Source organism: Typopeltis vanoorti, chromosome 2 (genome assembly GCF_054136105.1).
Source record: "Typopeltis vanoorti isolate ZY-2024b chromosome 2, IOZ_Tvanoo_1.0, whole genome shotgun sequence".
NCBI classification, from domain to species: domain Eukaryota; kingdom Metazoa; phylum Arthropoda; class Arachnida; order Uropygi; family Thelyphonidae; genus Typopeltis; species Typopeltis vanoorti.
The window spans coordinates 171,939,164-172,011,252 of record NC_143550.1 but is presented as its reverse complement, the minus strand read 5'-3'; the positions used below and the strand labels follow the sequence as shown (position 1 = coordinate 172,011,252).

General features: G+C 38.0%; 1 protein-coding gene and 2 non-coding genes across 3 annotated transcripts; 2 read left to right on the top strand and 1 right to left on the bottom strand.

Annotated features, from left to right (window-relative positions):
* Positions 1 to 23,967: 23,967 nt before the first annotated feature.
* Positions 23,968 to 71,783, top strand: LOC150109669 (uncharacterized). The gene is made up of 4 exons (XM_090402914.1): positions 23,968 to 24,185; positions 51,446 to 51,573; positions 70,174 to 71,135; positions 71,247 to 71,783. Exons 2-4 carry the CDS (start codon positions 51,519 to 51,521, stop codon positions 71,781 to 71,783), a joined length of 1,554 nt encoding a protein of 517 aa, XP_090259040.1. The 5' UTR covers positions 23,968 to 24,185; positions 51,446 to 51,518.
* TRNAY-GUA (transfer RNA tyrosine (anticodon GUA)) lies at positions 27,401 to 27,488 on the top strand. Its single transcript is given in 2 exon segments — positions 27,401 to 27,437; positions 27,453 to 27,488. It is a non-coding gene; the product is annotated as a tRNA-Tyr (tRNA).
* Positions 37,784 to 37,904, bottom strand: LOC150109670 (U6atac minor spliceosomal RNA). Its single transcript, XR_016550569.1, has one exon. It is a non-coding gene; the product is annotated as a U6atac minor spliceosomal RNA (small nuclear RNA).
* Positions 71,784 to 72,089: the final 306 nt, after the last annotated feature.

Below are 72,089 nucleotides of genomic sequence, written 5' to 3'. Positions count from 1 at the left end.
TTGAAAGAATCATACAGAATATCAAAAGATGACATTTTCATTTTATGGAGGGTTCTGAAAGGACGAGAATGCATGCTTGGAGTTCGAAAATTAATGTTTTCAATTTCAGTCCGGAATGATTGGGATGAATTGTCTTTCGTGGTGATGAATGCATATAGTGTAAATGAATTCAAGCAGAGGTATGACATCTGGTCTGGATAATATGTGGCTTCACTTGATGATTCTCTTGAAGTCATTCTTAATAATAATATTAATAACTGATTAGATATTTTTTGACCGCATGTTAACTTTTAGTTCTGTCAAGGTGTAGATTCTTCTGGGATGTTATGTGGGTCTAGTATGTATTAGCATTGCGTCAGTTCCCATAAAAATAGATTTGTCAAATCAGAAGAGCGTGCAAACTAAATCATTTCTCATTTGGGATTATCACTCACAACTCTTTTCTATCTTATCGAGACTTCACAGCTGACTCTGGTCCGAAAAAAGTTTTCGTTAATTTCTCTATAGAAATCACCATTTACATTAAAGTTATATCTGTCTCTCTTTCTTTCTTTCTTTATCTTCGAATAAACTTCGGTCTAATAACTTTTCCAGCAGTCACAATAAACCCTAAATTTTTCTGGTGATTTAATAGTCTACAATGGATTCGATATAACTTCTTTTTTTTTTTTTTTTTAAAAAAACATTCTGATGTACTCTGCGAGTAAATAAATCGCGCAAGTAACTCAGTCATGCCATCAAACACACCCCACAGACGTGTGGGGCGTATTTGATGGCTGAAAAGATTTGTATAAGAATGATGGCCTGCACTTGAATTCATTTGGCATTAGAAGCCTGGAGAAATTACTTCTTGGTATGAGACTTATTGCAGAGAGTCAGGGAAACTAGATCATCAAGGGAGGAATGGAAAAAATGTATGTGAACGTTCAGCTATGGTATGCAAACGTGATAAAGATATAAATGCCTTTGAACATGGTTATGTATGTGGCGAAGGAGTATGCTTTGGGTTCGGACCTTTTAAGTATGTCTGGGGAAGGAAAAGAGAAAATTCTAGAACAAGACAAAATACATTGCATATCTAATTATAAGAATACGCTAGGTCGTAATTTATTATGTCTGTACACAAATGCCAGTAGCATTAGAAACAAAGGGGTTGAGTTTGTTGCTTTATTGAATACGATGTTGCCTAAGATTGTTGGCATTAGTGAAACATAGCTATCAGAATCAGATATGGTAAGTGCGATCGATTGTAACGGATACTAATTTTAGGAATGACAGAAGAGATAGAAGAGGAGGAGGAGTGCTACTAATGATATCAGATGACTAGTCCAGTTACGGTAGAAATACAAGAAAACAATGATGGTAACAATGTCCCATGTAGCGAGGAGTTTGAGTCTTTTGATGTGAAGTGGAGGTTAAGAGAATGAAATATATGGTGGGATGTTGCTACAGACCAGGTGGCTCAGTCGCAGAGTATGAAGAAATGCATCACTAATTTAGCCTTATGGGTACCAAACAATGATCATTATGGGTGACTTTAATTTTCCAAACATTGACTGGGTAGAAGAGAAATCTCATGATCAGGAAGAACAGGAGTTTATTGAATTGTTGCGAGATAACGTTCTTAAGCAGCATGTGAAAGAAGGAATGAACTCGAGATCAAAGAGTGTTGGATTTGCTCATAGCATCAGAAGGGATCTCTGTCAAGAATATAGTTATTTTACCACCAATTGGTGACAGTGATCATGCTATTCTTTCTTGGGAAATATCGACTTGTATTGAAGCTCCAATTAAATCAGGATACATGCTGAATTACAAAGCTGGAAATTATGATCAACTTAGAAGAATACTATCTTTAGTCCCATGGCATCAGTTACTGAATGGAAAAAATGTCAGCAATGCATGGGAATCTTTGAAAAAGTACTTGAATGAGGAGGTATCTGAATGTATCCCTAGTGTTCGAAGAATAAATAGGTCGCGAGTGGAATGGATGTGCAGCTTTATTAAGCTGGAGATCCACAAGAAGAAGATGATGTGGAAAGAATATCGTGAGAATAAGAGTGAGAGGAGTTATGAAGTATAAAAAAGCTCAGGCCAGAAAAGTAAGGAGTATTGTGAGAAAAACTGAAACGGAGTATGAAAAGAAGTTGCCCATGCAATCTAAATGCAATCCGAAAGAATTTTATCGTTATGCCGCAAGCAAAAGAAAGAATGAATGTGGATGAATAGCTTTGTTGAATGCAGATGGTACACGAGTGTCAGATGCTAAGGAGATTGTTCAGTTAATAAGTGCTCACTTTGCTGAGATATATAAAGCATGTATGTATGCATAGTATGGTGTATGATGCTACTGCTACTGCTGCATTGGATGAAGAGTTAGAGGTTCGTGAAAATGAGGTTGAAGAGCTCTTGCATAACCTGGATAAGAATTTGTCAATAGGGACAGATGGAATATCTGCCCGTTTGTTAAAGGAATGTTCAGCTGAATTGGCTATGCCTTTCATGCATTTGTATTACTTGAGTCTCAGCTCAGGAAATACCATAGGAATGGAAGAAATGTATACTAGTTCCATTGCACAAGGGTGGTGCAAATGTGATGTGTCTAACTACCTACCTATTAGTATCTCGGGTGTGGTAGTGAAGATTTTAGAGAAGTTGGTAAGAACTCGCATACAGAAATGGATAGAAAAGCATTCTACACTCTGTTGGGAACAGCATGGGTTTACTAAAGGAAGGTTATGTTTTTGGAATTTGCTCATATTTTATAACAATGTTGGGGCCAAGTTGGATAAAGGGAATGGATACATTATGATAATGTTGGATTTTTCTAAGGTATTTGACAGGCTACCACACGATAGGCTGTTGTGTAAACTGGAGAATATGGGATTGGAACATAATCTGTTGACTTAGATCAGGGGATGGTTGAGAGATAGACATCAAAAAGTGGTATACAGTGGGCGTGAATCTGTCAGATTTATGGTAAACAGTGGTATACCTCAGGGACCAGTCCTTGGGCCATTGTTCAATCTATACATTAATGACATCAAGCAGGGTCCATCATCAGATTTGCGATTGTTTGCTGATGATGCGAAGATAAGTAGGGCAATCACGGATGCTGCTGATATTCATCAATTACAAAATGATTTGAATAGACTGGAAATCTGGGCAAACGAAAATGACTAACAGTTTAATGTCAGTAAGTGTAAAGTTATGCACTTTGGCGTGATTAGACTTCCAACAGGATATTATATTAGCGGGGTTATGCTACAGGAAACTGAAGAGGCAAGGAATCTTGGTGTATTGGTGGATAAGAATTTAAATTTCAAAGGTCACATAGCAAAAGTTGCAAATATGACTCAGAGGATAATTGTTTTGTTAAAGCGAACTTTGATATGTAAGGATAAGAAAGTAATTTTGCCTCTTTATAAAGCTTTGATAAGACCACACTTGGATTACTGTGCGCAGATTTGGTCTCCTGGGTTCCAAGGGGATAAAGAAGGCTGTGGAAAGGATGAAAAGAAGAGTTACAAAGATTATATCCAGATTATGGGATTTAGATTATGAGGATAGATTGCCAGTATGTGGATTACAGAATCTGGTTAATAGGAGAAAGAGGGATGATATGATGGAGTTCTATAAACTTTTCAATGGGTGTTATAGCATTTCAAATGATGGAATTTTTCGTTATATGGAAGGCGGGGTGAGAACACGGGGGCATTTATGTAAGTTAAGGTTGTTCTCAGTCAAGAAAGGGTTAAGAGCTGGGTTTTTCTGCCAGAGAGCAGTGAGTAAGTGGAATAATTTGCTCTTACGGGTAGTGAGTGCATCTAGTGTAAACGAATTTAAGGGAAGATATGATAGCTGGGTTGGGTAATATACAGCCTCCCTTGACTCCCTGGTGTTCTCAGATAATTTTTTTATTTTTTTATTGATCTCTCAAATATTTACATACATGCAATATTCATCTTGAGTAACATTCAGTATATTATTTTACAATATTCAGCACTATGTGCTACATATAATGAGATTTCAATAATATTGATGATAACATAGTTTTTTTGCTATTTTTTTAAAATAATCACAGTAACAATTTACAATCATATAGTTCAGTTTTGCACAAGTTAACATGTTCATTGCCAAACACGCGATATCGCTCGATGCGAGTTCTCACCAAACGGCCGATCACGCGTTATCGCGTGGACGTCGTTAACTAAATAATGAAATAAAAAAAAGTTGGCCACCACATAAAATTCCAATTTTCAGCTTGGCAAGAACGATATCGCGCGATTACGCGATGTGAGTTCTCACCAAACGGCAGATCATACGTTATCGCGTGGACGTCGCTAACTAAATAAAAAAATAAAAAAAATTTGGCCACCACACGAAATTCCAATTTTCAGCTTGGCAATGAAGGTGTTAAATAATATTACATGTAATAAGTTTAATTTTTTTTTGCTTTCAAAGTTTGAGAAAGCGATTATACAGAGTATTTACACATATGCAATTAAAGCGTTATATTTCCTAATTCTTACTATGGTGTAATGTAAACTCATTATTTACATAATTTTTTTAGTAATAATAATGTTTTATTACGTTACTTTTTCTTGTTACATAGTAATATTATATTAATTATATAATCACATAATAATAATAATTACTATAATAATTTTCTTTGTTTCTAGATATATGAAGAGCCAAAGGCTTCAATTCGGCGACATATAACTTGTTTAAGTTAAGGGATATATATCCCATATCGTTTCTTAGCCGAATAAGAAACTCAAAGAGTTTCATGCCGAATATAGTAGAAACTATATAAAGTTCGGCGATTCCAAGCGTAAGCAAATACCTGGATACTGCAGCAACTGACCCTTAAGGTAGTGCAAGCTGAGGCAACTCATGTCTAAGGTGGAGCAAGCTCCGATCACTATTCTTGATATTTACCCATAATGTGAACTTAGCTCCTAAGAGCTGTATTACTGTTCAACATTATGACAGAAGGTCGCTACCCAGACCGGTTTCAACCTTTATTGAGGTCTCATCAGTGAGTAGGTAGACCTAGTTAATATCAAGTTTGTAGCGAACAGAACTTACCACCCTTCTTTCTTTGTTTCTTTTCTTTGGGGGAATTTTGAAGCTTTGCTGAGCTTATCTGAAGAAGATAATAGATGGCGGTGGTTTCGTGGTTATGTTTCTATAACGGTGGCAATCCGGGTGTTGATTTTGCTGTTCTTTGCTATGGGTTTGGAAGACTTCAACTGCTATTTCGCAGTTGAAGTCTTCCAAACTCTTTGAACTCATTTTTTTTTTTTTTTTTTGCAAGTAAGGTTGCATTTGGGCATGGTGTGTTTGTTGTGTCCTAGTAGTGGTGTTTTTTGAGTGGGGTTTGTCATAGTGTGTGTGTGTGTGGGGGGGGGAGTAACAGGAATTTCTCTAATTTTCGTTCTCGCTATAATATTTATATAGCGCCTGTTTCAGCTCTCTGTATGTCCCTAGGTTTCTGTCGTCGAACGACAGATTGTTTATCATGTCGGGTGGGTTTGCCGTAGTGATTGTTGTTGTATTTATATTTTATGCAGTTTGTTGACTGTGGTCTTGTTATTTGATATGTTGTTCTGGTTACTGTATAGGTTGGGATGTAGTAATGTTTGTAAGATGAGTGTGTAGTGGTATAAATGTTTCACCTTAAATATTTTGTGTTGTGTCCATGCTGCCTGCTTAGGTGTGGGTTGTTCCTGGGATATCAGTTTTACCATTTTATCTTGCAACCATTATAACCTGTTAAGTCTGTAGTCTGTGCAGAATGCATATGATGTGATTGCGTATCTTAAAATGTTTTCACATAATGCTTTATAGGTTAGTATTTTTATGTGTGTCGGGGCAATATCTTTTAATTGGAATAGTTTGTTTGCTATTATCCTAAGCTTGGTGTGTAGGTAGTTTACTATTCCAACTTTGATCATCATCGAAGTGAAGTCCGAGATAGCGTATTGTTTTCACCTGTGTGATGGTTGTAGTGTTAGTTCAGCGCTAAATCTTGTATTGGAGGATGAATGTCTGATAGTGAGGTAATCAGTTTCTATGGGCAGGGTTTGGGGGTTTTTGAATATCATTAGCTTTGTTTTTCCAGGGTTTATATATATATATATATGCCGTATTTCGGTTAACCAGTTAGTGATTTGATTGATGTTGTGTTGCATATTTGTGTAAGCGATATTTGCATTGTTGTGAATAGATACTATGGCCGTGTCGTCTGCGTACTGGAAGATTTTACTTTTTAGGGGAAGATGGCTTATGTCATGTGTGCATATGTTAAATAGAAGGGGAGATAGGACAGCTCCTTTTGGTACTCCACAGGTTACCGGTTCCTCTTTGCTGTATGCTGATCCTATACATGTGATGCTCTTCCTGTTTTTCATGTATGCTTTAAAGTTTAAACCATTGGAGTAGACGACCTCCGATTCCGATATGCGTTAGTTTCGTTAACAAGGTGTTGTGTGTTAGTGTGTCAAATGCTTTTGTTAGGTCAATGAATATGACTAATGTTATTCTGTTTTTATCCAGTGCAGCGTTTATTAGGTCTGTGAAATCTTCCAGGAGTAATAATAATAATAACAATAATAATAACATTTACTGTATGTTACTGCATTTTAAATGATATCATTTTATGTCATACCCAGGGCTGTACTTGAACTTTTTGCGAGATGGACGTGGCTCGAGGAGCTAAAGTGCTCTGGGGCTCTCCCTCATTGTTTGGTACCCTTAAATTGGCCCTTAAATTTTCAGGATCCCAGCTAGAGCCTTGTACACCTGGGCATAAGTATGGCCCTGATCTTAACTCAAAATGAGGAAAAGCAGCACACCCTCCCCAAAACTATCGTCCACTCAGCCGGCTTTCCTACCTTGGAAAAATATCTGAAAAGGTAATACTGATAAAACTTCAGAAAGTCAGTAAAGAATTAAATATCATCCCAGATGAGCTATTTGGATTTTAGCTATGTTGGGTTGTTTAGTGATTCTGTGAGAATCACTCCACAGCACAAGTCTCAGAGTTGTGGAAAACATCAATGTAGGATTCCACTGAATGCAGCACATAGGGACGATCTTCTAGACATTGCCAATGCATTCGACAAACTATGGCACAACGAGCTTGTTTTTAAACTCCTGCAGGCCATATTTCCACTAGGGTCAAACTTACCGAATCGTACCTCAGTGATAGAGAACCAATGCGAAGAAAGGCAATAGCGTCCAAATTGCCATCTTTGTTTCAAAAATTTAACGTCTGCGGGATGTATGCTTTTCCGCGAGCGGCTGAGTATGGTTTGAGAGCGATAGTGGTGGGAAAGTGTGCCGAAAGTGTCATGAAAGCGAGGATTTGATGTGTGAGTCAGGTCGTGAGATTGACGTAGTAGATGAGAGTTATAATGCGATAGAAAATAATGGTGTTATAGAAAATTGTCATGTAGTGCCCGATAGCATTGAGAGTGGGTTTGAAAGTGAGAGTGAAAGTAAAGAGCAAGAGAAGGGTTCGACTGATAAAAAAATGAAGAGTTAGCGGCAATGAGGGAGATTGTGTGGAGTGACACATAGGGCAAAGCGGTAGCTGGAGCGATTACAAAAATGTCTACCGAGAGGATCAGCTAACAGAAAAAAGCAAATGCGGGATAAGAAAAATGTGAGCATGATTGGGAGTGAAAGAAAAATTAAGGAGGGGGTGTTGTACAGTAATTCAGTAGTAAAAGGTGTAATAGATTAGAGTTTGACAAAATCATGCTTTCCGGGTGCAAAAATTAATGATGTAAGTGAGGCTATTAGAGCACAAAATCATAAGGTGAAAGAAATGATAGTAGTGGAAGGAATGAATGATTTAAAAGGTGGAAAATTTGCTATGAGAGAAAACTTTAAGGAATTACTAGAGGTAGCAAAAGAAAAGAAAGAGAGTTAAGATAGTGAGTTTGTTTCCGCGGTACGAGAGAGCAGAGTTGAGATTGCGAATGACTCTATGCGCAGGTTATGCAGGAGGAGTGGTGTGGAATTTGTAGATGTGTGAATGAGTTTCATGGGCGAAAGAACTTATACAAGAAGGATGGTTTGCATCTGAATGGGTTTGGTGTGCAGAGACTAGAAAAAGTGTTGCTGAATGAAGTGAAAGTGGATGTGTAGAATCAGGGAAACTAGAGCTATTATGGTGAGGAGCTGTTGAGTGGATACACAGACATCAGTGAAGCAGTTGAGTGTAAGAATATGTATAATACGCCTGAGCTAGTACGAAAGACAACAAATCAGAATGGGATAGTTAGTATAAGGTGTCTATTTAGGGATGGGACTAACGAACTTCTACACTTTATGTATACTAATGCTAGGAGTATTAGGAACAAGAAGGTGGAATTTTTGGCCTTGGTTGGCTCTTCCTGGCCACAGGTTATTGGCATTAGTGAGACATGGCTGACTGAAGATGATATAATTAGTGGGATAGAATGTGAAGGATATAGTGTGTTCAGAAGGGACAGAGAAAAAAGAATGGAGGGAGGACTGTTATTGATGATAGCTCAGTGGCGCACTTAGGATTTAATCTTGGAGGGGGCCGAGTTCAGTAGACGTTTTGCGAATACACACTACACATCTCATACGACCTATAACTGAGCATCTGCAGTAATCGCTAATTCATAAGTAGCACACAACATAAATAAAAAAAAAGAATTTTAATTAGGAAAAGATTTTTGGAAATTGTTAATTGTTCTAGTGTTTTTTCCTTTTCTTTGGGGAGTGCCCGGGCCCTTTCCCCCCCCCCCCCCCTCTGGGTGCGCCACTGTGATAGCAGATGAACTGCAGCCAACGAGAATAGAAATTCAACTGATAGTGAAAATATCATATTTGGTGTGAGACTGAGGACAACAGAACAAAATATACATTTGGGTGCTGTTATAGACTAGGCAATGGAATAAATCATGGAGATAGTATACATAGGTAAATAGACCCAATGAGTGCAGGTCAGGTAATTATTATGGGGGATTGCAACTATGGTAACATTGATTGGAAGGAGGAGAGGACACATGCGAGGAAAGAGGTGGATTTTATGCAGTTACAAAGGGATAACTACTGAAACAGCATGTAATGGAAATTGCATCTGACAATTTGAGAGTAATGAATATGACCATGTTGCCACCAATTGGAGAGAGTGATCATAAGGTCTTGACCTTGGAGGTGGCTAGATGTGTGGAATTTTCAATTAAGACTGGGTACATGTGGAATTAGCATGCTGATAAATATGACAAGCTTAGGAGATTGCTTAGTTCAGTGCCATGGCATGTAAAACTGCAAGGGCTGGATGTTGATAGTGCATGGGAAGTGGTAAAGGAGGTAACGTTTGAAGGAGGTAATGGCTGACTGCATACCTAGAGTCCGTATAGTAAATCAAGTGGGTTTAAATGGATGAATAATACCATTAAGCTTGAGCTGCAAAAAAAGGAACAACTTTGGAGAGAAATTAAGGAGAAAGGTGACCTGCAGGCACGCGAGCAGTATAAAGCACAGGCCGGAATTGTAGCTAGTATGGTAAGAAAAGCAAAAGCAGATTATGAAAGGAAATTAGCAACGAAGACTAAAGAGAATCCCAAAGAGTTCTTCGATATACTGCAAGTACACGAAACAATGTATACCGCAGAATGATTTTAATGAATGTCGATGGTAGGGAGGCAATTGAATTGGTTGAAATACTAGAATTATTAAGAGAATACTTTGCAAAAATATATCATCCAGATGGTGATATTGCAGGATTGAGGGAACCAATAGCTTATACAGGAATTGAGGTGAATGAAATGGAGGTGAATATGATATTATATTACAAAACCTTAATGAGAATACATCTGTGGGATTGGATGGTATACCAGCTCAGGTTTTACGTGAAGCGGCAAAAGAACTATCAATGCCCTTCACCATTTTCTTTAATTCGAGTCTCAGGCCTGGGTTAATCCAGAGCGTGTGGAAAGAAGGGAAAATAGTTCCATTGCATAAAGGAGGCTCCAAGACTTCTGTTGCAAATTACCGACAGTTCAGCATATTGGGAGTCATTGTCAAGGTTTTGGAGAAAGCAGTCAAGAGCAAAATACAGGAATGATAGATGATAATGGGATACTGTATCAGAGAAAGCATGATTTTGTGAAGGGCAGATCATGCCTGAGTAACTTGCTCACGTTTAATAAGACAGTGACCGCTGAACAGGATAAAGATAATGGGTTTACTGTGATACTGCTGGACCTAGATAATGCCTTTGACAGGATACCATACGGAATTATAATCAGTAAACTGCAGCATATGGGGATGGATATAGAGTTGGTGAGATGCATAGGAGGGTGGTTAATGGAGAGATATCACAGAGTAGTTTATTCAGGATTAGAGTCCAAAAGAAGGCTCGTGAGTAGGGCTGTGCCACAGGGTTCTGTTCTTGGACCACTGCTCTTTAATTTGTTGATTAACGATATAGGAAATGATCTGAGAGGAACTGTTCATTCATTTGGTGATGATACAAAGTTGGGTAGAGCAATAGTGAATGCACATGATGTCAAAATTTTGCATGATGATGTGGATAGATTGGAAGACTGGGCTGAGGAGAATGAATGTCAGTTTAATGTCGTAAAATGTAAGGTTATACATTTTGGGGTGAAAAGATTACCAGTTGTATACCACATTGGTGGAACTGTACTCCATGAAATTGATGAAGCCAGACTTGGGAGTGTTGGTGAATAGGGAGTTGAAGTTTAGTGGGCACATTGCAAAAGTGGCTAAAGCAGCTCATCAGATCACTTGGTTACTGAAGAATACTTTGACGAAGAGAGACAAACAAGTTATTGTTCCTCTTTATCGAGCCTTGATAAGACCCTTCTTGACTACTCTGCCCAGATCTGGGCACCAGGGTTTTTTTCTTGATGGGGAGGAGGTAGAAAGGTTCCAGAGGTGAGTGACCAAGATGATAGCTGGTCTATGGAATGAACCTTCTGAGAACAGGTTAAAGATCAATGGGTTACAGAAATTGTTTGATAGGCGGAAAAAGGGTGATATGATTGAGACATTCAAATTACTGAAAGGTTTTTACAAGATTATTTCAGAGGAAATTTTTCAGAACAGGTATGGTGGGAGAACTAGGGGCCATCCAGGGAAACTGAGCAAAATTGTAGTTAGCAAGGGTGCTAGAACTAGGTTTTTTACTTGGAGAGTGGTGAGTCAGTGGAATAAGCTGCTTGAGTTTGTTGTTGGTGTCATGACTGTAAATAAGTTCAAAGCAAAGTATGATAAATACTGTGTGGATGCTAAACAGTTGTTCTTGACTTGATGTTTAGGACCTCCCTCGATGAGTCTAAGGACTCCTTGGAGTTGCCTGTAATAATAATAATAATAATAATAATAATAATAATAATAATAATAATAATAATAATAATAATAATAATAATAATAATAATAATAATTTTGTTTAATAATGATGATAATAATAATAATAATAATAATAATAATAATAAAACTCCGAGTGAAGCCACAGGAATTATGATTGTCTGAACACACCACTGCAGGCGTCCGCCAGGTCTCCCTGATATCATCTCAGCTCTTTGGCATCTATGTGACTGACATCTCATGCACAGTTGCCACCACAATGGTTCTATATGCAGATGATACTGCAATAATGATCTTCTCATTTCAACCTAGATTCTTCTTCTTCTTCTTCTTCATGTAGCTTCTTCAGTGAGACGGTGCAGCACCATGTCCTTCCAGTTCTCTCTGATAGTCATGTGATCCTGTCTCCGTGATCTTATATTGTCAAACCATGTCCTTCGTTTTTTGCCTCTTGATCCTTTTCCCATAATTTTTCCTTCTAAAACTGTTAGTATCCTCTGTCCTGCTGAACCTCTCAGTACATGTCCTACCAATCTCATCTTTCTCTGGATCATTTCCTGTAATAAAGATCTCTCTCTGATCTCATTCTCTGTAGGACATCTGTATTTGTCACATGTTCTGTCCATGAGATTTTCAGAGCTCTCCTATAGCACCACATTTAAAGCAACAGATAATGGCTTTACTCTTTTCTTGAATATCCAGGTCTAACTTCCATATGTGAAAATTGGCCACACTAATTCTTTTGTTTGTCTCGATGCTCACAGAACTTCTGAGAAGATTTGTATTTTTCCAGAATGCATCTTTAGCTACGACTGTTCTTATTTTTATTTCTTTATTTTGCTTTCGATCTGCAGTAAAGTTATTATTATTATTATTATTGTTCCGGGAAACTCCAAGGAGTCGACAGACTCATCGAAGGAGGCCCTAACATCATGTCTGGAACAACTATTCAACATTCACACAGTATCTGTCATATCTTGCCTTGAACTCATTCACGGTCGTAGCACCCACAACAGACTCTGGAAGCTTATTCCACTCATTCACCACTCTCCAAGTAAAAAACCTAGCTCTAACACCCTTGTCAACCACGCTCTTGCCCAGCTTCCATGCATGGCCCCTAGTCCTCCCACCACCAGTCATATTTTCAAAAATATCTTCTGGATCAATCCTATAAAAACCCTTCAGTAATTTGAATGTCTCAATCATATCACCCCTCCTTCGCCTATCGTCCAATTTCTGCAACCCACAAATCCTCAACCTATTCTCATAAGGTTCATTCCACAGACCTGCTATCATCTTGGTCACTCGTCTCTGGACGCTCTCCACTTCCTCCCCATCACGAAGAAACCCTGGTGCCCATAACTGGGCACAGAAGTGCAGATGGGGTCTTATCAAGGCTCGATACAGATGAACAACAACTTGCTTCTCTATGCATGTTAAAGTATTTTTCATAAGCCAAGTGATTTGGTGAGCTGTTTTAGTTACTTTTGCAATGTGCCCCCTAAACTTCAACTCCCTATCCACCAGCACTCCCAAATCCCTGGCCTCATCAATCTCCTGGAGTACGGTTCCACCTATGCGATATACTGCTGCTATTCTTTTCACCCCAAAGAGCATAACCTTACACTTTGCCACATTAAATTGACATCCATTTTTCCTAGCCCAGTCCTCCAAGCTATCCAAATCATCCTGTAAAATTTTGACATCCTGTGCACTCACAATTGCTCTACACAACTTTGCATCATCAGCAAACAAGTGAACACTTCCTCTCAAATCCTTTCCAATATCATTGATGAACAAATTGAAAAGCAGTGGTCCAAGAACAGAGCCCTGCGGCACTCCACTAGTCACAAGACGTCTTTTTGACTCCACTCCTGAATAAACTATTCTTTGGTATCTCTCCTTCAACCACCCTCCTATCCATCTTACCAACCTTATATCTATCCCCATCTGCTCCAGTTTACTGATTAGGGTTCCATGGGGTATCCTGTCAAAGGCCTTACCAAGAAACAGTAGTATCACTGAAAACCCATTACCCCTATCCAGTTCAGTCGTCACTGTGTTATAAAACGTGGGCAAGTTACTGAGGCATGATCTTCCCTTTACAAAACCATGTTGTCCCCCATACAATATCGAATTTTCATCTATCCAATCCTGTATTCTTTTCTTGATTAATTTCTCTAAGACCTTGACAATAATTCCTGATATGCTAATCGGTCGGTAATTTACAACAGCGGTCTTGGAACCACCTTTATGCAGTGGACCTATTTTCCCCTCCTTCCACCCGCTCGGGACTAACCCAGACCCGAGACTCAAATTAAACAAAATGGTCAAGGGTTCTGACAATTGATTAGCTGCTTCTCGTACTACACGAGCTGGTATACCATCCAACCCCACAGATGTATTGACAGTGAGGTTATGCAATAGACTACTCGCCTCCACTTCATTCACCACAATTCCCGTATAATCTACTGGTTTATTCGTTTCTGCAATGTCACCACCTGGATGATATATTCTTGCAAAGTGCTCACTCAGTAACTCAGCTATCTCAACTGATTCAGTTACCTCCCTACCATCGGCATTCTTTAAAATCATTCTGCCATGTGCATTTTTCCTTTTACTTGCTACATATCTAAAAAACTGTTTAGGATTCTCTTTGGCCCGCATGGCCAATGTTCTTTCGTAATCCTTTTTTGCTTTTCTTACCACACTCGTCACCCTTCTGGCCTGCGCTTTATACCGTTCATGTGCCTGACGGTCACCTTTCTCCTTAAATTCCCTCCATAGTTGTTTCTTTTTTTGCAGCTCAAGCTTAATGGTGTCATTCATCCATTTAACCCCTACTTGATTTATTATTCGGACTCTAGGTATACAGTCAGCCATTGCTTCATGCAAGCACTTCTTAACCACCTCCCATGCACTATCAACTTCTAGTCCTTGCAGTTGTACATGCCATGGCACTGAGCCAATCAAACTCCTAAGCTTGTCATACTTTCCAGCCCGATAATTCCACATGTACCCTGTCTTAATTGAAAATTCTACACCTTTAGCCACCTCACCGATTGGTGGCAATGTGGTCATATTTGTTACAGCCAAATCCTCAGATGTAATTACTAGGTCAAGCACTCTCTGACCCCTAGTATTTTCCATTACATGCCGTCGCAGATAGTTATCCCTTAATAATCGCATAAAATCCAATTCGTTCCTCCCGTGTGTCCTCTCCTCACTCCAATCAATGCGACCATAGTTGAAATCTCCCATAATAATCACCCTCCTTCCACTCATTTCTTCTATTTGCTTGTGCATACTGTCACCACCATCTTTTCCATCACCTGGTCTATAGCAGCACCCAATTGTATATTTAGTTCTGCTAGACACAATCTCACACCAAATGGCCTCAAATGTGCTCTTTTCTCTATCCTGCAATTCAACTTCTATTCTCCTTGGCTGTAGCTCATCAGCTATCATCAACAATACTCCTCCCCCCATTTTATTCTCTCTGTCATTCTTGAACACACTGTACCCATCACATTCAATCCCACTAGCCATATCATCTATATTCAGCCATGTTTCACTAATGCCAATAACCTGTGGTCTCGAAGTGCCAACCATGGCCAAAAACTCTTCCTTCTTGTTCCTAATACTCCTAGTATTAGTGTACATGAATTTAAGACCCCCATTAGCCCCAACCCTACCTTGATGCCTTATATTAACTATCCCACTCTGGTTTGTTGTCCTTATTTGCTCTAGCATATTATATTCATTCTTACATTCAACTGCCTCCCTAAGGACTGTATATCTACTCCCCCCCCTTAACGAATCTAGTTTCCCTGAATTTGCACATCCACTACATTCAGCAACACTTTCTCAAGTCTTCTTACACCATAACCATTCAAATGCAAGCCATCCATCTTATAAAGATCCTTTCGCCCATTAAACCTTTTGCTCTCCACACGTCCACAAATTCCACACCACTCGTCATACATAACCCACGCATAAAGTCATTCGCAATTATTGCCCACCTTTTAAACCTTTCACTGTCATACCGTGGCAAAAGACTAATCATTCTAACTCTCTCACTCTTTTCTTTTGCTACCTCAAACAATTCATTCAGGTCTTCTATCATTTCCATTTTATCTCCTTTTAAATCATTCGTACCTGCCACAACAATCATTTCTTTCACCCTTTCCTTTTGCTCTCGAATAGACTCAGTTACATCCTTTATGGTCGCACCAGGTTGGTACGATTTTGTCAAATCCTCTACTAACACACCTCGTACTAACGAGTCTCCATACAGCACTCTATCCTTCATTTTGTTCATGTTCACATTCATACGCCTATTTTTCCTGTCATACCTTTTATTATTGGTTGGTTCATTCAGTCGACTTTTGTTCATGCACTCTAGCTGCTGTTTTGCCCTTTCTATCGCACCATTCAACAACACGATCTCATTCAATGCATCTATCTCATCTTTTTTATTCTCTGAGAAACCATTAATACTATCATTCACACTTTCTACATTCACACTCTCATAATGCTCATGTACAACCTTGCCGTTTCTTGTCATATCGCTATTTTCTTCATTCTGAAGGTTGACAAAAATATCACACTCACGATCCGAAATGCACTTCAATTCCTCATTCTCCCTACATTTTCTACACACATTCAATCCTTTATTATCATCTATCCACACTCCGACTGCACTCCGTAAAGCGTACATTTCACAGCTAGTACACTGACTCATTTCTTTTATACTACTGTTCTTTGATAACGATGGCGAACCATCATTACTGGCCGCCATTTCCCTTCGTACAGCTGCCATAATTATTGCAACGTGTTTTATCAAGTAATAAGTTATACACACCAAAAACACACAGACAGAAGCACTAAAATACGCAAGGCAAACAAAACTACGCAATATTAACTAATTTTATCAACGATAACTGAAAATAATACTTATCTTATCAGGAGCTTGCACGAACACTACACACTACGATATAACCTCCTAAAAAGTAGGTGCCTAAATATTTGTATTCTGTTGTATGTTCAATTTTCATATTGTTTATGAATATTTCCTGCTCTGATATGCTTTCTTTTGAGATTTTCATAAATTTGGTCTTTTTTTGCATTTATATCTAATCCAAATTCTTTACCTTCTTCAATTAGTAGCTGCAGTAATTTGATTAATTTGTTTCTGGTTTCTGCTATTCCAATGGTATCATCAGCATATCTAAGATTGTTGTATTTTATACCATTGATAGTAATTCCTATTTTTTTGTTTTTCAATCTTTTTCATCACTGTCTCACTATAGATATTAAATAGATTTGGTGAAAGGATACAACCTTGTTTAACCCCTCCTTTTATTTTCACTACAGATGTTTCAGAGTTAAACAGCTGCATTTTCCGTTTGGTGTAAATCATTTTTATAATCTTAAGTACATGATCTTCTTTGTCTAATTTATCTAATATATTGAACATTTTATTATGTTTTAACTGGTCAAAAGCCTTCCGAAATTCCATGAAGCATTAAATATCCCTAGATTGGCAACCATAAAACTAGAAAATGGAATCTCAGTACAAGAACAATGGTTCAAAAAATGGCGAATTGATGCTAATGCAGACATGAACACTGCAGTGCTAATACAAGGAGAGGAGTGTCTCCAGAGGGCGGAATTTTCATATTTGATACCCCATTCCATGACTACTGGTAGTGAAATACTTAAGAGTACAACTAGATAAAGGGCTTCGCTTTACAACTCATATTGATTATACTGCTCAAAAGAAAATACCGCAATGGCGAAGTTATACCCGTTACTGAATCATTGTAGCTGGCTAAGTACAGAACTCGAATTGTATTCTTATATATCTGCTGTTATACAAGATGCTGATCAGTCCAGTCCTGATCTATGGATCACCCACGTGGAGTGACACAGCAGATTCAAACGTTAGGCAAACTACAGACAATCCAAAACAAATGTTTACGAATAGTGTTTAACCATGATTCGTAAGAAACATACAGAGAAGCCGAAGTCCCTGAGATCAAAACTTTCCTATGCGAAAACGCTGCATGCAAATGCTGCTATCCACTCCTAACCCACTAATCTGCCAAGCGGTAGACTACAGCGAGCAGGATCCTGCAAAACACAAACGTCCCAAAACCGTACTGAATAGATATGCTTTTTAAAAAATCCAGAAGCTCAATAATACTCCTAGCCAGCTAGGGTCTACCACCTAGTGGTAAATTAAAACAAATATCTCAGGACAAACATCCCTGATAACTATCACAAATAAGTCATGTTTTTTTGTTTGTTTGTTTGTTGTTGTTGTTAAGGGGAAAAAAATCTGTGGTAGTCAATAGTCCACAATGGACGAGCCAAGTACTCAATAATATTCCTTAATCCAGAAATTTCGTTGCAAATCTGACATAGGGATAAAGGACTACATTGCAATCAATTCATCTTGCCTGAACAGTTAACGGTCTATACGTAAAAATATAATACAGGTTCTTCTCTAATCATGGCTGTGTGCTGCATAGAGTTATTTATTTTATTTTTCGTTTTTTTTTTATCTCTCCTAATACAATTTTTTAACATTATTTTTTTAAAAAATTTATAATTAAATGTTAAGTTTCGAAAGAGTGATATATGCCTGTATATCGCTTTTGATTATATTATTGAAACTAAGTTAACGAATGTGGTTTAAATCATTTAATCCCCGCCCCCGAGCCACGCGTATCCTAAAGTTAAGTTGTGTACAAAATTTACCATGAAAAATGTTGGCACAGACCCCCCCTTTCCACCCGACTTCGGAAAAGTAATCATAGAAGAAAGTTTTTGGTTACGTCGTTAGTGATCGGCGTTTCGGTCGAATTTAATTACGCTTTGTTTCTACGAAGTTTTTTTGACGAAAGGTAGTGTAATTTATACTGGGACCGTCAGAAACGTTAGAGAAGAAAAATTTATTACAAAAGTGCTGTAGACCAACAACAGCTGCTGATGTATATTTGTGAGTCTGAACTTAATCGAAAATTCAATTTGTTTACATTTTGCTTCTTTATTATTTAGCCGCATTGTTTTCTTGTTAATCATCCGTTAGAAGTTAATATGTATTCTTATATATCTATTCGAGTGTTAACATTTACTCTATTGCATCAATTGAAATTTCTCAAAACTTTCAATTGATGGAGGGGAGGGGTGAATGTGTGGAATGCGTTGACGGAGGTGGTTGTGAGTGTTTCGTCTGTTACTGAATTTAAGATGTCAAATAATAATAATAGGTATTGTGTGAATAATTGTTAGTGTGCCAATGTAGGGTTTCCTGCGATGAGTCTCCTAATTCCATGGAGACACTATTATAATAAGAAGAATAATCTCAAGCACGGTGCGAATTGTTCGGGAGGATTACTGAAATTTTTATACTTTCTCTCTCTCTCTCTCTCTCCCGTGGAATTACAAGGTAATTCGAACTGTATAAATTCCAAAATAAGAACCCCTCAGTAGAAGTTATGTAATGACATTAAAAAAAAAAAAAAACAGAAACGAGGAATAAATTTTCTACTTGCAGTCGTGGGCAAGTGAAATACACTATCACGTTACAAATGGTAGGAGTGGGAATGAGTTCACGTTCTTTCATGATTGATTTATTACCATAATAATGTTTCATATGTAGATATTTGCTTCATGATTTTATAGGTTTCTGCATATATTATACTTAAGTGCGTTCGGATTTTTAATCTATTTAACATCCTACGATTTATAAACACCCATTTAAAACGTACTGTCTAAAGTGAAACAATGTCATCTGCTCCACTACTTTCAGCCTGAATGAAGAGAGATTTACCGGATTTTGATGAGAACGGACGTGTTACTTCAGACTGAGCCTGATTACATTGCATACAAGGTTTCTCAGTAATCTCACATTGCACTGGTGCTAACACAGTGTGATTCCTACTGTCTCCCCCTCTGCACGAAAAGTGCAAGAGGTCAAATGGCCGGCAGGCCCCACCCGCAATGAGGACCAGTGGTGGTATTAAGGTTTTATAGGGAGGTAGGTTTCTAACTGTGGCCAATTGAGATATTAATACTCCTTTTCCCAAACTAGTAGGTTCTAAGAAGACTTTGCTAGTAGACTAACTCAGTCTACAGGACATTTGCTCGCAGGCTTCAAGCCCTGCGGGATCATACATTGCTAGTAGTCCGTCTAGGTCTACAGGATACTTTGCTGGCAGGCCCCCGGCCCTGCGGGATTATTATACTGCTTTTAACCCATCTCTTCTGGCAGGAAATCGCCACTTTGAGATGGACAACATCAAAGATCACATCCAGTTCCTTAACAAGGAGCAGTCTCTAGAGGTGCTCAAACTTATAATAAGCAAATTAGAAACTGACTGGCCAGGATTTATAAAAGAGTACATTCACTCTAATGATGGAGAGGAGGAGGAGAATGAGATCTCACAAGAGGATCTCATTGCTGCTCTGTCACCAAAATTCCCCTGTCAAAACATCTCTCAAGGAGAGCACTCTTACAAAAGAAGAAGAACCATAGAAGACCAGATGGATGAAGACACACCAACATTAGAAGTCCCAAGGAACACCGAAAAGGTTCCACCAGCAATACTAAGGGACAAGGACAAATGGACCACTGTCACAACAGCCCTTAGGGAACAGAAAATTGCATATTCCTGGGCAAAAATCAAGATGAAGGAGTCAAAATCCAATCAGCCTCAGTCACTGACTACAGACAGCTGACAAGACTAATGGATAATAAAAGTCTCCCATATCATACTTTTGCTTTACCCAGTGAGAAAAATATCAAAGTTGTGCTTCGTGGAGTGACCGAGGGTGTCACCTGTGAAGAAGTCACCACTGATCTCATGAGTCGGAACCTAACACCAGTGAAAGTGAGCAGGATGTTTAGGGCAGATAAACGGCCAATGCCACTGATACTTGTAGAAATTGATAAGACACAAAAAGAGATCTATGAATTAACAACGATATGTGGCCTCAGAATTTCTACTGAACCTCTAAGGAAGAGGTCATCAGCTGGGCAGTGCCATAGGTGCCAAAGGTTTGGCCATGCCCAAAAACTTTGCAAGGCAAATTACAGGTGTTTAAAATGTGGCGAGGGCCACCAGACGGTCATGTGTACAAAACCAAGATCCACCCCAGCTAAATGCGCCAATTGTGGAGGACCTCACCCTGCAAACTACAAGGGATGCATTACACGCCCAAATAACCGAGGGTTACAAAAAACTACCCTTCCAACACAATTCAGCGATGCTCAAGACAGCCGTGCCAGTCACACGCCCAAACTATCTCTAGCCCAACAACTCAAGAAAGGAAAAAATGCCTAAAACTTATGCAGAGGCAGCACGAACAAAGGCTACTCCATCTCATGATCATATAGGCTCAAGTCTAACATCAGTACTAAATGCCTCACTAGTTACCATGCTACAAGAATTCAGTATAACGAATCCTTCGCTGTCCTCCACGAAAAGATTCCTACAAGGTACCCACTCAATTCTGACAGCCCTCAACAATGAATAGAAGAAAATTCCATCCCAACTCTCTCATGATCATGGCATGGAATGCCAATGGACTCATCAGTAAAACTCTAGAACTACAAGAGTTCTCTCACAGGCATAATCCTGACATAATACTGGTAAACGAAACACATCTCAGACCATCTAATAATCCCAAATTACGGAACTATACTATGTACAAAACAGATAGACTAACCGGAAGTAGAGGAGGAACAGCTATATACATTAAAAACTACCTAAGCTACAATGTTCTGACCAATCCCCAAACCAAGAACCTAGAGAAAACAGGCATTGAAGTTAATACCAACAATGCTGGCAGTATTAAAATCTATGCTGTATATAATCCACCCAGCATTCCATTGCTGGTATCTGACTTGGACTCCATTCTCGGCTTCACTGACTCCATCATCATGGCTGGTGATTTGAATGCCAAACATACAGCTTGGCATAGCTCCACAATCAACGTAAAGGTCGAATTCTAAATAATTGCTCAACGCAAAATTCTATTGTTGTACTTTCATCAGATCATAACCCTATTCTGCTTCAACTTGGTACACAAGAATAATTCTCCCCTCCCCACTCTTTCATATCTTGGGACAAACTCTCCAGAATCCTACCTGATCACATTGGCCCAGTCCCTACTATTCACACTAAAGAGGGGATAGAAATGGCTGCAAACAACTTTACCAGTCAAATCAAAAATGCAATAAAGTCAATTACCCAAACTACAGTCTTTCACCCTAGTGGACGGATCCCCGAGGAGATTATGGATTTGATTAGACTGAAAAACAAGGCCAGAAAGAGGTATCATAACACAAGAGCCCCTCAAGATAAAGCAAACTTGAATCAATTAAACAGATATGTATGTGAAGCCCTCCAAAAACATCGAAACCAAGAATGAGAATCTAAGCTAATAAAATTAAACCCTGAGGACAACTCCATATGGAAGTTTCTGAGAACCTTCCGCACCAAAAGACAACTTTTACCCCCAATTCAAACCTCGAATGGTATAGCTCACACTGATGGGGAAAAGGTGGAGGCTCTGGCTGACAGCTTGGAAAGTCAATGCAACCCCTCATATGAAAATTTGAACATCAATCTCATCTACAAGATTCAGTGCCGAGTTAGGCAGGCCATAACACAACAAAAAGATGACCTAGAACTTCTCACCCCTACTTCTCCAACAGAAGTTATAAATATTATAACCCACCTGAACAACAATAAAGCTCCAGGCTCAGATGGAATTACAAACAAAATAATTAAAGTACTCCCCAGAAAAGCAATTGTACATCTAGTCAACATAATTAATGCCATCCTCAGACTCCAGTATTTCCCTTTAACATGGAAATTAGCAGATGTCACACCAATCAAAAAGATGGGAAAAAACGCTCAACTCCCTGAAAACTACAGACCTATCAGTCTTCTGTCTAACCTTGGAAAGATCACAGAAAAAGTAATCCTCACAAGACTTCAGTTACAAACGGATAAACTAGGTATAATCCCAAATGAGCAATTTGGATTTAGAAAAAACCATCCACCGTTCAGCAGATTCACAGGCTGATCGAATACATTTCTGAAGGCTTCTTCAAACGGAACCTTCATGCAGCTGCAGTCTTTTTAGATGCCGCAAAGGCTTTTGATAAGGTGTGGCATCAAGGTCTTATCTACAAACTCATCACATTCAATATGCCTATTAATCTAGTTAAAATAATTCACTCATGCCTCAAAGACAGATACATGCAAGTCAAAATAAATGAAACTGTATCAACCAGATGCAAGGTTCTGGCGGGAGTGCCGTAGGGCTCACTCTTGGTCCCCCCTTGCTGTTTTCTATCTATATTGCTGATATCCCTCAAAACCCAAGCTCAACAATCACTGCATTATATGCTGATGACACTGCATTATTAGCAAGATCTCTCAGCCCCAAACTAGCTATTAAGAGACTTCAAAGCAGCATTCACACGCTGGAAAGATGGTTTATGGACTGGAGAATTCACACCAATCCACAGAAGAGCTCAGCCATACTGTTCACTAGAAAAAAGCCTCAAATCAAGGAAGATATACATTTACTAGGTGTTAAAGTCCCATGGCAGAATACAGTCAAATATCTTGGAGTAATTCTGGATAAAAAACTACAATTCACCAACCATATAGAACACATAAGTTCAAAGACATCCAAAGCAATAGCGCAGCTCTACCCCATGATCAACAGAAAAAGTAAATTCGATACTCAGAACAAACTGCTCATATACAAGATGGTAATACGCCCAGTCATAACTTATGCATCTCCTGCTTGGAGTCATACTTCTAAAACAAATATTCAAAAGCTGCAGAGAATACAAAACAAATGTCTGAGAATGAGTTTGGATGCTCCGTGGTTCATCAGAAATTCCCAAATTCACAGAGACGTCAGCATTCCCTACATCACATCTCTTCTTCATGACCTAGCTGAAAAAGTTCTTCAATAAGATAATTAATCATCCGACCCCACTGATCAAACAAGCATCAGACTATAATGAAGCCGATTTCTGCAAATACAAGAGACCCACGTCAATTCTATGCTCAGCTGAACACAGTTAATCTCACTGCCCTTTCATGGAGAGCTTAAAGCTCAATAATTCTCCACCCAAAGAACTTTCCTTTTCAGATGGAGGGGAATATGAAAAGCATTTATGCTTCACCCATCAAGTCAGTACCGTTATGCGTTATGCGACTTTCAGCCTACTTAACAACCTGGCAATGCGCAGTCGTAATGCCGAACCAATAAAGATACAGCTTCAAAAGAAATCGCACGGTCGTATTTCATTAGTAACGGACGGTTGAGGAAAGGGTTTGGGGTCCCCATACGAACTAACGAACGAATGAATAAGTATAAATAAAGTATCTTTATAATATAAGCTTATTTTTATTTATTCACTTTTTGTGATTTTAGCGATATTCGTTACCTGATACCACCATTTTTAAATTATCAGCTCACTTCAGAGGCAGGCAGTTAGTGACTAATTTTTTAAGTGCAAGAAAGGATTATCAATAGTAAATGCATTAGTTCGCTTGTTAAGACAATAAAAGACGTTACAGCGTTGTATATTATGAAAAGTGCATTATATCGTAAATATATTTTTATACCATAGTGGAAGAAACTCCCCAGAAAGATCTGAAACTGTTCTGTGTGAGTAGATTAGTGGGGATGCCAATTGGACGTTGCATTTCAGTGCTAGTTTGGTAGCCTAGTGTAGAGTTTCCCTTTGGAGTGTATTGTTGGTATGCAGCACGTTTTTTTTTAAATGTTATATGGAGAAACATTTTTTAAAATTAGATTTATTTCAAAGTTTTCTCAGTATTGCAGTTGGAAGAATGATGGGGCATTGTGCCACATAAAAAAGACCCAAGTTTAATTCTCATTGTGACAAGTAGCAGGTTTTTATCTCCTGGAAACTTGGTTTTTTTTTTTTTTTTTACTTTGCATACAGGCATAGCATCCATTGAACACATACAGTTTACAGTCAAAAGAATACAAAATGATCTTAGTGGGTGGTAGAGGGCATTCTTCTATATAGATAGGATTAAGTGGTACAGACCATGGGTTATATGGAGTCATTTCTAAGGACTGATCACAGGAAGGATGAGTCCTTGAAGATGTGTAGTAATAATAATATATTTCATCTGTCACAGAGGCATCATATGGGATGCAATATGAGCACATAAACAACACAAAAAATAATTGAGAGATGTCAGATCAAACTATAAGTCTTAAAGCTTGCAGAGTAATATTCCTATTATTATGATGATGATGATTCAGACCTCCATGGAGTCAAAAGACTCTTCATGGGAGGTCCATCCTAGAAAATGCAGAGTCTATCATACCATTCCTTGAATTCACTGATTGTTTGTGCTCCCACTACTCTTCAGGCAATGCATTCCATGGTTCAACCACCTAGGAAAGAAACCACTCCTCACCCTCTTGCGCAAAAGTTCCTTTCATAACTTCCAGGGATGGCCCTTGTCCTTGCTTCTTCCCTCTGTCCCACCAAACACAAACACTCCCCCATTGTCAACCTTGTAACCACCTCTCAACAGTTTAAGAGTGTCAATCATATAACCTCTCAACCTGTTAGATGATCCAACAATTCATAGTGTCGATCCCTTAATTTTTGCATTACCAAAACACCTTTGAGGGCAGGTGCATTGTCCTGATGAAAGATGATTTTTTTCTTCTGCAAACCAGGTCTTTTCTCACGAATTTTTTTGTCTAGTCTGGTTAAAAGATCAGAATAATATTCCCTGGTTATTGTTTTACTCTTTTCAAAATGCCATTAGCAACCCAAAACACTGATGCCATGACCTTTCCTGCTGATAGAACCGACTTTGTCTTCTTTGGCACTGAACAACCAGCTTGTGGCAACTGTTTTGACTGCTGTTTGGATTCTAGTGTGTAATGGTGAATCCAAGTCTCGTCCATAGTAATAAATTGAGACAAAAAATCAGTTTTATTCTTGCTAAAACACTCCAAGCACTGTTCAGATATTTTCATGCGTATAAAACAAAAACTGTATAAACAAACTACCTAATAGAATGACTTGCAATTTCACACGGATGCTTATGAGAGATGTACCAGCTTAGAAAAAAAAATTTTGCCGTTAGTGTTGCCATCTATATTCAAGGCTGAGAATATTTCAGATTACCCTTGTATTTGAAACACACTCTCCACCTGCACTTCTAAACCCCAAATTGCCCTATCCCTGTAATATTAAAACTTACTTCTCCAGGACGAAATACCCCAATAAAGGGTTCATTGAACAAATCCGCTATGTCCTTTGCATCAGCCACTCTATTCCCATTTTTATCCAACAATGTCATTCTTCCACAATAATTTCACTTCCTACTGGCCATATAGCTAGAAAATTCCGTAGCATTTTCTTTGTATCTCAGGATCAATCTCTTCTGATATTCCTGTTTTGCTTTCCTTACCATATTAGTCACTCTCCTGGACTGAGTCTTCATGCATCTGCTCTCCACCACTCTTCTTGTATCTCTTCCATAATCTCTTTTTAACCTGCAGTTCCTGTTTGATATTGTTTATCATCCACTTTACACATAATACATATATCTTAATATATAATATAATAATATGATTTAATTGATATGTAATATAATAAAATAATATTTAATATCTTTTGCTTATTTTTTGTGTTGTTTTTTGGCATTATTGCAATTTTTGTATTATATCTCACATGATGTCTGTGTAACAGACGAAATATTGGAACATTACAATATTTCATCTTTTATTAAACACAAGAATTAATTGTGTTTAATTCTTTCATTCTACTGAGAACTTTATTATTATTCAGGCCTCCATGGAGTCAAAAGACTCATCGCGGGAGGTCCTTCCTAGGAAACACAAAGTCTATCAAGACTAGTTGCTGGAGGTCCCTCCTAGGAAACACAAAGTCTATCAAGACTCGTTGCGGGAGGTCCCTCCTAGGAAACACAAAGTCTATCATACCACTCAAACTCATTGACCGTTCTTGCTCTCACCACTCTATCAGGCAATGCATTCCATGGTTCAACTACCCTCCATGCAAAGAAACCACTCCTCACCATCTTGCTCACAGTTTCCTTCCAGGGATGGCCTCTTGTCATCACTCCTTCCTGCTGTTCAACCAAGCGAAAGAACTTCCCAATGTCAACCCTGTAACCACCTCTCAACAGTTTAAAAGTCTCAATCATATCACCTCTCCTTCTATCTACCAAACTCTGCAGTCCACATTCCCTCAGCCGATCCTCATAACTAACATTGTACAGTCCTGAAACCATCTTTGTTATCTGCCTTTGTACCCTTTCCACAGTTAATTTATCCCATTCAAATCCTGGGGACCAAATCTGAGAACAATAGTCTAAGTGTGGTCTGATCAGGGTCTTATACAACGGAATGATAACCATTTTATCTCTGCAGGTCAGTGTCCTTCTCATTATTGCAGCAATCCTCTGCGTTACCTTCACTAGCTTTGCAATATGTCCCCTAAATTTCAGGTTTCTATCAATCATCAACCCCCAGAACTCTTGTCTCCCCTACGTCCTCCAGTATAACTCCTTCCATAGAGTATGCAGCATCCTTTCGATGTTTCCCAAACCTCAAGACCTTACATTTTGCTGCATTAAACTGACCCCCATTCATTTGCCCATCTATTTAGCTTATTCAAATCCTCTTGCAGGGCTACCACATCTGCACTATTACTAATATTATTTTGCACTCTTACTAATATTATATTATCTCTGAATTCATAGTTCATGTTGCTCCTTTTGTAATGATGAGACAGATCAATAAATAAAAGCTTTTGCTGATTTTTCCTTTTCATCGTACTGTTTCCTTTTCATTAATCCTTAACAGGAGTTTCAATTGGCATGTAAGCCTGTACCCTTTGAATATATACGTTCTTACCCTTTCATAATATATCTTATAAACTTTCTGATGTATTCCGTCGATAGCTCAGCTGGCAGAGCGGTGGACTGTAGAGGTAAAATGCTGACATCCATAGGTCGGTGGTTCAAATCCGCCTCGACGGAAGTGTTTTTTTCTCGTCGCGACAGGAGGAATCTTTATCTGGTCGATTTCAATCGAAGGTGAGTTAGCCGATCTCATACGAAGGTAGCAGGGTTTTTCTCCTGGAAACTCGGGTTTTTCATCCCGCATACAGACAAATCGGCCCTTCAGAACACATGCAATTTACAGACAACAAAATACTAGTTGTGGTAGTGGTGGAGGTGGGCGGTAGATGGCGTTGATGGAGATGATTCGTAGTAGTGGTTCGGTGTAGTGGGTGAGACAATTGTAGGTGTCCTCCCGCGATGAGTCTTCGGACTCCTTGGAGGTGTCAGGAATAATAATAATAATAATAATAAATTTCCTGGCAATATAACAAACCAAGTTTAATGTTGCAAAATGTAAGGTTATGCATTTCAGGTTGAAAAGGTTACATATGGTGTATCATATTGATGGTACTGGATTGCAGGAAATTGATGAGACTTGGGGATAATGGTAGATAGTGAGTTGAAGTTCAGGTTATTGCCAAAGTAGGTAAAATAAGCTCAAAGGGTTACTTGGAGGTTGAAAAATACACTAACAAGTAAAGATAAGGAAGTTATCTCTCTTTATAAGGCTATGATTCGTCCACATGTTGACTACTGTGCACAGATTTGGTCACCTGGGTTTTCTTGGAGACAAGGAGGAGGTGATAGAGAAGATTCAGAAACAAGTGACTAAACTGGTAACAAGTTTGTGGAATGCTCCTTGTGAGGACATGTTGAAGGTTTGTGGGTTACAAAGTTTATTTGATAAGTCTAAAAGAGGGAACATGATAGAAACTTTTAAGATATTAAAGGGCTTTATAAAATTGATGCTAAGGAAATTTTTCAATAGATGACAAATAGAGAACTAGGGGGCCATCCGTACAAGTTGTGTGAGAGTGTGGGTAGTAGGGATATTGCAGATCAGATTTTTTGCATGGAGAGTGGTAAATGAAAGGAATGGATTGCTAGAATTAGTTGCAAGTACCTGACAATGAACGAGTTTGAGAGGCATGAAAGGTTTTGTATGTTATTATTATTCTTATTATTATTCAGCCCTCCATGGAGTCAAAAGACTCATCGTGGGCAGGTCCCCACCTGAGAAACACATAGTCTATCATACTACTCCTTAAACTCATTGACTGTCCTCGCTATCACCACTCCATCAGGCAATGCATTCCATGGTTCAACCACCCTCCATGCAAAGAAACCACTCCTCACCCTCTTGCAAACAGTTTCCTTTCGTTAGTTTGGGTCTCCCACAATGAGTTTCTCTGGACTCCATGGAGGTAGTATATAATAATAACAATTTGGTACCTCTGGCTTAGTGGATAGCTTCAGCTTACTGGCCATGAGATGGAGCTGTGGTCTACTCTCCAATCTAAAAACATTCCAGCTGTAATGAAATTATTTGGAGCATGGTTGTTTGTAAATAAATTTGTGGTAGATGATTTTCGTTGTTTGAGGTGTGAGACTTTTTACCTTGCTTATTGGAGCTCTTAAATAGCTCTTCCTCAAAAGCAAAATTCTTGGATTATGTAATCCTTGCCTGTGTTAAAGTTTTATAACTTTTTTTTCATGACACAGTTGTTATTAAAAAAAAAAAAGAATTTGAAATTTTGAACGTAAGGACCTAATGTTATATTTGGTTAATGTAAAGTTTGGTCGAATGTAAGGACCTAATGTTATAATGTTATATATTCTATAAATTAAAGATGGTAAGAAATTATATTCTTGGTTTCATTCATTATCCAAGTGTATGCAAACAAAGTTTGCACGTGAAGTAACTTCATGATTGAAGAGGTGATACAGGATAGGTGTTAGTTCTGGGGGCACAATTTTTTAACACAGTAGGTAGGATTTCATCAAGACCAGATGCCTTGTTTGTGTTCAGGCTATTAAGGATTCTTCAGATTTCTTTTTGTCAGAAGCCTATTGGTGACAAGAAGAGAGTCATTCTTGCTGTAGTGGAAGGAACTTTGCCCTGGTGATCAATGCAGGAATTTGAAGAGAAGAGTGATGCCAGTAAGTTGGCCTTGTCTTTAGGTGAGATAAATACAGTACCATCCAGATGTGGGACTGGTGGAAACCTGGTTGGCAGAAGTTACCCCCCAAATGGCCTTGGCAAGGGACCAGAAAGAGCGACCGCCATTTGGGTAGGAAGTGAGTTTGCAGCATTTGGCCCTTTCAAAGTCTAACTTAGACTTGGTGAGGATTCTTTTGCAACTGTTATGCGCTGTGGTATAGACAGAGTGAGCAGCTGTAGCTTTGGTTTTGAGCCATTCGTGGTAAGCAGAGGTTTTTCCTTTACAGTATTCCACACTTCTTTGAGAACCAAGGCTTGGATAGTGGCTGTGAATTTGATGAGTAGGTGTTTAGATCAAAAGAACTGAAGCAGTAGTCAGCCCATGGGAAGGAGTCATGGAGTCTTCCCAGTTGGCACCCTTGTGGTGCCAAAGGACACGAGACTGTGAACTGATGGTGAAGGTTAAAGAGACTCGTATGAGGTTGTGATCCGAATTGTCAAGAGAACTGACAACCACAGTATACTTGGAAGAGGTCAAGTGTGTTGGCAAAGAGACTGTGAACTGATGGTGAAGGTTAAAGAGACTCGTATGAGGTTGTGATCCGAATTGTCAAGAGAACTGACAACCACAGTATAATTGGAAGGGGGAGCTTGTTAGGAAGAGGTCAAGTGTGTTGGCAAATTGGAAGGGGTTGTCAGGTATTCTGGTGGCAAGATTGATGATCTGAGATTTGTCAATGCTGATGGCAAATACCTTGGCATCCCTGCCTGATTGATCACTGAAATTGGAGAAGGGAAGCCAATATGAGTTGTGGACATTGAAGTCCCCAAGTAAAATAAGAACATTCTTTTTTTTGCTTGAAAAGTAGTGAGTGAGTTGGAAGACTGCTGAAAATGTGATAAACACAGAAGCAGTAAATCTATTTCAGCTAGTGTGATGAGCATTTTATTTAATCAGCTCATGTGGAGAAATAAGAATGTTTTGTATAAGTTTTTTAGTTTTCATGGAGGTGTGGTGGTAATAATAATAATTATTATTATTATTTCGGGCTACTCCAGGGAGTCCTTAGACTCATCGAGGGAGGCCCTAAACATCATGTCCACACAACTATTCGACATTCTCACAGTATCTATCATACCTTGCCTTGAACTCGCTCACTGTCATAGCACCTACAACAGACTGGCAGCTTATTCCACTCATTTACCACTCTAAAAGTAAAGAACCCCAGCTCTAACACCCTTGCTAACCACACTCTTGCCCAGCTTCCATAGGTGTCCCTTAGTTCTTCCACCACCAGTCCTGATCTCAAAAATATCCTCTGTATTAATCCTATAGAATCCTTTTAGCAATTTGAATGTCTCAATCATATCTCCCCTTTTCCGCCTATCAACTAGTTTCTGCAACCCACAAATCTTCAACCTGTTCTCATATGGTTCATTCCATAGATCTGCTATCATCTTAGTCACTCGCCTCTGGATCCTCTCCACCTCCTCCCCATCAAGAAGGAACCGAGGTGACCAAATCTGGGCACAGTAGATGGGCTCGAGATGAGGTCTTATCAGGGCTCGGTACAGAGGTACAATAACTTGCTTGTCTCTGCTCATCAAGGTATTTTTAAACAACCAAGTGAGTTGATGAGCTGATTTAGCTACTTTCGCAATGTGCCCCCTAAACTTCATCTCCCTATTCACCAACACTCCCAAGTCCCTGGCCTCATCGATCTCTTGGAGTACAGTTCCACCAATGTGGTATACTGCTGCTAATCTTTTCACCCCAAAATTCATAACCTTACATTTTGTCACATTAAATTGACATCCATTCTCCTTAGCCCAGAACTCCAATCTATCTAAGTCATCCTGCAAGACTTTGACATCTTCTGCATTCACTATCGCCCTACCCAACTTTGCATCATCAGCGAACAAATGAACTGTTCCACTTAGATCCTTCCCTATATTGTTAATGAACAGACTAAACAGCAGTGGTCCAAGAACAGAACCCTGTAGCACACCACTAGTCACAGGCCGTCTTTTGGACTCTACTCCTGAATAAACTACTCTTTGATATCTCTCCATCAACCACCCACCTATCCATCTCACCAACCCTATATCCATTCCCATATGTTGTAGTTTATGGGTTAGAATTCCGTGTGGTATTCTGTCATGCGCCTTTGCCAGGTCCAGCAGTATCACTGTAAACCCATTTCCCTTATCCAGTTTCATTACTCAACGCTCTTTTACTTCCCCCCCCCACTCTACAATTATTATTGTAGAGTCTGGGGGTAAGTAAAAGAGCGTTGAGTAATGAAACTGGGAGAGTCATGCTGAATAGCATAGAAAATGAGTCCATGAGTGATGCTTGTGTGGACTCGAATGAAGTTAAGAGTGGTAAGATATATGGTAATTCTATGATTAAGGGTATGGAGAGTGGTATGCCTGAGCAGTGCTTGGTTGGTGGGACAATAGAAAGAGTGGCTTTAGCAATAAGGAGAGGGCATGAAGCAGACAAGATGATAGTTATGGTGGGTACAAATGACCTGAGTGGTGGTATAAATCGGGTAGCAGAAGATTTAAGAACATTGTTAGATATTGTGAAGAGGAAAAGTGTCAATGGGAGGATAGTGTGTGTGCTGCCTCATTTTGACAATTACGAATTAAGTATACATGCAATGATAATGAATGATATGATTGCAAGAATGTGCAAAAAAAGAGGTCTGGAATTTGTTGATGTTTGGAGTATGTTTGAAGGAAAAAGACAGTTGTATGCTAGAGATGGGCTGCATCTGAACTTGGAAGGACATAAGCGTTTGAATGAAGAAGTTAGTGTTTTCTGAACAAGTTGAAGTAATTGTGCAGGGAAACTAATATTGAAAAGGTTGAGTGTAAGAGAGAGAAACTTTAGCAATGATTGTATATTTATTGATCCTTATTCGCAGAATAAATTGCAGAAGAGAGGAGATAAAAATCGGCATGGGACTACTGAAATTAGTGACTTATATATCAGTTCTAAAGTCAGTACAAGAACTAGAGTGAGTCTGCAATTTTTGTATACCAATGCAAGAAGCATTCGAAATAAGAGAGAAGAATTTTTGGCATTAGTCAGTGCAGTCTCACCAAAAGTTGTAGGCATTACTGAAACTTGGCTGTCAGTAGAAGATGTGGTCACTGGAATTGAATGTGAAGGGTACAGTATTTTCAGGGAGGATAGAGAAGATAGAACAGGGGAGGAGTACTGTTGATGATAGCTGATGTGTTGCAGCCAAAGAAAGTAGTATATCAAGATGATAGACATGTGAATGAGAGTTCATTTGAGGCGGTCTGGTGCGAAATAGTGACCGATGCAACCAAATATACAGTTGGATGCTGCTATAGGCCAGGGAGTACAGGGGGAGATATTGAATTCATGCATCAGCAAATTAGTGCAATGAGTGCAGGTTTAGTGATTATTATTATGGGGGATTTTAATTATGGTGATATCAATTGGAAGGAGGAAATATCACGTAGCAAAAAGGAAATGGAGTTCATACATCTTCTACGAGATAATTACTTGAAACAGCACATACCTGAAGGGACACGTTGGGTGAGAGTATTGGACCTGGTTATTGGTTCAGAGGATATATGCATAAGTAAGTTGTTCTTGTTACCTCCAATTGAATTGGTGAAAGCGATCATATGGTATTGACTTGGGAGGTTGCAAAATCTGTGGATTTTTCTGTTACTACAGGTTAGGTTTCAGAACTACAGGTTAGGCAATTATAACAAGCTTTGGAGTGAGCTTGCAGCCATCCCATGGCAGAACATATTGCAGGAGAAAGATGTTAGCAGTGCATGGGATAAAATCAGCAGGTATCTGAGGAAAGCAATATCAGATTGTGTCCCCATGGTCAGGAAGTCGAAGAAGGCTGGCGTTAGATAGATGAGCTGTAGTATCAAGCTTGTTCTGCAAAAAAAGAAAATGTTATGGAGAATTTACAAGGAGAAAGGCAATCAGTACACCCATGAGCAGTACAAGGCTCAAGCTAGGAAGGTTACCAGCAGTAAGTAAAGCTAAATCAGATTATGAGACGACCTTAGCCAAAGAGATCAAGGGTAATCCCAAAGAGTTCTTCCGCTGTATGGCAAGTAAAAGGAAGAATGACTTCGGAAGGATAACTTTAGTGGGTGCTGATGGTATTGAGGTGACAAAATCAGATGTAATAGTTGAGTTACTGCGTGATCACTTTTCAAAAGTCTGTCACCCAAGTGAGGATATCTCTGTACCTGTAGCAATAACTAATGTGAGAATTGAAGCTAAGAAATCAGAGGTATTTGATATATTGCAGAATTTAAACGCAAACACTGCCGTGGGTTTAGATAGAATATCAGCTCGGGTGTTGCGTGAATGTGCAAATGAATTGTCAACCCCTCTTACTTGGATATTTAATTTAAGTTTGAACTCTGGTATGGTCCCTAGGGAGTGGAAGTTAGGCAAAGTGGTTCCTTTGCATAAGGGTGGCTCTAAAACTGCAGTAGTTAATTACAGACCAATTACCATCTCAGGATTAGTGGTAAAAGTATTGGAAAAGTTGGTTAAAGACAAAATTCAAGAATGGGTGGATCAGGATATGATACTCTATAGAGTCCAATATGGTTTTGTTAAACGTAGATCCTGCCTTAGCAATCTATTAACTTTTCATAATAGAATGACATCTGAGTTGGACAAAGGAACAGGCTACACAGTAGTACTTCTGGATTTTGCTAAGGCTTTTGACAGGATACCCCATGAAACACTGTTACGCAAATTGGAGCAGATGGGAATGGATACTAAATTGGTGATATGGATAGGAGAATGGCTCAGGGAGAGATACCAGAAGGTGGTGTATGGAGGAGCCATGTCCAGGATAAGGCAGGTGACGAGCAGTGTGCCTCAGGGCTTTGTGCTTGGGCCATTGTTGTTTAATTTGTATATAAATGATATAGGAAATGGTTTAAAGGGACATATTCACTTGTTTGCTGATAATGCAAAGCTGGGTAGCACAATAAAAAAATCAAGTTGATGTTGAAAGTTTGCAGGATGATTTAAATAAGCTGGTAGAATGGGCAAAAGGTAATGGATGTCAGTTCAATGTGGAAAAGTGTAAAGTCATGCATTTTGGGATTAAAAGATTGCCAGCTGTGTATTACATTGATGGAACAGTACTCTAAGAGATTGATGAGGCTAGGGACTTAGGGGTGTTGGTAGATAGGGAGATGAAGTTCAGGGGACACATTGCTAAGGTGTCCAAGATTGCACATAGGATTACTTGGTTGTTGAGGAACACACTGACATCCAGAGATAAAGAGGTTATTATTCCCCTTTATAAAGCGTTGATACTTCCACATTTGGATTACTGTGCTCAGGTCTGGTCACCTGGATTCCTTGGAGATGAGGAGGCTGTGAAGAGTGTTCAGAGAAGAGTGACCAAGTTGGTGAGTGATGTAAAAAAATGCACTCTACATTGATAGATTGAGAGCTTGTGGATTGCAGAGGTTGGTTGATAGAAAGAGAATAGGGGATATGATAGAAACATTTAAATTACTGAAAGGTTTTTATAGGATTGATGCAGGGGAAATGTTTCAGCTGTGTTATAGTGATGGAAGAACAAGAGGTCATCCCTGGAAATTAAAGAAGAGTGTGGTTAACAAGGATGTCAGAACAAGGTTTTTTGCCTGGAGGGTGGTGAATGAGTGGAATTCATTGCCTGACTTAGTTGTGAGCTCTTCGTCTGTAAATGAATTCAAGAAGAGATATGACAGATATTGTTTTGCTAGTTCGGGTCTCCTGCGGTGAGTCTACTGACTCCATGGAGATACCTGTAATAATAATAATTGTATCAATTATACAGGAATAGCCATGAAATTTAATGACTCATTGCAAGAGCCAATAAGTCATTATTCACAACATACTTATCACACTCCCCTTAAATTCATTCAATTGCAAAGCATTGACAGTTGTATCTAGCATTTTATTTCATTCATTAACTTCTTTCCAAGCAAAAAACCTATTGTTAACACCCTTGTACCACTCATACACAACATCCAAGGTATGTGTGTGTGTGTGAGGAAGAAGAATCTCTTGTTTTCTCCTACCCTGCCATATATTTGAAAACTTCTTTTGTACCTAAACTATGTAATCCTTTTATTGACATATTTCTCAGATCTCCTTTCTGTGTTTTGGCTGAACTTTTTAACCTGCATCGTCATAGAAAGCACTGTAGAGTGCTTTCTATGACGGTCACTTGTCTGCGAATCCTCTTCATCTCTTCACCCAAAAGAAACACAAGCAACCAAATCTGTGCACAGCAAACCAGATTTGACCATACCAAAGCCTTATAATTAGACATAACAACCTCATCTCTACTTGTGTGTGTGTGTGTGTGTGTATTCTTCAACATTTAGTTGATCATGGACCTTAAGGATTTTTAAAGTGTTTTCCTTCTGAGTGCTATTTACTGCTGAATTTTTCTATCACCAGAAGCTTAAATTCTATTACTGTAACCACTTTGGGCTCTACATTGACATCTATTCCAGCACTGTACATTATACACTAAGAAGAAACCCTGTGTCCTTTTTTCTTTGATTTTCATTGAGGAGTTTCTTGGCACAACTGCTGTTAATGCTATGGCATTTGTATATGATCTTACTCTTTTAGCCAAAATATCATGAATTCTTCAACAATCAGTCAACTTCTGAGTTTGAGATCTAAATACCAGTGTGACAAAGTCAAATACACTTACTTTTGTTTACTCTGAGTTGCATGCCTTTGCATTCTGTCATGGTTCTGGAGGAGTGGAGATATACCTAGGTTCTAGGATTCTGGATATGCATCATTCATTTGATGGAGTTACATTACAAGAATGTAAACATTTCCCCAATAATTATTATTATTATAATAAATTTAGTTTAATCCTTTATCCAAGTGTGAGCAAACAAAGTTTGCGCCTGAAAGTATCTTCAGAACTGGAGTAAAGTGGTACAACACCAGGCAACTCGTTGCAAAGGTGGAGCAAGATAACATCACTCCTATCTCAGTATCTCCCATAATGCAAAACACATCTCCTTGCGGATATGTATAATGCTATGCATTAAGGGAAGAGACACTACCCCCAGGCTAGTTTCGACCTATATTGAGGTCTCTTCAGTGGGAGCCAGGCCCAAGTGGAGATACCAGGCAGAAGCATTAGCAATTTATCTCTATCTATAGTAGTTGCCAAACGGTTTGCCACCTTTTTATTAAATTACTAAGGCCTAGCTCCCACTGAAGAGACTTCAGTAAAGGTCGAAACTAGTCTGGGTAGTGGCCCTTCCCTTAATGAATAACATTATACATATCCTCAAGGAGATGTGTTTTGCATTAAGGGAGATACTGAGATAGGAGTGATGTTAGCTTGCACCACCTTTGCAACGAGTTGCCCAGTGTTGTACCACTTTTCCCTAGTCCTGAAGATACTTTCAGGTGCAAACGTTGTTTGCTCACACTTGAATAAAGGATTAAACTAAATTTATTATAGTCTAACCAAGTGAAAAATAAACTTTCAACATCTTTCTCTAAATCCAGAGTAATTTAATGAAAAGGTGGCAAACCGTTTGGCAACTTCTATAGGTAGAGATGACCTTGCTAATGCTTCTGCCTGGTATCTCCACTTGGGCCTGGCTCCCACTGAAGAGACCTCAATAAAGGTCGAAACTAGTCGGGGTAGTGGCCCTTCCCTTAATGCATAACATTATACATATCCACAAGGTGATGTGTTTTGCATTATGGGAGATACTGAGATAGGAGTGATGTTAGCTTGCTCCACCTTTGCAACGAGTTGCCTGGTGTTGTACCACCTTACCCCACTTTGTTTGCTCACACTTGGATAAAGGATTAAACTAAATTTATTATAGTCTAACCAAGTGAAAAATAAACTTTCAACAATTATTATTATTGGGGAAATGTTAGTGACATTATTATTATTATTTTGTTTATTATAGTCTAACCAAGTGAAAAATAAACTTTCAACAATTATTATTATTGGGGAAATGTTAGTGACATTATTGTTATTATTCAGGCCTCCATGGAGTCAAAAAACTCATCACGGGAGGGCCTTCCTAGGAAACACAAGTCTATCAAGACTCGTTGACCGTTCTCGCTCTCACCACTCTATCAGGCAATGCATTCTGCCGTTCAACCACCCTCCATGCAAAGAAACCACTCCTCATCCTCTTGCTCACAGCTTCCTTTCGTAACTTCCAGGGATGGCCCATTGTCATCACAAAAAATTGGTTAAGTGCTGCGAAGTAAGCAGCAGTGCTTAACCTTATATGTATTTGGCCCAGAGGCTGGTCCGTCCTTATCAAGGGGAGTGCTAACCTTCTCTCCTTTCATACAACTCTGTTCATTCTTTACTAATATAACTTGAGTCTCTCTTTATTCAACTTCAGCTTGTACAGTTTGGGGAAGAAGTGATGACAAGAACAGCAGGAAGGTTGTCATAGAATAGAAACTTTGGTTTATGTTGTACAAAATGTTTTTATGACATTCGCAGAACATGGTGTATATGTCAGATGATGCAATGCAGTGATACAGATGACAGAGAGTATGTCAAAGAACAGAGGTTGGATAACAGCAGTAGAACCCACCATCGGACTAACATTGGATTCAGGAAGCCTGACCTTGTAGTCCAAGAGGAGATGAATTAGTTTAATCGCTATCAATGTATAGGTTGTGGGTTTGATGACCACCCACTACTCATCATCATGAGAAAATTGACTGCTATGCTTAAAAAACAAGATGTTGCCTGTACATCAAGCAGAATACCACACCATGCTAAAATTTATTTCCAGAAATCCTCTCTTTTATGCTTATACGGTGATCCGAATACATTTTGGAAAATTATGGAGACAACTACCGTGTTCGAGTAAAACTTTAGTTTAATATAAAACAAAATCCAAATTCGACGTTTTGACCTTTATATCAAGGTCATCTTCTGGAGCATATATACTATATACGGTTTATATTAACCTAAAGTTTTACCCAAACACGGTAGTTGTCTCCATAATTTTCCAAAATGTATTTCCAGAAATCCTTTAAAGGTTAATGTTGTCAGCAAAGTTGTATGGAATTGCTAAATCTCTCTCTCTTCCCTATTTCTAGATACTTTCTTTGCAGGACATATTGGTGGTGTAGTGAGCTAGCCAGTGAATAACCTGGATTTCCCTGCTGAATAGTATAGAATATTACTGGGACTTTGGTCTCTTTTTGCCTTGTTGTATGGCCATAGTATATAGCCACAGTGACCAAACTGCAGCTCGCGAGCCGCATGTGGCTGTTCTAAGTTTTATTGCGGCTCAACTAACAAATAAAAAAATTTATAATTTTTCTTAATTTTCTATTGTTTTTAATTTAATTTTTCAATTAAATACATTGCTGTTTGGCAATGTAGTTATATTTATATTACCTCATCAGAAAATTTAAAAAGATACATTAAAAGATACAAAAGAATCAACTGACATTACAGACCAACCACAATTAGCAATTTTTATTCGTTTCGTTCTTGAGGACGGAGTGACACGAGAAGAATTATTAGATTTAATAGCATTAAAAGATAGTACTCGTGGCGTTGATATTAAGGAAGCTTTTGATGTTGCCCTTAAAAATGTTCCAAAAAGTAAATTAGTGGCTCTTAACGATTAACAAAAAGTAAATTTGTGGCTCTTAACAATTTCTGGTAGGTAACTATGGCTCTTGATGCAAAAACTGGCCACACCTGGTATATAGCACTAATGTCCTTTGAAAGTTTGAAAGAAGATATGGCATATTTAAATAATATGATTTCATTACAAAGTTAGAAAAATAGAATAAAATGAATTCTCCAGTAAGCAGGGTAGTGGTCTCATACTCGGTGAAGAAAATCATCTTCTCTCATAATTTATTTAATGAAATAACTACAACACAAAGAATTAATTAAACAGCAGGCTTAATCATTTCATTATTTCGTGTCACAGAGGCTTCTTCAGGAATACAATGTTAAAATTGTAATAACACACACAAAAACACAAGAAACAGTAAGTGAAAGAAATGAAATTAAACTATATAAAGACTAAAGTCTTATGAGGGGTACCCTCTGTGAGTGCTGTTGGCTAGTTTTAGATGTTGGACCAGAGGCTTAAGAATAAATGTAATAAATTGGAAAGAGTCCAGAGAAAACTAAGGTCGTAACTGGTCTTTAGGATGTGGGATATGAGAATAGATTGAGGGACTGCTTTTCTCTCCTCCTCCTCCTAATCACTTCTCAAAGCCTTGTGAATAAGAGGAAGAGAGAGTATATGATTGAGATATTTAAGTTGGTAAAGTGTTCTTGCCATGTTAATGTGGAAGAAATTTGTCATAGAATGGAAGAACAGGGTAGAACAAGTGGGACATACCTGAAAGCTGCATAAGGAGGGTGTGAGCAGGGGCATAAAGAGCAGGTTCTTTGCAGAGAAAATAGTTTGTGAGTTTAAAGCATGGCTTGATGGGCTTTGTGTGTAACAGTATTTGCCTCCTGCAATGAGTCTTTTGACTCCATAGAGGTCTGGTATTATTATTAATAATAATATGATTAGAACAACCTTACACAAATTGTTCACATGCCAACCAGAATAGGAGATAATCCGAACTACTCCCCAAATACCCTAGATCGCTTCCTTACCAATGACCCTTGAATGCATTGCCTGATGGAGTGGTGAAAGCATGAATAGTCAATGCATTTAAGGAGTGATATGATAGACTTTGTGTTTCCTAGGAGGGACCTCCCTCGATGAGTCTTGATAGACTTGTGTTTCTTAGAAAGGACCTCCCGCAATGAGTCTTTTGACTCCATGGAGGCCTGAATAATAATAATAATAATAAATACACAGTGAATGTAGTGAGTCCCCTGGGTAATTCTGACCACAATTTAGTGGTCATCTTCCCCCATGCAATGCTTGCATGGTGACTTCCACACAAGAGTAGCTTGGCATTATAACAATGCCAAGTGGGACAGCCTCCAAGATTACTATGCTTCATTCCCATGGTTGGACTTGTTTCCAGTCTTCCAATCCAAACATATGCACTGAACGGATCACCAAAGGAATCCTCACTGGCATGGAAATGCCACACTTCTGTGAATTGCTGTCCCTATCTAAACCCTGGATCTCCAAAAGATATGCCAAGGCTGTACAAATGAAAAAATCAAGCATACCACAACTGGCTCAAATCAAGAACTCCATCCACCTTCAATGCTTATACGGATGCCTGAAACAGATGCAATAAAACTATCAATCCTTCAAAAACAGAATTTGAACGGGCAAAAAGCAGGAAACTTGCGGCCTGCCCAAATGGCAGCTGTGCCTTTTTGTCTCTTGCCAGAGCAATTGGTCATAACTTTTGCCCTACACTATTCCCAACCCTATCATATCTAAATGGCTCTACTACATCATCATGCACAGAAAAAGCTAATCTCCTGCTTCAGTCTTTGTCTCCAATGGCAAATGCTCTCCCCTCCCAGTCATTCCAACTGCCCAACATACAATGCCCCTATATCCTTTTGATAGAAAAAAGATCAGAAACCTATTGTCTAAATTAGACACAAAAAAAGTCTCCTGGCCCTGATGGCATTCCTCCAATTGTCCTGAAGGTCTGTGCACCAGAACTGACTCCTATCCTATGACACCTGTGCATACTCTCTTACTCCATTTATATATCCCAAAGCCTGGAAATTGACCTATATTCAACCCATTCCTTAAAAAGGGTGGTAGTTAGATGACAAATCACTGTCATCTAACTACCACCCTATCTTACTCACCTCGGTTCCTATCTAAAGTGATGGAGAAAACCATCGGTTCTCAATTCCTACACTACCTTGAAAGCACAAGGCTAATAAGCAACCACCATTGCTGCTGATAAACAAGAGATCTACTCTCATATATCACCCATCTCTGAACAGATGCCATGGAGAAATTTGGCCAATCTCAAATGGTTGCACTTGATATCTTGAAAGCTTTTGACTGGGTTTGGCACAAAAGCTTACTAAGCAAATTCCTATCATTTGGACTGTCTCAGGACTTCTGCAGTTGGATTGCCAGCTTTCTGTCTGGATGCACACCAGATGTATGATGGTAGATGGTTCCCTATCCTCTCACCATCCAACTAATGCTGGGGTTCCCACAAGGTTCTGTTCTCTCACCAACCCTCTTCCTTCTGTATATCAATGATCTCCAACCCAATACATAGTTTTTGCAGATGACAGCACATTGTACTCCTTCGTTTCATTTGACAAACCTTACTTTACACAACTCACTTCAACCTACAGAACATCAACCACCATTGCCTCCAAGCCATCCTCCTATAGGGCTCAGATAACCTTGTCAACTTCAATGCTAGTAAAACCCAGTTCTGTCTTATTTCTCACAAAGAAAAAAACCAATTTCCTTCAGTATTATTTTTTATAACACTTAAATTTCCAGACAAGATGAGATTTCTCTTGGAATTATCCTGACATCAGGCCTCTCCTGGCATAAATACATCACAACCATTGCATCCTCAGCTTCCAAAAAACTAGGATTTCTCTTTCACTCAAAACATTACTTCACCCCTAAACAGCTGTTAACCTTATACAAATCACAAATCTGCTCAGTTATTGAATGCTGCATCAATAATTGCCTCACTCAGTACTAAGCCCATTGGAACACATACAGCTGCCGCCAAACATCCTTCAACAGCATACCTCGAAACCCACAGAAGTTTCTTTGCCTCCTCCTTCATCCCTGCTACTGCGGTACTGTGGAACAGCCTTCCCATTGATGTATTTCCCAAGGAATACAACATACAGAATTTTAAATCAAATGTAAACAAGTTTCTCCTTTCGCAACCCACTACCCATATACAGTACTAACATACTATAGGTTGATCAACCAACCTCTCATGTATGGGCCCAACATAAAAATAAAAATAAAAAATTGCAAGAACAAGGAACCTTGTAAACACCTGGAACAGAGAGGGGAGGAAGTGAATCCCTAGGAGACTGGAGAAGGGAAGCCAGCTTAAAATGAGGTTTGAAAGCAATGCAGAGATTATATTTCTTTAATGTTCTGGCTATTTTATTTCTTTTCCTTGATGTATTTCACAAGAAATACAATATACAGACTTTTAAAAGTGTTCCAGATATAGGGAATACTGATTACATTACTGTAGTCTTTATGATTGAGAGGGATGTAAGGAAGTGAAAGGGACAGATAATTTGTAGGTCAACTTCGGGAAGTTTCATGGAGGGAGGAATCGGAAGGCCGGGATATCATTAGTGCATGGGAAATTGTGAAAGAATATTTGTTAGCAGCAATGGTAAGTTGTATACCACGAGTGAAGAAGAGGACACAATTTGGAGTAAAGTGGATGATAAACAATATTAAACCGGAATTGCATGCGAAAAAGAGGCTGTGGAAGAGATATAAGGAGACGGGTGAAGAGAAGATGCATGAAGAATATAAGACACAGGCCAGAAGAGTGACTAGTGTGGTAAGGAAAGCGAAACTGGAATATGAGAGGAGATTGGCCCTAAGATCCAAAGAAAATCCTAGGGAATTTTTTAGCCATGTGGCCAGCAGGAGGAGAAATGACTGTGGAAGAATGATATTGTGGGATAAAAATGGGAACAGAGTGACTGATGCAGAGGACATAGCGGAATTGTTCAATGAACACTTTATTGGAGTATTTCATCCTAGAGGAGTCAGTTTTAATGCTAGAGGGATAGGGCAGGTTCGAGGTTTAGAGGTACAGGAGGAGAGTGTGTTTCAGATACTGAGTACTCTGGATGACAGTAAAGCTTTGGGACTGGATGGTATTTCACCACGAGTTTTGAGAGAATGTGCTAGGGAACTGACAGTGCCTTTAATCTGGCTTTTCAATGAAAGTCTGGCTGTGGGAAAGGTGCCCAGGGAATGGAAGGAAGGTAAGATAGTGCCATTGCATAAGGGAGGTAACAGACTGGAAGTGTCTAATTATAGGCCAGTTTTTGTGTCATCAGTAGTAGTTAAGATCTTGAAGAAAGTAGTGAGGGACCGTATACAGCATTGGGCATTTTCTTAGACTTAGCAAAGCATTTGAAAGGATGCCACATGATAAGCTGATATTTATGTTGCGGCACATGGGTCTGGATGTCTGATTGGTCAACTGGATTCAGGATTGGCTGTTCGATAGGTATCAGAGAGAGTTGTGTATGGTGGAGCAGTTTCAGGGAGGCAGACGGTTACAAGTGGGGCTCCACAGGGTTCAGTACTAGGACCTATATTGTTTAACCTTTATATCAATGACATTGCCAGTGGATTGCAAGGGGATATTCAGTTGTTTGCGGATGATGCAAAGCTGGGAAGGATAATTAGTAATAGTGCAGATGTGGTGGCCCTGCAAGAGGATTTGAATAAGCTAGATGGATGGGCAAATGAATGGGGGTCTCGGTTTAATGCAGCAAAATGCAAGGTCTTGAGGTTTGGGAAACATCGAATGGGATGCTGCATACTCTATGGGAGGAGTTATACTGGAGGAAGTAGGGGAGACAAGAGATCTGAGGTTGATGATTGATAGAAACCTGAAATTTAGGGGACATGTTGCAAAGGTGGTGAAGGTAGCACAGTGGATTGCTGCAATTATTATTATTATTACTATTATTACGGGCAACTCCAGGGAGTCATTAAACTCATCGAGGGAGGCCCCAAATCATATTCATCACAACTATTTGACATTCATACAGTATCTATCATACCTCGCCTTAAACTCATTCACTGTCACAGCATCCACCACAGACTCAGGGAGCGCATTCCACTCATTCACTACTCTAAAAGTAAAGAACCCAGCTCTAACACCTTTACTAACCACACTTTTGCCCAGTTTCCATAGATGTCCCCTAGTCCTCCCACAACCAGCCCTGTTCTCAAAAATATCTTCTGAATTAATTTTATAGAAACCCTTCAGTAATTTGAATGTCTCAATCATATCTCCCCTCCTCCGCCTATCAACCAATTTTTGCAACCCACAAATCCTCAACCTGTTCTCATACGGTTCATTCCACAGACCTGCTATCATCTTGGTCACTCGCCTCTGGATCCTCTCCACCTCCTCCCTATCAAGAAGAAACCTAGGTGACCAAATCTGAGCACAGTAGTCTAGATGGGGTCTTATCAAGGCTCGATAGAGAGGAACAATAACCTGCTTGTCTCTGCTTGTCAACGTATTCTTCAGCAACCAAGTGATTTGATGAGCTGTTTTGGTCACTTTTGCAATGTGTCCTTTAAATTTCAATTCCTTATCTACCAACACTCCTAAATCTCGTGCCTCATCAATTTCCTGGAGCAGGGTTCCACCAATGCAGTAAAGTGCCGCCAATCTTTTCACCCCAAAGTGCATAACCTTACATTTTGCCACATTAAACTGACATCCATTCTCCTTAGCCCAGACCTCCAATCTATCCAAATCATCCTGCAAAATTTTGACGTCATCTGCATTCACTATTGCCCTACCCAACTTCGCATCATCCGCAAACAAATGAACTGTTCCTCTCAGATCATTTCCTATATCATTTATGAACAAATTAAACAGCAGTGGTCTAAGAACAGATCCTTGTGGCACACCACTAGTCACAGGCCGTCTTGTGGACTCTACTCCCGAGTAAACCACTCTCTGATATCTCTCCGTCAACCATCCTCCTATCCATCTCACCAACCCTATGTCCATTCCCATATGCTGCAATTTACTGATTAGAATTCCATGTGGAATCCTGTCAAAGGCCTTGGCAAGGTCCAGTAGAACCACCGTAAACCCATTACCCTTATCCAGTTCAGCCGTCACTGTGTTATAATACGTGAGCAAGTTACTGAGGCATGACCTACCCTTCACAAAACCATGCTGTCCCCGATACAGTATACCATTTTCTTCCATCCAATCTTGTATTTTCCTCTTGACTATTTTCTCTAAGACCTTGACAATGATTCCTGATATGCTAATCGGTCGGTAATTTACAACAGCAGTCTTGGAACCACCTTTATGCAGTGGAACTATTTTCCCCTCTTTCCACCTGCTCGGGACTAACCCAGACCCGAGACTCAAATTAAACAAAATGGTCAAGGGTACTGACAATTCTTTAGCTGCTTCTCGTACAACACGAGCTGGTATACCATCCAATCCCACAGATGTATTGACATTGAGGTTATGCAATAGACTACTCACCTCCACTTCATTAACCACAATTCCCGTATAATCTACTGGTTTATTCTTTTCTGCAATGTCACCACCTGGATGATATACTTTTGCAAAGTGCTCACTCAGTAACTCAACTATCTCAACTGATTCAGTTTCCTTCCTACCATCGGCATTCTTTAAAATCAATCTGCCATATACATTTTTCCTTTTACTTGCTACATATCTAAAAAACTGTTTAGGATTCTCTTTAGCCTGCATGGCCAATGTTCTTTCGTAATCCTTTTTTGCTTTTCTTACCACACTCGTCACTCTTCTGGCCTGCGCTTTATACTGTTCATGTGCCTGCCGGTCACCCTTCTCCTTAAATTCCCTCCTTAGTTGTTTCTTTTTTTGCAACTCAAGCTTAATGGTGTTATTCATCCATTTAACCCCTACTTGATTTATTATTCGGACTCTAGGTATACAGTCAGCCATTGCTTCATGCAAGCACTTCTTAACTACCTCCCGTGCACTATCAACTTCTAGTCCTTGCAGTTGTACATGCCATGGCACTGAACCAATCAAACTCCTAAGCTTGTCATACTTTCCAGCCCGATAATTCCACATGTACCCTGTCTTAATTGAAAATTCTACACCTTTAGCCACCTCCCAAGTTAAGACCCTATGATCACTCTCACCGATTGGTGGCAATGTGGTCATATTTGTTACAGCCAAATCCTCAGATGTAATTACTAGGTCAAGCACTCTCTGACCCCTAGTATTTTCCATTACATGCTGTCGCAGATAGTTATCCCTTAATAACCGCATAAAATCCAGTTCCTTCCTCCCGTGTGTCCTCTCCTCACTCCAATCAATGCGACCATAGTTGAAATCTCCCATAATAATCACCCTCCTTCCACCCATTTCTTCTATTTCCTTGTGCATACTGTCACCACCATCTTTTCCATCACCTGGTCTATAGCAGCACCCAATGGTATATTTAGTTCTGCTAGCCACAATCTCACACCAAATGGCCTCAAATGTGCTCTTTTCTCTATCCTGCAATTCAACTTCTATTCTCCTTGGCTGTAGCTCATCAGCTATCATCAACAATACTCCTCCCCCCATTTTATTCTCTCTGTCATTCCTGAACACACTATACCCATCACATTCAATCCCACTAGTTATATCATCTACAGTCAGCCATGTTTCACTAATACCTATAACCTGTGGTCTGGAAGTGCCAACCATGGCCAAAAACTCTTCCTTCTTGTTCCTAATACTCCTAGCATTAGTGTACATGAATTTAAGACCCCCATTAGCCCCAACCCTACCTTGATGCCTTATATTAACTATCCCACTCAGATTTGTTGTCCTTATTTGCTCTGGCATATTATATTCATTCTTACATTCAACTGCCTCCATAAGGACTGTATCTCTACTCCCCCACCCTAACAAATCTAGTTTCCCTGAATTTGCACATCCACTACATTCAGCAACACTTTCTCAAGTCTTCTTACACCGTAACCATTCAAATGCAAGCCATCCATCTTATATAGATCCTTTCGCCCATCAAACTCACTCCACACATCCACAAATTCCACACCACTCGTCATACATAACCCACGCATAAAGTCATTTGCAATTATAGCCCTCCTTTTAAACATTTCACTGTCATACCGTGGCAAAAGACTAATCATTCTAACTCTCTCACTCTTTTCTTTTGCTACCTCAAACAATTCATTCAGGTCTTCTATCATTTCCATTTTATCTCCTTTCAAATCATTCGTACCTGCCACAACAATCATTTCTTTCACCCTTTCCTTTTGCTCTCTAATAGACACAGTTACGTCCTTTATGGTCGCACCAGGTTGGTACGATTTTGTCAAATCCTCTTCTAACACACCTCGTACTAACGAGTCTCCATACAGCAATCTATCCTTCATTTTGTTCATGTTCACATTCATACATCTATTTTTCCTGTCATACCTTTTATTATTGGTTGGTTCATTCAGTCTACTTTTGTTCATGCACTCTAGCTGCTGTTTTGCTCTTTCTATCGCACTATTCAACAACGCGATCTCACTCAATGCATCTATCTCATCTTTTTTATTCTCTGATAAACCATTTATACTATCATTCACACTTTCTACATTCACCAATTATGAAAAGGACACTGACCTGCAGAGATAAAAGGGTTATCATTTTGTTGTATAAGTCTCTGATCAGACCACACTTAGATTATTGTTCTCAGATTTAGTCCCCAGGATTTGAAAGGGATAAATTAACTGTGGAAAGGATACAAAGACGGTTTCCGGACTGTACAAGAATAGTTATGATGATCGGCCGAGGGAATGTGGACTGCAGAGTTTGGTTGATAGAAGAAGGAGAGGTGATATGATTGAGACTTAAACTGTTGTGAGGTGATTACGGGGTTGACTCTCGGGTGTTCTTTCGCTTGGTTGAACAGTGGAAAGGAGTGATGACAAGAAGCCATCCCTGGAAGTTATGAAAGGAAACTGTGAGCAAGAGCATGAGGAGTAGTTTCTTTGCGTGGAGGGTGGTTGACCTGTGGAATACATTGCCTGATGGAGTGGTGAGAGCGAGAACGGTCAATGAGTTTAAGGAGTGGTATGATAGACTTTGTGTTTCTTAGGGGGGGACCTCCCCTCGATGAGTCTTGACAGACTTTGTTCTTAGGAAGAACCTCCCACGATGAATCTTTTGACTCCATGAAGGCCTGAATAATAATAATAATAAGAAGAAGAAATAAGAAATATCAAATATCCCTGTCCAGTGGTTAGAATGGCAAAAAGATCTACACCTCTGCCTCAAGACCTTACATTGATCTTGTTGGGTTTCTTGCAGAGGACCTACTCATTGGACCACTCAACTTTCAGATATCCCTTCCCTCCTCACTCTCCACACATTTGGTTTTGCAGTATGATATCTGTGCTGCTACAGAGTAAAAATCCAAAGTATTCTAGTAATATTTATTTTGTATTTTGAATTTGTATTATAATCCAAAAAAAAAAAACAAATATAAGTTTCTTTTTGTTAACATTTAACTGAAAATTCATAATATTATTTTTCTCAGATTTTTGAAGGAAGAGGTGATTACTCTACTCCATTCTCTTGATTTAACACTGATTTATAGCATCTTCATGGTTAGAAAGACAACATGACATGTACCCTTTAGTTGGAAAAGATCAGTGTTCAAATCATGTCCTGATGTGAGAAACCTTCCTAAAGGCATTTCATTTGAACATGAGTCAGCTAGTTTCATACAGGTATATTTCTCCTTCTGGAAATCAGTGTTTGCTTTCTTGCAAAACAGCAAACCTTTTCGAGAGAGAGAGAGAGAAATTTGCACGGTTAACAGACAGACAGAAACCAAAACGAATGAATTTCTAGACTATTTGAGGAATAACTATCTTAAGCAGTATGTAACAGAGGCTACATGTGGATCAGTTTGATTATCTCATCAGAAGACCTTGTTATAAATGAAGTATCACATCTTCCTCCTATTGGTGAAAGTGACCATAAAGTGATCACTTAGTAGTGATGTGATCACTACTTAAGTAGTAGCAAGCCATATCAGGACACTTTTGCGAGAAAGTGTCATATGCAGCTTGCAGTGATATCATGGAATGAGGAATTGAATGAGAAGGAAATCAATGCTGCTTGTTCTCCATTCTGGAAGTATCTGGCAGAGGTGTATTCCAAAAGTTAGGAGATTAAATAAGGTAGGTGTAAAATGATGAATAAAGAAATGAAGCATGCAATCTGGAAGTGAAAGCCATTATGGAGGTGACGTAAGGTGAGTGGCAATAATCAGTTACATGAGGGATACAGAGTGCAAATATGGAAGGTGACTTGCTTTGTCAGGGTAGCAAAAGTGCAGTATGAGCAGCAGTTAGCAAATGAAATGAAAAGAAATCCTAGGGAGTTTTTTTTTCGATACATGGCCAGTAGAAGGAAGAATAATGATGGGAGGATGATGTTTGGTCAGTGATAATGGAAGAATGATAAACACTGAGAAGAGTATGGTAGAAGTCTTTAATGAGCAGTTCATTAAAGTATTCTATTCTTCTGATTGTAATATAATGCAGAACATGAGAGCAGTGGGAATAGGGGAAGAACCACTGATGGTGAGCAGGAGGTATATGAGGAATTGAGTAAACTTGTGTCAACAAGGGCATGGGACTTGTCTTGAGGGAATATTAAGGGAGTTACCAACTTACTTTTTTTAATATGAGTTGGCCCAAGTTCCAAAGAGCAGAAAGAGGGCAAAATTGTTCTGCTTCATAAAGGGATGAAAAGACTTAGACTTCGAATTATAGGCTAATTATAGACCAATTATAGCTTATCTGGAGTTGTGGTTAAGGCATTGGAGAAGCTAGTGAGCACAAGGATTCAGATCTGGGTTGACAGCAGTAGAATTGTCTTTAATGGAGAGCATTGATTTGCCAAAGAAAGATCAGGAAGATCATGTTTTAGTAATCTACTTGCTTATTATAACAAAATGATGAATACATTGGACGAGGGGGGGGATGCATATACAAGTAGTATATTTAGAATTTGCAATAGAACAGACTGGGTTGGTGAGTGGTTAGTGCATTGGATTGAACATTGGCTGTCTGATAAGTATCAGCAGGTGTATATGGGGGAGTGATATCCCAAAAGAGGAAAGTTACTAGTGGTGTTCACCAGGGGAGTCTGTTTTGGGGCCATTGTTGTTTAATTTGTATGTAAATGACATTAGAAAGGGCTTAAATAGTAATATACAGTTGTTTGCAGATGATGCTAAGTTGGGGAGAGTTATGAGAAGTGGAGCAGATGTAGCTTTGCAAAAGGATCTAAATAAACTGTTTGAATGACAGTTTATTTAGGTCCTCTTGGTTTATTTTGGTGAGTGTGTGGGGATGTCAGTTTAGTAAAGTGTAAGGTTTGGGAAGTAAAGAAGAGTATAGGATTGGCAGGGATACGTTAAAGGAGGTGGAGGAGATGAAAGACATGGGGATAGTGGTGGATAGGGCCTTGAAATTTCAAGGACATTTTACTAAAATTGTGAGGACAACATAGTGGATTATGGTAATGTTACAGAGAACATTGGTATGCAGAAGTAAGGATGTTATGATTCCATTGTACAAAGCTTTAATTATGCTACATGTGGATTATTGTGCATAGATTTGGTTGCCTGGTTGAGTTGTTGGAGAGGGCTCAGAGACGATTCACCATTTCTGATCTCTGAAATGTTGCATATAAAAGACAGATTGAGAGTATGAAATTGCAGAGCCTAGTGGACAGAAGGAAGAAGGGAGACATGATCACGACGTATAAATTGGTAAGGGATAATTACCAAATTAATGCAGATTAGATTTTTCATAGAATATCTGGAGATGAGGGAGAGTGGGAAGCCATCTGTGAAGCTATATAAGAAGAGTGTGAGCAGGAAGAGATGAGGAGGAAATTTTTTTTGCATGGAGAGTGATGGGTGCTTGGAATGCATTGCCTGAGAGCATGGTGAGTGCAGAAACAGTGAATACATTTAAGTCAAGATATGATGGTATGATGAGCTATGCATGTGAGATGAGATTGTAACCTCCTTCAATGAGTCTTGATTCAATAGAGGTCTGTTGATGATGATAATAATAATACATTTATTATTAGGTACCTGCAATGAGTCATATATAAATGGAGATGCTAAATAATATTAACAGTGTTACATTTTCCCCCCTCTAGATTTCTGATATACTTATTTGCCAGTGACATTACATAAATTAGAGAAAAGCTATGGTCATTGTATTGTTGTATAATGGAAAAACAGTGGCTACATGGGAATAGAGTTCCATATGCTTGTTTTACAATTGGTAAGTATAATTCTATTTTAAAGTTATCTAATATATATATATATATCTTATATTTCTACTTAGGGATCATTCTTAAATTATCTCACATTCTACAAGAGACATGGGGCAGGGGGAGTACGACACTGATTAGGTGGAGAACAGAAGATATGTCTAGAATGATAGTGACTTATTGTTATGGTAATGAAGCAGCTACTAAGTTTTTAGATTATTATTATTATTATTCAGGCCTCCATAGAGTCAAAAGACGCATCGTGGGAGGTCCTTCCTAAGAACATAAAATCTGTCAAGACTCATCGAGTGGAGGTCCCCCCTAAGAAACACAAAGTCTATCATACCACTCCTTAAACTCATTGACCATTCTTGCTCTCACCACTCCATCAGGCAATGCATTCCACGGCTCAACCACCCTCCATGCAAAGAAACCAACCCTCACCCTCCTCCTCACAGTGTAATTTTGTAACTTCCAGGGATGGCCTCTTGTCATCACTGCTTCCCGCTGTTCAACCAAGCTAAAGAACTTCCCAGTGTCAACCGCGTAACCACCTCTCAACAGTTTAAAAGTCTCAATCATATCACCTCTCCTTCTTCTATCCACCAAACTCTGCAGTCCACATTCCCTCAGCCGATACTCATAACTATCCTTGTACAGTCCTGAAACCGTCTTTGTCATCTGTCTTTGTATCCTTTCCACAGTTAATTTATCCCCTTCAAATCCTGGGAACCAAATCTGTGAACAATAGTCTAAGTTTGGTCTGATCAGAGACTTATACAACGGAATGATAACCCTTTTATCTCTGCATGTCAGTGTCCTTCTCATAATTGCAGCAATCCTCTGTGTTACCTTCACCACCTTTGCAATATGTCCCTTAAATTTCAGGTTTCTATCAATCATCAACCCCCAGAACTCTTGTCTCCCCTACGTCCTCCAGTATAACTCCTTCCATAGAGTATGCAGCATCCTTTCGATGTTTCCCAAACTTCAAGACCTTACATTTTGCTGCATTAAATTGAGATCCCCATTCATTTAACCATATATATAGCTCATTCAAATCCTCTTGCAGGGCTGCCACATCTGCACTATTACTAATAATCCTTCCCAGCTTCGCATCATCCGTAAACAACTGAATATCCCCTTTCAATCCACTGGCAATGTCATTGATATAAAGGTTAAACACTATAGGTCCTAGTACTGAGCCCTCTGGGACCCAACTTGTAACCCTCTGCCTCCTTGAAACTGCTCCACCATACACAACTCTCTGATACCTATCAGACAGCCAATCCTGAATCCATTTGACCAATCTGACATCCAGACCCATGTGCTGCAACTTAAATATCAGCTTATCATGGGGCACCCTGTCAAATGCCTTCGCTAAGTCCAAGAAAATTGCAGTATATGCCTTTCCCTGATCTAATGTTCTTGTAACTTTATTATAAAAGGCTAGCATATTGCTAAAACAAGAGTGCCCTTTCACAAATCCATGTTGACTCTAACATATAACATTACCCTCATCTGCCCAATGCTGTATACGGTCCCTCACTACTTTCTCCAAGATCTTAACAACTACTGATGACACAAAAACTGGCCTATAATTAGACACTTCCAGTCTGTTACCTCCCTTATGCAATGGCACTATCTTACCTTCCTTCCATTCCCTGGGCACCTTTCCCACAGCCAGACTTTCATTGAAAAGCCAGATTAAAGGCACTGTCAGTTCCCTAGCACATTCTCTCAAAACTCGTGGTGAAATACCATCCAGTCCCAAAGCTTTACTGTCATCCAGAGTACTCAGTATCTGAAACGCACTCTCCTCCTGTACCTCTAAACCTCGAACCTGCCCTATCCCTCTAGCATTAAAACTGACTCCTCTAGGATGAAATACTCCAATAAAGTGTTCATTGAACAATTCCGCTATGTCCTCTGCATCAGTCACTCTGTTCCCATTTTTATCCCACAATATCATTCTTCCACAGTCATTTCTCCTCCCGCTGGCCACATGGCTAAAAAATTCCCTAGGATTTTCTTTGGATCTTAGGGCCAATCTCCTCTCATATTCCAGTTTCGCTTTCCTTACCACATTAGTCACTCTTCTGGCCTGTGTCTTATATTCTTCATGCATCTTGACAGACTTTATGTTCTTAGGAAGGACCTCCCTCGATGAGTCTTTTGACTCCAAGGAGTCCTGAATAATAATAATAATAATCTTCTCTTCAGCTGTCTCCTTATATCTCTTCCATAGCCTCTTTTTTGCATGCAATTCCTGTTTAATATTGTTTGTCATCCACTTTACTCTAAATTGTGTCCTCTTCTTCACTTGTGGTATACAACTTACTATTGTTGCTAACAAATATTCTTTAACAATTTCCCACACACTAATGATATCCCGGTCTTCCAATTCCTCTCTCTATGAAACTTCCCAAAGTTGACGTCGAAGACTATTATAATCACCTGCTTTATAAATCCAGATATGTTCCTGTCTCTTTGATACTCCTGCATGTCTATTCATTTTCCAAGTCAAAACCATATGGTTACTCTCTCCAACTGGTGGGAGAGATGTCATCTCAGTTATTATCAGCTTTTCTTATGCTATAACCAAATCCAAAACTCTTGAACCTCTTGTTCCTCTGTTACATGTTGCCTAAGACATTTGTCCCTCAAGAATTCTAGAAATTCCATTCCCCTATTTTCACATGCATCTTCCTCTCTCCAATTTATACTACTGTAGTTAAAATCTCCCATAACAATCATTCTTCTTGCACTTGCCAAACTTAACTGTCTAAACATCTCCTGGTCCTCATCCTCAGTGCTCCTGGGTCTGTAGCAACACCCCACTAAATATCCTGTTTTGCCTACCTCTACCTCACACCACATGCTCTCAAAATCATTTGTCTCACTTCCTTCCAAAGCCTCTGCCCTTAGAGGACATAGGTCATCACTTATCATAAGCAGTACCCCACCACCATGCTTTCCCCTCCTGTCCTGATCAAAAATGCTTGTAACCAGCGACTTCTATTTCTGTTATTATAACCCCTTCTGTCAACCACGTCTCAGTGATCCCAATAACTTTTGGCCAGGCTGATGCTATCTGCGCCACCAATTCCTCTCCCTTATTCCAGATACTCCTGGAATTAGTATAAATCATATAAATGCCATTGTTTCTATACCCAGCATTATCCCCTCTAGACTCCACTTAGCTCAGTGTTACCCGATGTCATCTCCCTTCTCCCAAGTATCCATTCCCACAAGAGGCCACCCCTGCTATCATCCTCTCTAGGACACACTGATTCGTTCAGAACAGCAATCTCTCCAGATGCCTACGTCCTTCCTCATTCAAATGTAAGCAGTCTCTTGCATACAATTCCTCTCTTTCCTCAAACGCGCTCCAAGCATCCACATATACCAGTCCTCTCTTGTCACACATTCTAGATATCACACTTATTGTATTCTGATATATGCTTGCATGAGGTATAACAGTATTATGATAGTTTATCTAATTAATATTTTATAATTGCCTTCCTTTTGGGAACTTCTTTCTGTTGGTCTATTATTTGTCAGGACTGCATTAATCCACTTATATTCTGGTCTTTCTCCGTGTAGTTATCCTGCTCTACTTGTTTCAGGTGCTTTTTTTTGCTAGTGTCATTTCCCATTCTGTTTTAAGTCATCATCATGCGTATCAAGGATTTAGGCCTAGCATGGCCGGTTCTGGCCTTAGACGTCATCATTGAATCGTTTAAGAGGGCTTCCTGGTTTTCTTTTTCCTAATGGCTTGTACTTTAAGGCTTGTTTTGGTAATCTTTCTGTTTTCATTCTTTGAATGTGTTCCATCCATTTATGTTTATATTTTTTAATTTTTTCTATTACTGGTTCTTGATTTAATTCGTTCATAATTTCTTCGTTTCTTTTGTGATCAAATAGGGTATACTTTGCAGTTTTTCTCATAAACTTCATTTCTGCTGTTATTAATCTTTGTTTGTCTTTTTGTTTTATTGTCCATATTTCGCTTTCATATATTAAGACTGGTAGGGCTAATGTATTGTATACTTTTAGTCTGGTTTGTTTTTGAACTAGGTTTGGTTTAAATATGGAGTTAATTACACTTGTTATTTTTAATTATTTTGCAATTTTTACATTTATATCTTTTTCATTTTCATATGTAATCATACATCCTAGGTAGTTAAATGAATTCACTTGTTCTAAGATCTTGTTATCTATTACTACTTTAGTTCTTGCTGGATCTTGTCCTTTAAAGGCCATAGTTTTTGATTTTTCTGTTGATATGTTTCTTAGGGGGGGGGGGACCTCCCCTCGATGAGTCTTGATAGACTTTGTGTTTCTTAGGAAGGACCTCCCATGATGAGTCTTTTGACTCCATGGAGTCTTGAATAATAATAATAATAATAATTATCATACCATAATCTTTGGCTATCTCATTTAGATCTAAATTGCTTTCTGTAAGTTATCTTCAGAATTTGTAATTATTATTTGGTCGTCACCAAAAAGGAGAGTGTTTAAGTTCACTGTAGGAGAAAGTTTAATTCTTTGATGTAAATTTTTATTCCATTTTATTATTATTTCCTTTAAATAAATATTAAAAAGAGCTGCTGAGAGGGGACATCCCTGTCGAATCCCTTAGTTTATCTCTCTCGTATATGATAGCTTGTGATTTAATCTTATTTGTATTTTATTAGTTTCATATATACTTGTGATAGCTTTTAGGATATTATTTGGTATTTGTCTTTCTTTTAATATGTTAAATAATATGTTTCTTTTAACTTTGTCAAATGCTTTTTCAAAGTCAATAAATATTATTATTATTACTCCAAGACCTCATGGAGTCAAAGACTCATCTGGGAAATGCAATATGTGTTTCTAAATTGTATTCTCTTCTTTTCTCTATTATTAATTTTAAGCAAAAGGCTGGGTCTATACATGATCGTCCTTTTCTAAATCCATTCTGTATTTCTAAAATAAAGTTTTCGGAATATTTCATTAGTTTGCTATTTAAGATTCTGCTATATATTTTGTAAGAGGAATTTAGTATACTGATACTCTATAGTTTTTAGGGTTATCTCTATTACCTTTTTTAAAGATAGGAATCTCAATTGCTTTTTTTCCATTCTACTAAGGGGATACCAGTTGAATAAATTTTATTTAAAAATAAAAAGTGTCTTTCTTTGAATCTTGTTCCTTTGTATTTATATAGTTCTGAACCTAGCTTATCTTCTCCAGGTGATTTTCTGTTTCTTGTTTCTTTCAGGCTGATTTTTAATTCTTCTTTAGTTATTTCCTTTTCGTTTTTGTTAATTGTTTGCCAGTTGTCTTTTTAAAAATATTTGTCTGTCCACAATTCTGTGTAGTAATTTAGAAATTCTTCTAATTGCAATTCAGTGTTTAATATTATGTTTTATTTGGTATCTGCATTTAAGTATTTCAAAATCTTATATACATTGGGTCTTATTTTATATAAATCTTGTCCTAAATTAGAAACAAATTTGTTCCATGATTCTCTGTCTTTTTCTGACTTCTCTTTTAGCTATGGCTCTTATTCTTTTATATTCTATTTCATCTTCTAATCTTTTACTGCTTAACCGTTTGTGATAGGCATGCTTTTTTTTTTTTCTATTTGATTATTTCTTTGATTGTATCATCCCAGATCTTCAGTTTTTTTCTTTTATTGAATTTTTTGGTCTTTCCTAAGCTTTCATTTGCTGCTGCATTTAGTATCGTTTTTATATTAAGCCATTCTATTTCTATTTCTTCATTTTGTTTTATTTTATCTAGATACTGGTTAATTCTTTGTTCATATAGCCATTGTACATTTGTGTCATTCAATAGTCTAATTTTATAAATGAATGTTTCAAATTTTCTTTCTGTTCTTGTTACTTGTAGCCATTTAGGTGGTAATCTTAATTTTGTTTTAACAAGGAAGTGGTCACTGCTTATTTCATATCCTCTGTGAACTCTAACATCTAGTGAAAATTTTGATGTCTTTTCATTTAATATAAAATAATCTAATATTGATTTTCATCCTCTTGCTGCCCAAGTATATTTATGTATGTCTTTATGTTTATAGAAGGAATTCATTATTTTTAGGTTATTATAAACTACAAAGTAAATCAATTTTTTACCATTCCTGTTTAGAGTATGTTCTCCATGTATTCCTATATTATTATTAATTTTCGTGTTTCCAATTCTTGCATTTAAGTCTCCTACTAAAATTACGTAATCATTTTTATTTATTTTATTATATGTTTTGTAGCTGATTATAAATATCAATATTATCCTGTTCTCTTCCTCCTTCTGGGGCATATAAACCAATTATTGTTAAATAGCCTCTATCTATTTTTATTCTAGCTTCTATTATTCTTTCATTACATAATTTATAATGTTTTAACTGTTTTGAAAAGGAGTTATGAATCCAAATCATGACTCCTGCTTGTGCTCTTTGGTCTCTGTCAACTCCACTGTATATCACATTAAAATTTTTGGTTCTCATAGTTCCTTTTAATTTCTTTTTTGTTTCAGTGATTACTGCTATTTTAAAATTTCTTTCATTTAATAGTTGGTCTGATTCTATTTCTTTATATGCTATTCCTCTTACATTCCAGTTTGCTATGTGTATTATATTTTGCCATTTCCATTTTTGTTTTACCTTTTCCATTCCAGGGTCATTTTCCATAGATTCAATCTGATTATCTTTTTCTGTCAGCTTACAAGTAGAATTATGTTCTCCATGTCAGGGGACTAGCCTGACAATGGAATAGTTCAGTGGGTAGGGCTGCTACCTTAAGGCTTCTGAACTAGCCTTTTTTCATATTTAAACCCATAGGAGGAGTAGAGTATATTGAAGAGGGAAAAGTCTAGATTATAGAAAGGTTTATAGAGAGGGCATAGTTGTAAGGCCAGAAATGAAAAGATCCCATGGTCCTCGAGTACTCTAATAGCATAAGGGTCATAAAATAAGAAGAGTTGGCTGATAAGGCCTTATAGAAAAGATTAAAGTAAGTCGATCTTCTTCCTCAAAGTAGAAGAAGAAGATGATAGATCCAGCTAGGGATCCATGGGAGTACCACTTCCCTTACAATCAAAATGATTGCCCCTTATGGCCCTGTTGGTCCACGAGTCCTTATTCAGTATATTCGGACCACCTCACCATACACACACAGACATGGTGGGCTCCCCTATCCGCCACCCAGGATGCGCTCTCTATGGGTTACAGCCCCCCCCCCCGAAAGCTTTAAGTAACATCCAGAATGAGTGATTCTTCCATTTTCTTGAATATTAATGGTACTATGTTATTTTTTGGTACTGTATCTTCATTTTTAATATTTATTATTTATTATGATATTTATTTTTAATACGTGTTCAGAAGGAGAAGGAAGGAGAAATTATTTTGAATGAATGACATTGGTTATAGCATATATATATATATATATATATATATATATATATATATATCACATCTCCTTACCTTAGCAGTAGGCACGCAATTTAGATTAAAATTACATCTTAACATATTTTTAAACAAAAAATTTAGTCATGTAACATGTTGAGAATTTGTTTGGAATCCTGATATTTTGAATTTTGAATCAGACAATTGCTGAATATAAATAAAATCCAGTTGTTGATTTATACAAAAATTAAATAAATTGTCTAGAAATTTTTAAGCCAAAATTGTAATTTTTTTTATGACGTGTAGGAAGTGGGATCTGAACTTCTCTGGGGGTATGGAATAAAGGGGTAGTTAAGAAGCCTGAATAAAAACATATGGCATCATTTTAGGATGCGTCCTAAGCCCTCCTTTAATGATTATTATTACTTTTTTTTTAAACTATTATTGTATGCTCATCTAATTTGGACTTATTAAGTATGTGCAAGGTTGTCTAAGTGAAGCATTAGATATGAACAGGAATATGGAAGTTATCTAGATGAATCATGCAGACTGTAGAGGGGAATATACAAAAGGTGTGGAAATAACTTATATCTAGTTAATATTTCAGATAAATAATATTTCTAATTAATATTAGTATATCAATGCCAGGAGTATCAGGAACAAAGGGATTGAGTTTTGTTGCCTTGGTGAGTGTACAGTGCCTCGAATTGTAGGCATTAGTGAGACATCAAACATACTAATAGTATCAAGTGAAATATAAATGATACAGTATGTTTAGAAAGGATAGACAAGATAGGAGAGGAAGGTTACATCATACTAATGATATCAAATGACTTGAGTCTGATAAAATAGAAAGCTATTATTGCAGTATTAATAACAGTTTTTCATTTATAAGTGAGGTGGGTTGTCGCCTACATATCTAGTAGGCGACATCTTCTAATGCCTATGAAATACATCACCAAATATACCTAATGTGTATTAGACAATTAATCACCATGGATAACTTTAATTATCCAAATATTATTATTATTATTATTATTACGGGTAACTCCAAGGAGTCCTTAGACTCATCGAGGGAGGCCCTAAACATCATGTCCATCACAGCTATTCGACATTCACACGGTATCTATCATACTTTGCCTTGAACTCATTCACTGTCATAGCACCCACAACAGACTCTGGCAGCTTATTCCACTCATTCATCACTCTAAAAGTAAAAAACCCAGCTCTAACACCCTTACTAACCACACTCTTGCCCAGCTTCCATGGATGTCCCCTAGTCCTCCCACCACCAGTCCTGTTCTCAAAAATATCCTCTGAATTAATCCCATAGAAACCTTTCAGCAATTTGAATGTCTCCATCATATCTCCCCTCTTTCACCTATCAACCAATTTCTGCAACCCACAAATCTTCAACCTGATTTCATAAGGTTCATTCCATAGACCTGCTATCATCTTGGTCACTCACCTCTGGATCCTCTCAACCTTCTCCCCATCAAGAAGAAACCTAGGTGACCATATCTGAGCACAGTAATCAAGATGGGGTCTTATCAAGGCTCGATACAGAGGAACAATAACTTGCTTATCTCTGCTCGTCGAAGTATTCTTCAGCATCCAAGTGATTTGATGAGCTGATTTAACCACTTTTGCTAATCTGCTGCTAATCTTTTCACCCCAAAATGCATAACCTTACATTTTGTCACATTAAATTGACATCCATTCTCCTTAGCCCATACCTCCAATCTATCCAAATCATCCTGCAAAATTTTGACATCTTCTGCATTCATTATTGCCCTACCCAACTTAGCATCACAATGAACAAATGAACTGTTCCTCTCAGACCCTTCCCTATATCGTTAATGAACAAATTAAACAGCAGTGGTCCAAGAACAGAACCCTGTGGCACACCACTAGTCACAGGCTGTCTTTTGGACTCTACTCCTGAGTAAACTGCTCTCTGGTATCTCTCCATCAACCACCCTCCTATTCGTCTCACCAACCCTATATCCATTCCTATATGTTGCAGTTTACGGATTAGATTTCCATGTGGTATCCTGTCAAAGACCTGAGCCAGGTCCAGCAGTATCGCTGTAAACCCATTACCCTTATCCAGTTCAGCCGTCACTGTGTTATAAAACCTGAGCAAGTTACTGAGGCATGATCTACCCTTCATAAAACGACACTGTCCCCCATACAGTATCTCATTTTCAAACATTGATTGAGTAGCAGTAAAATTTCCTGAGAAGAATGAAGCTGAATTTACTGAGCTGTTGCAAGAAAACTCCTTTAGGCAGTATATGACAAAGATCAAAGAGTATTAGACCTGATCATAGCATGATTATTATTTTCTTGACCTCCACGGAGTCATGTGACTTCATGGAAGATCAACACTAGGCAATACAAAGTCTATTATACCACTCCTTAAACTCGTTTACTGTTTTCACTTTCACCACTCTCTCAGGCAATGCATTCCATATTCCTCCCATTCTCCATACAAAAAACTTACTTTTTTTACTCACCACTTCCCTTTGTAACTTCAAGGGATGGACCATGTCCTTGCTCCTTCCCCTTTTTTTTACCATATGAAAAATCTCCTCACTGTTAATATGATGATAACCCTTGAAAAGCTTAAAAATCTTAATCGTATGCTCCCCTTTGTCTTCTATCCACCAAACTCTGAATTCCGAATACTCTCAATTTATCCTCACAATCATTGTATAGTCCTGATATAAATTTTGTTTTCCATCTCTGCATCCTCTCCAAGGTTACTTCGTGCCCCTTCAAATCCCAGTGACCACTGAGCGCAGAAATCCAGATATGGTCTGATCAAAGCTTAATAGAATGGGATCACAACAATTTTAACTCTCATGGTCAGTGTCCTCCGTAACATTGCAGCATTTTTCTGATATGTCTTCACAACCTTTGCAATAGGTTCTCTGAATTTCAAATTTCTATCCACAATCACCCCAAGATCCCTTTTCTCCACTTCTTCCAGTTTAACTCCACCAAATGAGTTTGAAGCTTCCCATCTGTGGATCCCTAATTTTAAAACTTTACATTTAATTGCATTAAAGTGAGATCCTCATTCATTTGCCCACCTTTTCATCTTATTCAAATCCTCTTGAGCCAAAACATCAGCACTATTATTATTCCAAGACCCCATGGAGTCAAAGACTCATTTAGGAGGTCCTTTTGTCATACATACAACTCATCATACTGCACCTTAAACACACTCAAATTCTCTGCACACACCACACTCTCAGGCAAGGCATTCCAATCATTCACAACGGTGCATCCAGAAAACTTACTTCTCAGTCCCCTGCTCACACCCTTTTTATACAGATTCCAGGGATGACCTCTGGTTTTCCCCTGATCTCCCACATTTTTCTGTAAAACTTCTCCAACACTGATCCTATAACAACCACTTACCTGTAGGTCTCTATCATATCACTCCTCTTCCTTCTATCCACTAGACTCTGTAAATTACATCTTCTCAACCTTTCTTCATATTCGACATTCCAGAGTTCAGAAACTGTCTTGTCAGTCACCTCTGGACCCTTTCCAACATATCTTCGTCTTTTGAAAAACCAGATGACCAAATCTGTTCACAGTAGCCCATGTGTCACCTAATCAAAGCCTTATACAATGGAACAAGAATCTCCTATCATATAGAAGTAAGGAGATTGCGAGGATAACAATTGTGTTGTCCTCACAATCTTGGCAATGTGTCCCTTAAATTTCAGATCCTTATCTACTATCACACCAAGATCTCTTATTTCCTCCACCTCCAATAATACCATATTTACTAGAATATAACTGGCATTTTGTTTCCCCAAAATTGAAGTTAAAAAAAATCATGTTGCAAGATATATGTGAGGATTTTCAGAAACTGGAGTTTTTCAGAAAAAAAACTAAATTGACATTTATAATTAAATTCTCGGTATTCATTATAATTTATAATTGTTCATATTATTTATGTTATTTTATTTTAATTTTCAATGTTATTTATGTGATCGGCTGCTCACTTTCATCACACGATATATTTGAATCTTTTGCGATAATGCTTCTGTAACAAAATTAATTATTTCTGGCAAAATCATTTTATTTTAATTTTCAATGTTATTTACGTGATCGGCTGCTCACTTTCATCACACGATATATTTGAATCTTTTGCGATAATGCTTCTGTAACAAAATTAATTATTTCTGGCAAAATCATGTCCCAAGCTCTCAAAATCTAGTTGCATAACAGTTCTAATGATGTTTTCTTAATCTTAATCCCTCCCCGTGGAAGATCAAGTAGAAGTCAATGCTCTCACATTTCATCTACTGGTTGCCTCCATTGCATATAATTGGTGTGGTATTAACAAAAGATCATTTGATTGAATGACAAAGGCAAGCCAATGACTGTTGAGTTAAAATGCTGATTCTCTTCAACCAAATTCCAAAATATCTGAAACTGCCATAACAACATTCACTATCTATTTCTCAAAGTTTTAAACTTTTTTGTGTGTGTATGAACTATCATGTGAAATGTTTAAATTTCTTTTATCATAAAGTAAAATCAGGGGGTGTGAGATATACGTGAAATTGAGTTATATTTGAGTAAATATGGTATATCCCAACCAAGCATAAATTTTATACTCCATCTTTGTTTCCCAAATTTTAAAACCTTACATTTTGCAACATTGAACTCGCAACCCCATTTCCATACCGCTTAACTCAATTTATTCAAGTCTTATTGTAGGGCCACAACATCTTTTCTACTTTTCATAGTTTGTCCCAACTTTGCATCATCTGCAAACAACTGAATATTCCCATTCAAATCTTCATCAATGTCATTAACATATAGGTTAAACAGCAATGGCCCTAAAACAGACCCCTGAGGCACACACCACTAGTGACTTTTCATTTTCAGGACAATGCTCCCCCATACATAACTTGCTGATACCTATCGGATATCCAGTCTCTGATCCAGTGCACTAATCTAATATCTTCTAACCCCATCTGCTCTAGTTTTACTATCAACTTATCATGAGGTAATCTATCAAAAGCCTTTGCAAAATCTAAGTATAGTACTGTGTATCCCTCTCCTCTGTCCAAGGAAACCGTCACCTTTTTGTAAAAAGTAAGTAGATTACAAAACCATGACCTCCTTTAGCAAATCCATACTATCCATCAAAGATAATACTATTGTTGTCAACCCAATTCTGGATCCTAGTTCTCACCAGCTTCTCCACCAACTTAACCACAACACCTTACACACAGATAAGCCTATAATTTGATGCTTGAGCATTTCATTCTATTCACTTGTATCTCACACCATACTGCCTCAAAACTACTGGCACTATTTCTTGCATCTCTGCCTTGTATGGACATAACTCTATCATCAATAGTACGTCCTCCCCCCCTCCCTTTTTTACTTTCTATCTTTACAAAACACATCATACCCTTCCATTTCTATTCCTATCAGGAGTCATCCTCATCCAACTATGTCTCACTTATTCCAGCAATTCTTGGGTTAACAGACTCAATTAATGCAACCATTTCATTTGTCTTGTTTCTTACACTTCTAGTATTTGTATACAAATATAGCAGTTCATTCCTGGATCTATAGTTAGTTCCACTGATACCACTTATTTGATGTGACTTCTCCTTGCTTAACTTGAGACATTTCTTTTTCTCCTTATTCATCTTAAAACCATCCTAATCTTCTTCAAACTGTTTTTCCTTGATCTTAGGTCATTCCCTTCCCTTTTTGTCTACACATGCATTCATATCCTCCTGGAGCATCAACCTTTCTCATGCTGTGTACCTCCTGAGCCTCCCCGTTATCCTGTCTGTCTTGCACACCTGTTCTCTTATTCTCTATACTCGTGCTTCTCACTTCTTCATTCATAACCACCTCATCAATCTCTCCTGTCTTACTATCCCATTCTTCCACATTGCTTCCCACTTGTTCAGATTCATTCTCTGCACTCACTTCTCTACCTCCCAGCAGCAGTCTCTCCAAGTGACTCACACCAAAACCATTCAAATGCAGCCCATCACTCTTATACAGTTCACTTCATCCTACAAACTCATTCCACACATTAACAAACTGCCCTCCTTTCTCCTCACACATTTCTGCTAACATATCATTCATAATCCTTGCTGTCTGCCTCATCTCACCACTGTCATACCTGGGCAACACATTTACTACCTTTCCTATCACACTATTATGTTTTATCTGTCTCAACAACTTCCTGATATCCAATCTGACATGTTCTTTGTTCCTAGTCAAGTCATTTGTCCCTATTACAACTATCAACTCTTTTGCTTGCTTACTTCTCTTACCAATGCCTCAATCACAATACTCATTCTACCTCCAGGAAAACGAACTTTTCGCATATTGCCTTCCAGCTCACCTCTAATAATTGAATCGCCATACAATGCCACTTGCAGGTCTTTCGTTTCCTCTTTTATACAATATCATTCGTTTTCATCATTTTTACTCTTCCATACATATCTTGAATTTTCTTAACTTCATTCCACATCCATTTCATCCCTGGCCTCATCTTAACCAACTCAACTTTCAAATCTTGCATCACATTTTCTCTCTCATTCACTCTCTCTCAATTTTGTTGCTATCCATACATACTTGTTGGCAGTCAATGCCACTTGCCACCTTACCTTTAACTGCACTTAGTTTTTTAACTTCCGTTACATTTGTATCACTTTCATCCTTTTTACAATAAATTTTTAAGTTTATCAGATTGCTCGTTCTCTTTTTCAAAACTTTTTACCATTTTTTCACTGCTCATTTACACCATTCCTGATTTCTATCAGACGAGTACTCATCCTCCTCCTTGCAGCATTCTCACCAATAACACTTTCAGTTATCAACACATTAACTGGCCTGGTTGGCTGAGTGGATAGCATATCCGCTCTCCAGTAAAAAGGCTGCGGGTTCAAATCCCACCATGGGCATGGATGTTTGTGATTGTCTGTGGAAATAACAGTCGTGGTCGGTGGCGTTGGTGTAGTTGCATTCAGTTGGTGATTGGTGGAGACGGAGCTGTAGAGCAGGTGCCCTCCCTCGATGAGTCCTTGGACTCCCTGGAGGTGTCAAATAATAATAATTAGCACTTATCAAGTCCTCATTCAGTTCACACTTCACACGCACCCTCCTTCCATCCATCTTAAATATCCATAATTTATCTATATCATCGAATGAACACATAGCACACCTCACATTTCATGAAACAACTAAAATTAAAATCAAAGCCACTGCCATCTTTCCTTCACTGGTTACTATACTAAGCTCTAATTTTAATGAATCCATAAACAAACTTAAATAAATAAGCCCACACACTAAAAACCCTGCAAGCACACAACTTTTACAGTAACTCTTACTCATAAAAACACACTTTTTACAATTAATTATTCCAAAAAACTTATCTGAAATGGGAACCTTCTTTACATGCCTCTACTTCTCTCGCGACACTAGTGACCAAGAGTTTCAAGAGTGAAAGAGTATTTTTTTATGGTATAATTGTCATCACCAATATAAATTCCTTATCTAAAAGCAAATGTTTGTTCCGGATATATAAATTTGCAGACTATAGGCTATGGTTTTGGACCTCAAAGTTTTGACCTCTTCTCCCCCTCCCCTTCATTAAGTAATCAATCCTATGCTTGAACCAACCTAAACTAGACTTGTATGGTTTCATTATTGAAAGACATTTCACTAGTCACAAAGACTATAGGCTATATTTAGACCAAAATTTCTGACCTGTATGGAGGTAACTTTATTAACTTTGAATTTTTAATATTGAAACATTAATATTTTTTCTATTGAAAATAGAAGAGGTTAAATTAACCTTGGAGGGGGCACAGTAGTAAATAACCAAAATGATATTAGAAATTTCCAGTGTTATGGTATGCCCATGGTTTGTAGATGTCTGCTTGGCGTCTTGCCAAGAATAGTCGATTCATGCTGAAAGGGAGAAAGAAATGAAGGGCGTACGAATTGGTCGCCAACACGTGAAATCACATGCTTTATAGGTAAAATTTTCCAACTATTATACAAGCAACATAGTTGGTTGATCATAAAACTACAATGATCATAAAAGATAAGTTAATTTTCCAACGTGTAACAATAAACAACTCATCCCACAATACAGACTGATTACCCTATTATAGGAATGGATTCTTCTCCTGTTGACATACGCAAAAGTGTCAAAGGGTCTCGAATCTGTGTGCGTACTACAGTTATGAGACTAGACTGAGGGCATGCCAACTGCAGAGTTTGGTGGATAGAAGACAATGGAGTGACATAATTGAGACATGTAATAGGTCCATAATAATGATGATAATAAATTTTTTTTAAAATTTCAGCATTCATTCATAATTTCTAGACACCCCTACCCTGAACTATGTTCGTAACCTCCAGATATCTGTAGACCACACCTCTCAGAAATGCTATCTTCAACTTTCCAGTCTACATGAGCTACTTAAGACCTTTTTTGTTTGTTTAGGAACAACTGAAAGAGAAACATCAAGACCTGTTCCAACATCTCTTCATCCTTTTGAAAACCAGATGACCAAATCTGTGCACAGTAGTCTATATGTGTGGTCTAATCAAGACCTTATACAGTGGAACCAAAATCTCCTTAATTCTACAAGTCAGCATCCTCCTCATCATTCCCAGAATTTGTTGTGTTGTCCTCACAATTTTGGCAATGTGTCCTCTAAATTTTAGATCCTTATCCATTCTTATTTCCTCCACCTCCAACAATATATCTCCACCAAGCTTAAATTCTACATCTAATCTTTGTTTCCCAAATTTTAAAACCTTACATTTTGCAACATTGAACTGGCATCCTTACTCCTGTGCCCATTCACTCAGTCTATTCATGTCTTCTTCTAAGGCCACAACATCTCCTCTATGCCTCATACTTCGTTCCAACTTTGTATCATCTGCAAACAACTGACTATCCCATTCAAATCTTCTCCAATATCATTAACATGCAAGTTAACAGCAGATTAAATTTCTCATTTGCAATATCTGTTTGTAATTAGGTTTCTAAGATTGCAAGTTACTCAGGCCATTGAGCCTTATAAAAAGGCAAAGGGGATGGAATATTGCTATATATTCCATCCCCTTTGCTATATGGATGGAATACTCTCTAAACAGGAAACTTTCTTTGTTTACCTTAATTATAAAAAATGGATTTTTACATTCCACTAAACTATAGTACTTGAATCAGATCATAATTTGAAGCCATATGACTGTGTTTATCAAACATTTCTGATGGTAGCCCACTTGAACAAAGCATAATAACTCAACAGTACACACTACACCTGATACCCCATCTTTACTATTAGGTTATACAGTAATACCCCGACTTACGCGAATCTGGAGTTACACGGGTTCTTATATGTACGTATTCCCATCCCGCTTCACGCCTCACCACTATCATATCTTTCCGGCACAGGCCGCATTCGCCAGTGTCGCACATGCTATGAACAAGCACTGATGTGTTTCGTGCGGTCTCCATTCATACATGATTTTTATAGTCTACAAACCTTGCGATTGTTTAATGTTATGTTCTTGATAAATATTTTATCACATAAAAAATAATAATGTCATCCAAAAGAAGCAAGTCTGATTCTTCTAACAGCTAGAAAGAAAAGAAAAACATTGACTTTGGAAACAAAACTCAACATTATTAAGGATTTTGAAGGCGGAATGAAAATTTGTGAGCTAGCAAAGAAGTTCGATCTACAGGAATCCACAGTAAGAACAATCATAAAAGAAAGGTTTACAGATTTTGGAAGGCAGATTCTAACGAGGAACGAATTGTAGCCACAAGGTAAGGAATAAAAAAATCATTAGCTTGCTATGAAGAAATTTTGTGTGACAAGAAAAAGACATCATGCTGTCAGATGAATCTATTAAATTTTATGAAACCATCGACATCGAAATAACTTTCTTTTTTTTATGTACGAAAAACTATAATTATGATTATATTTCTTAAAAAATATAGGTGTTTTGTAAACATTTGGTCCCAATTAACTAATATTTGTATGTTTGTATATATAAATTACATGCAAAATTATAACCCAAGTTACGCAAATTCAACTTATGCACTTTTTGTTGGTCCTACCCACCGCCTAACTTCAGGGTATGACTGTATTTTATTATGTGACACTTCCAGGGAGTCCAAAGACTCATCAAGGGAGGGCACCTATTCTACAACTCTCTATCTTCACCACTCAATCCACCAACTACAACCAAAAATACACCAATGCCATCTACTGCCCACCACCACCACTATTATCTCCACAGAAATCACAAACATCCATGCCCACAGCAGGATTTGAACCTGCAGCCTCTTGGCTGGAGAGCAGATATGCTAACCACTTGGCCAACCAGGCCATCAAAAACGAAAACTTATCTTCTCTTCCACCGCAGATGCATCCGACTCTGACCTCACCTTCTCGGTACCCCAAAAATAACACAATATATGACAACGAAACTCCAAAAGCAGCACGACTAAAGAACACCTGTGTTACTGAGGAAAAAAAAATGTAGTGCAATTCATGAAAGAATTCACACTATACACCGTTTAAAAAACACTTTTTTTTTTTACCACAGCTCGTATCCATTGCCACATGCTTCAGCCAGTCTCCTGCTGATAAGTGTAAATGGAGTAGTTGACACTTGAACAATTTCAAGTGTTCAAGACATTAAGTTTGTATAAACAAGCACAAAATATATTAAGAAGATTAATGCAAAGAATGGTACTGCTTTCTTTCAGACACTAGTAAACACATGTCAGGTTTAAAGCTAGAGATATACAGCATGTGGCAAAATATTGTGCAGATTATTATATTAAAATTAAATGAATTATTATTGTTGTTATTATTATTATTATGTGAAATTATTATGTTATTACATTTTTATTATGTAAAAGAGCTTTTTTAACTAATAGGATTTTTAATGTATCTTATTCTAAACTCTATCTGAAAATTTACAATGTAAGTTATAAAATATATATATTTACTAATAAAATTCTCTCACAGCCTACCAGGAAAGCCATGCCAGTAGACTGCAGACTACAGTTTAAGAAAGGCCTGCCATATGAGGATTTTTTTTTAAATTATTAACTTTGTAAACAAATATTTTATCTCCAAAATTTAATTACATTTTTTATTCCTAGATGCTACCATTGGCCATTATCTGTATGCAGTTTGGAAATCATTATTAACAGTGGATTCAGAACGAAATGAGTTCCAGAACCTTTTACAACAGCTGTTTTCCCAGAAATGTGATTCAGGTTATTATCTTCCATGTTTCTCTGTGCGAACTGCATTTCATGCATTCCTGAACACTGTTGACTTCCCTTCTGATTCTGAAATAATAATGACTGCCATCAATATTCCTGATATGGTTAAAATTGCTTCGCATCATGGTCTGAAAGTAATACCAGTAGATATTAATGCAGACACTCTTGCACCTAAAGTTGATGTTTTGGAACACCTTATTACGGATAAAACAGTAGCACTCCTCGTAGCTCATCTCTTTGGCAAAAAACATGATGTTCGTCCTGCTCTCAGAATAGCTCAAAGATATAATTTGATGTTTTTAGAAGATGCTGCCCAAGCATTTTCGGATTTTGAGAATGTAGGTCATCCACAATCAGATGCTGTCTTTTTAAGTTTTGGTGTACTTAAAAGTTTAACTAGTTTTGGTGGAGCTGTTGTAAAGATTAAAAATACAGAGACTTTTCTCAAAATGCTGCAGACATTAAAAATATTCCCAGTTCAAACTAACAAACAGTATTTATTCAAAGTGCTGAAATTTAGCTTTATTCATATACTTATAAGTCCATATATTTTAAAGTTTATAAGACCAGTAGTTGAATACATAGGACTTGATCCTCAGAATTTTGTATCTAAAATATTAAGAGCATTTCCCGATAATCTTCTACATAATATATCTAAACAGCCTTCTACTGCTCTTCTTGGTACAATGCTAAAACGTTTCCAGGAAACTTTAGAACACCAGGAACAAATGAGTAAAATAAAAGGGGATTTTGTAGCAAGACATCTTCCAAAGGAAGCATATGTTGTTGGATATGAAGCTGATCACCGTAATTACTGGTTATTTCCCATACTGGTGGTGAGTAATTTTTTATAATCTAGTAATTTCTGTATTTTGTTTAATTTTTATAATTTTGATTTTTTAAAAGTTATTACCAATACTTGTTTATTTTTATTTTGTACTTTCCAGCAAAATCCAAGTGCAGTGAGAAAATGGTTAAATATCATGGGAATAGATGCATATCAAGAAGTAAGCCATCTAAATATCATAGAACCCATTGAACCATTTTATCTTTCCTCAAAAAATACTTTCAAAATTCCTGATTGTGAAGATTCATTGCAAGAAAAAAAGTTTCACACCAAACTGACTACAATAAATAAACATATATCCAGAATTTGTGTGGATGTTGATGTAAATGTTAGTGAATTGGAAAATTTTCATGTTTCTTCTAAAGAAAATTCAAGTAGTTTTCAGAAACATCATAATTTTTTAAATGAAATACCACACATTGCTAGATATGATCAAAATTATGCAAATATTTGGAATACTGTTAATATAAATTTATATCCAAGAGAAGCTCGTTTTTTAATGGATCATCTTGTTTATCTGCCAGCACACAAAAATGTACCATTCAGTGATTTGTTGCAAATATGCCAAGCAGTAAAGATTGCCCTTGCACTGAGTTCAGAAAATGAAAAAAATGTTAGTCTTAAATCTCATCTGTGATATCTTAATTTGCTGAGCAATGCATTGGGAATATTTAGGTGAAACATTTTATTTGATGGCATAGATAGCTGTACAGCAATATAATTTTCTTTATAGTTTTTAAAATATGTAGTTTTTCATCTGTGATATTGGAAGTTTATTTTGCACTTGGTTAGACTATAATAAATTTAGTTTAATCCTTTATCCAAGTGTAAGCAAACAAAGAAATGTAATAGGAATAAATATAAATTATTCCTTGAAAAAAACACAACTTTTGTTATGTTCTTCTAAATATAAAGATGGTGCTAATTAAAACAAAAGCATTGC

Excerpts from the sequence above, each read along its gene's own strand:
- LOC150109669 (XM_090402914.1), top strand. The coding sequence starts at position 51,519 with ATGGAAAAACAGTGGCTACATGGGAATAGAGTTCCATATGCTTGTTTT. Across the intron at positions 51,574-70,173 it reads ATATGCTTGTTTTACAATTG|ATGCTACCATTGGCCATTAT; the intron begins GTAAGTATAATT and ends TTTTATTCCTAG. Across the intron at positions 71,136-71,246 it reads GGTTATTTCCCATACTGGTG|CAAAATCCAAGTGCAGTGAG; the intron begins GTGAGTAATTTT and ends TGTACTTTCCAG.